At 49.1% G+C, this 70,168-nt stretch overlaps 3 protein-coding genes across 4 annotated transcripts; all 3 read right to left on the bottom strand.

Annotated features, from left to right (window-relative positions):
* Positions 1-2,240: 2,240 nt before the first annotated feature.
* On the bottom strand, positions 2,241-16,776 carry RBM38 (RNA binding motif protein 38). Its single transcript, XM_039864682.1, has 4 exons — positions 16,368-16,776; positions 15,478-15,601; positions 14,936-14,990; positions 2,241-3,911 (listed from the first exon to the last, which is right to left on the bottom strand). Exons 1-4 carry the CDS (start codon positions 16,602-16,604, stop codon positions 3,608-3,610), a joined length of 720 nt encoding a protein of 239 aa, XP_039720616.1. The 5' UTR covers positions 16,605-16,776; the 3' UTR covers positions 2,241-3,607.
* A 10,988-nt stretch (positions 16,777-27,764) lies between these two features.
* On the bottom strand, positions 27,765-44,157 carry RAE1 (ribonucleic acid export 1). The gene is made up of 12 exons (XM_039864681.1): positions 43,957-44,157; positions 41,244-41,340; positions 40,568-40,672; positions 38,783-38,875; positions 34,643-34,729; positions 33,624-33,710; positions 33,460-33,531; positions 32,393-32,500; positions 30,254-30,360; positions 30,091-30,166; positions 29,349-29,543; positions 27,765-28,866 (listed from the first exon to the last, which is right to left on the bottom strand). Exons 1-12 carry the CDS (start codon positions 44,133-44,135, stop codon positions 28,780-28,782), a joined length of 1,293 nt encoding a protein of 430 aa, XP_039720615.1. The 5' UTR covers positions 44,136-44,157; the 3' UTR covers positions 27,765-28,779.
* Positions 44,158-47,662: 3,505 nt separating this feature from the next.
* SPO11 (SPO11 initiator of meiotic double strand breaks) lies at positions 47,663-60,976 on the bottom strand. 2 transcript variants are annotated; one of them, XM_039863696.1, is made up of 13 exons: positions 60,846-60,976; positions 58,905-59,018; positions 57,566-57,654; positions 57,094-57,160; positions 56,739-56,847; positions 56,306-56,389; positions 55,577-55,613; positions 55,130-55,239; positions 51,895-51,994; positions 51,562-51,599; positions 50,560-50,636; positions 48,288-48,399; positions 47,663-47,782 (listed from the first exon to the last, which is right to left on the bottom strand). In XM_039863696.1, the coding sequence occupies exons 1-13, from the start codon at positions 60,974-60,976 to the stop codon at positions 47,663-47,665; spliced, it is 1,188 nt and encodes a 395-aa protein (XP_039719630.1). The 2 variants fall into 2 exon arrangements, with proteins under 2 accessions (XP_039719630.1, XP_039719631.1); XM_039863697.1 differs by lacking the exon at positions 58,905-59,018.
* Between the last annotated feature and the right edge of the window lie 9,192 nt (positions 60,977-70,168).

The following is a 70,168-nucleotide window of genomic DNA, read 5'->3' as shown; positions in this document are numbered from 1 at the left end:
ATATGCATGTGTCTGTGCCTGAGTGCATGAGGGTGTGTTGTGTGTTCCTGTATACACATGGGTGTGAGTGTCCGTGTCAGCACGGAGATGCCTGTGCGTGTGTGTCTGTGTAGACACGTATCTGTGACTTTCTGTGCACCTACGACTGTGTCCCTGAGGGTGTGTATGATTCCATGTGTCTCTCTGCCTCAAGGGTATATGTCTGTGGGGGGGGGCATACACATCTGTGTCAGTGTGTGTATCTGTCTCTAAGTGTGGGGAGAGTATCTTAATGTGTGTGCACAAACATACGCATGTGCATGTGTGTGTGCCTGGCCCTCTGGGTGTGTGGGGGCCAATGCTCACACACGGGACCGAGGATGACAGGACCGATGCTGACGAGGAAGGAGCTGGTGGCTCCCTAGGCCTCCTCCCGGCGCCCACTTTCACGGCACTGGCTGCTAGGGATGTAGCAGAGAAGGGACAGGAAGTCCCCACGCCTGGACGGTCATGGCCCCTTTCACTGTGAGGCTCGGGGAGGTGGCCGCCTGGCTGAACTCATCCCGCTGGCCTGGGTGGGGCCCACGCCCCTCCCCTCCGCAGCAGGCCACCATCGCCTGCTGCCTCTGCTTGGGGGCTGGGCAGTGGTGGCCTCGCTCCTCGGGGTCTTGGTTTCTCCATCTGTGCGATGGGGACACTTAAGGGTGTTCAGCTCGTGGGTGACGGAGACCACCTCTGACAAGTGGTTGGCCCAGGGCCTGCCTGGCTCAGCGCCACAGATGTGGCCCTGTGGTCATTATCGTCATCTATAATGGCTGTCACCGTGACTAGTGGCTGCCTCCCGCGTGCACAGACACGGCCCTGCTCTCCACAGAGCGAGAGTGGCTTGGGAAGCTCCCTCCTGGGTTTGCCACCATCCAGGGCCCTCAATTCCGGGCCCCAGGAGGATGTTTTTGAGGCTTCGGGGGCTGTCCCAGAGGCTGCCACCGGCCGATAGCAATAGGAAACAGGCTGGCCGCAAGTGGCCCTCCCGATAACCCTGGCAGTCCCCCAAACCCCTCCCTGCCCCCCATTCCCTTATCTGCTGTGGCAAATGTCTCATCTGAGCCAGAGCCCAGCAGAGCTCCCTGAACCTCGCCACTGTTGACAAACTAAGGCCTAGAGGGGGAGGGGCGAATGGGGCGGGGCAGGCAGGGTCCCTGGGAAGAAAAGGGGGCCCTGCCTGGCAGGATCTCACCTGCCTTGACCCGGGGAACCCTGACCCTTCCCTGGGCAGAGGCAAGGGGGCCTGGACCACAGAAAGGGAGGATTTGCAAGCCTCACAGTGACTGGGAAAGGCCCCCAGGAGGCACCTTGGGGACACTGCAGTGACTCTGGTCTCTGTCCCCCATCTCCATTCCCCGGCATAAGCCTTTCCCAACTCAGATCTGCCCAGCACACTCCAACCTGAATGGATGCCCCCAAACTCCTGCCAGTGTCCTCGGCCAGAAGTCTCTGGTGCCCTCTGATGCCCACTCCCCGCTGGCTGGATCAAGTATCAGAATGCTTGCAGGCTTGTTCCCCTGCTGTGCCTGGCACCGCCCAAGTTACAGGGGACACGTGAGTGAATTGACATCCTTTCCACGCTCACACCTCCTCTGTGAGGCCCCCGTGATTTCCCCAGCACCGAGTGGCGGCTCCAGCTGAGCTCTGGGAGATGTTGGGACTACACCCAGGTGGGGCCTCCCAGCCCCAGACCAAGACCTGGCTTCCTAACTCTGTGACCTCGTGCCCCGCCTGGCAGCCAGCACCCCAAGGGCACTGCACAGCCCCCTCTCGGCAGCCCTTACTCAGGTTCTTCTAGCAGCACCCTCCTTCCCCCTGGGGAGTGGCCCCTCCTTCCAGAGGGCTCCGGTGGAGCTGCCAATCGTGATGCCAAGACCCGCCCCCAGCCACTGCTCCTGGGGCCCTGCTCTGAGCACAGCACCTACACTGAGCCAGTCGGCCCTCCCCGGGGATTTTAAGCAGATGGCCGAGGGGAAACACCCAGGGGCAAGGGCGTCAGTTCCGTCCCGACTTCAGTGGGTGGTGATGGGGGTGGGGCTGTGTCCACCCACACTCTGGATGCCCACATGCCAGCGGAGGCAGGCGCACGATGAATAGCTGTCAATCAAAATCCTGGCCAGGAGGGTCGGTGGTGTGAGTGACACCGTGTGGCCTTCACTTGCCCATGACCACTGTGGGAAGCCAAAGGCGCCCAGCTCGAGAAAAATTAGACCGACTTTTTCTTTAAAGAAAACAAGTTTTATTTTTATAATCGGAACATTCTAATAAAAATATTTTAATATTGGCTACCTTTATTTTCTGGGCCTTGACTCTGTGCCAGGCCACAAAGCGCTTGCCTGCATCGGTCAGCCCCGAGGCCTCCCACTTCCCTGAGGTAGGTCCGAAGGAAACCCCCAGTGCCCCTCAACCCTCCAACCCAGCCTCCCCGAGTCCCCTGCCAGGCTGCCACGCTCATCGCACCGTCCCTGCCTCCTCCCGGGCAGGGCAAGGGCATCCTGCTGACTCCCCAGCGCCCCTCCAGAAGTCCTATCACGTGTTGGAAGTCTCACCTCCCCTCCTCAACTGAGCCCCCAAGGAAGGTCGGTAAGACACATCTCAGGCTGGTCTCGTAGCTCAGGCTGGTGTCCCGCAGGTGACACGGAAAGAGGGTGGGGCCTCAAGCTGGCTGGGGACGCTGTGGCCCAGCCCCTCGGCCAGCATCACCTAGGCTCCCACTCCCTCTGCCTCGTGCAGTGGTGGCGGGGGTGGGGCGAGGGTGGGCAGGGGACAAGCTTCGGAGCCAACTTCCTGTCACTGAGAGAGCCCTGCCGTCTGGAGACGCCCCCTTCGGGGGTCCTGGCGCCCTAGTGGCAGACACCCGATCAAACAGAAAGACTGTCCCCGACTCCTTGGGCGGAGCCATCGACAAAAGTGTCTCAAAGTCAAAAACAGGTTCTAGATTCTTGGCGGCAGGAGCCTCCGTTGAAAAAATAGACTGAAATTCTGAATCGCTTGGTAGCAAAACAATAACAATGAGAAAAAGAGGTGCAGTGCTCCGACGACAAGGAAGCGGCCGCGCGGGGAGCCCTGCGGTGTCGGGGTCCCCTCGGGTCTCGTGGAGGCCGCCCCGTGCCGTCGCCGGGGAGCGAGAGTTCCGCGAGGCGGTGCTCCCACACAGCTTCTCCCGCGTTCACAGCTTGTGCGGATGGAGTGACAATAAATAGTCAGTTCACGTTGCTCTCAGGTTTCCCTGGAGTAAGGCATCTCTGAGCGGGACAGTTTCTGCACGGCCCGAAGGGGGCCGGGTCTGCGGAGGGCGGGGACGGGCCCGCCTGATTCGGGGTGCGGTGGGGGGGGAGGCGAAGCGGTGTGAGCGAGGAGGCCTGGCTGCATCTGCCACAGCTCTCGGTCACTCTTTTCTAAGTCCTCCCTTGAGACGTGGTGGGTTCTGGATTTAAACGGAAGCAGTCTCTGGGCCGTCCGGGGTGCAGGCCGGGGTCCCACGGGGCCCCCGGAGGCACAGGTGCTGGCTGGTGTGCACCCCGAGCTCACGGGCCACCTGCCTGGCGGGGGTGCGTGACCGGCCCGGGCCCGGGGCGCGGCCTCACTGCATCCTGTCGGGCTGCAGCTGTGGAGGCTGGTACTGCACGAAGGTGGTGCCCGCGGGGGCCGCGGCCGGGAGCGCCGGGGGCACGGTGGCCGCGTAGCCGTAGCTCACGAAGCTGGCGGGCGAGGCGGGCGAGGCCGCGTACGGGTACTGGTCGTAGGTGGCTGGCGGGTACTGGGCGTAGGCCGGGCTGGCCGGCGCATACTCGATGCAGGGCGAGGACAGCGACGGGACGAGGGCGGCCGGGACCACCACGCTGGGCTGGACCATGGCTTGTGGGTAGATGTAGTGGGGGGTCAGCCTGCGGGGCCAAACAGAGGGGGGTCAGGGTCAGGTGCCAGAGTGGGGGGACACGGCTGGCTTCGGGGCGGAGAGCCGGGTGGCGCCTGGACATTTTCTCATCTGTAAAACGGCTGCAGCAACCGTGACGACGAGGCTGGGCGCGCGGCCGCGCAGGCCTGTGCGCTGGCGGCCCCTGCCGCCGGCAGCGCCCGTTCCCCGGCTCTCCACGGGCCCCTGCCCCGCTCCGAGTCTGTGCAGCGCCCCTTCCCAGTGGGCCCTCCCCAGGCACCGCCCTGCCAGCCTTGCACCCACACGCCACCCGCCCCACAGGGCTGCCCGCGGGACTGCGGGGCCGCGTTTGAAAATGACTTAGAATTCCAAGACGGTGGCAGCAGAGCACCAAACGACACAGGCCCTTCCGAGCACGGGTCCCCGCGTGCCTGCCCAGCTGCCCGCTCCTGCCTGCGGTCCCGCGTCCCTCCCTGTTCATCTCCCCATCCGCCACCCGCCAAGCGACACCCTGCACAGTTCGCTGGTCTCCCACGTCTCCCCGCAAAGCGTCGGCTCCAGGAACGTCCCATTCCTGTCCCCGACAGCAGCGCTGGCCCCGGGAGCCCAGCGAGCGTCTGCGGAGGATGAACACGGGGACGGTGGGGCGAAGCCGTGTGACGCGGACAGCGGGGGCGGGACAGAGACGACGGTGAGGCCTCAGGAACGCAGCCGACACGGCCGGGTCACACGTTGTGAATGGTGGACTCGACCCCCAGGGGGCCCTTCACACTATTCCCTCGTTTTCAACACAAAAACAGAGCCCAGAGGATCAGCAGCTAGCCCAAGACCCCCGCGATGAAGCGAAGGGGCCGGGACACTCCGACCCTCTGAACCCCCATGCTGGCCGCCCCGCAGGCCAATGTGCCGAACCATTACCGGGGACGGCTTCTGCCCGTGCCCGCCCAGCCCCCCGGGGCAGAGACCAACTCCCGCGTGTCACAGACGGGAAGCTGAGGCTCAGGAAGGCAGCGCCGCGTGAGCCTGTTCGGCCACCAGCCGCTGGGCCGCCCCAGGTGTCTCTGATCCTCACGGCTCGTCTGTGACAGTGGAGCCCACGGCCCAGGAGATGCTGCCCGTGCTGGGCACAGAGTGGCCTCATGGAGCAGACGCCACAGCTGCCCCACTGGCCTCTCCCTGTCTTCTCACACCAGCATGAGGTACGCAAGACGGGGCCACCCTGGGGGTGAGGTGACACCCCGACTTCCTTCTGTTCCCATCGGATGCGCCCAGCATCCCTGCCCTGCCCTGCCCCAGAGAGAAGCTGCTTTGAAAAGAAAAGGAACACCTCCCACCGGGTGCTCCGCCCCCCAGGAGGGCCCCCAGCACCCTCGAGGGGCCCTCGCCCCAGGACAGGACCGATGCGCGCCTGGGAATCGGTGCGACAGCAGAGAAACCCAAGCGTCGTCCGCGGGGCACAGGCGGCCCCCGCCTCTGCCCCGGCCCTGGCCCCGGCCCTCCGGAGAGAAATCCGAGCAGCAGAGCAGAGACGCGGTCTGTGGAGACCGAGATATTTGTGCCAAATGGTGATACTGTTTGTACGAAAAAAAAACAAAACTGTTTATACACATCCTAAGACAGGTGAGGTCGAATCACACAAAACACTGCCACTTTTACGGCTCCAAGAGCTGATGACGCAGCTTCGCGAGGGGCTGCGTGTGAGCGCAGAGCGGCCGCAGGTCACGCGTGGGTTTGGACGCCTTCAGAAGAATCGATCCACGCGCATGAGGAAGAGTAAGGAGCACTACTCACAACCCACACGTACAAACAACCCAGTGTCCACCCCCGCCGGTGGGGAGAGGAAGAACACGGGGGTCCATCCGGCCATGGGACAGGCTCGGCCACAAGGACTGAAGCTCCGGCACGCGTGACAATGCTGGGTGAACCGAGGACACCGTGCTGAGTGACCAGCCGGACACAAAGGCCGCCCACTGTATGATCCTATGGAGATGAAATGCCCACGACGGGCAAATCCAGGGAGGGGGAAGCGATTACACAGCCAGGGGCTTCGGAGAGGGGAGAAGGGGGGTGCTGAGGGGTCTCCTCTTCGGGTGAGGAAAAAGGTGTGAATTACGCAGAGGTGACGGCTACAGAGCTTTGTGAATATGCTGAATGCTTGCAGCCGGAAGCTTCTAGGTTAGGTGGCCTTCACCACCAGCAACGCACGTACACGAGGACATTCTGAAGTAGGAGCGAACCACCGTGTGGGAGAGTCGGGAAATGGCCCTGGGGGCCCCACGGATCCAGCAGCAAACACCTGGGGGTCAGAGTCTGGGGCACACCTCTGCCCATGTCCAAGGTGCCCCCAGCTCGCCCTGACCGCTGGCCCTCCCAGGTAGCAGCACCCCAGCGGTTGCCATGGCAATGCACCCATGTTAGCAACAGGCAGCTCCTCCCTGCATGTACAGGAGGGACCTTTCGCAGTTTGTCAGGAGGCCCCGACTCAGGGCCGAGACACCCGCTCCCCACCATCCATTTAGAAATCTGCTGTCCACCCCTCCACCCTCCCATGTGGGTACAAGAGGCTTGAACAGAGCCAGGTCTGGGTTCAAATCTCATTTCAGCCTCCTAAGCTGGCAGCCTTCTCGCCTGTCACAGGTGTGCTCTGGGTCAAGACACGGCACTGAGCAGGCCACACGACCCCTGCCTCCTGAGGCTTGGATTCCAAGAAGAGGACGGGTCACAGAAACACACCAACTTGTGAACCAGAGCTTGACTCCCGGGGGTGGTCAGGGCAGGCTTCCTGGAGGAGAGGGCGACTGCGCAGAGTGGGAGCTCCATGGCCCACCTCCTCACTGGCTCTCACGGGAGTACCTGGGGTGGGCTCTGCCCTGACACCCAGCACTATGGCCCACTGGGCACACGCGCCTGAGGAAGACACGGGCTCCGGCCACCCGGAGGCCTCTGGGAGAGGAGCGGATGGAGACAGGATGAAGGGCGTCAGGGCGCAGTGCCCCCCATGCTGCTGTCCTGGCACCCTCGCTGCCCCCCCAACCCCCACTTCTGGAACCTCAGAACATCCCTTAGTTTGAGACTGTGGAAGCTCCAAGCCCAGAACCTCCAAGCACAGGCAGGCATGGCCTGCCTCAGACACCAACATATCCGCTAAAAACATGGATGCTTGCAGACTGCCGTCAGGCGGGGTCCAGGACCCTGCATCTGACAGCCCCCCAAAGACGGACACACACCCGCACACAGGAATACGACCCAGACCAGGACCTCACACCATCCACAGGGCAGAAGTACCTGGGGCTTTACAGATGGCAGGTCCCTGGCCATGCGTGCCTCAAGGCCTGGTTGGCTCAGGCAGCTGTCACGTGACCAAGTGTCCAACACCTGATGTCAGGACCGGACAGCCACCCTGGTGGGGGATGCTCAGACTCGCCAAGGGCGAACAGTGTTTAGGTTGGGGAGGAAGGGGACTCCGTTTCCCGACCCTTGGGGACACAGTCCATCTGCATCTAGCCACCTGTTTCCCTCAGTGCTGTGCCCCGCCCCCACCATCACTATGGGAAAAGCCCGAAACAGGTGCTGTTGCTGCCCCATTTCCTAGAGATGGAAAATGAGGCTCAGAGAGGCCCGTGTGACTTATGCAGCCACGGCCAAGTGCAGCAAAGCAGTGTGCCCGCTGTCCATCTGCTGCCCGGCTCGCCTCCACAAGGGCTGGCTGTGGGCTGGGCCTGTGACCTGGGCCCACCTCTGGGGCCACCCAGGTGGGAGAGCGGCCCAGGTACCACAGGTGTCAGTCCAGGACCCAGCAACCCCTCGAGGTCCTGTCCCCACCAAGAAGCTCCGTGTGTCTAGAGACCAGACCTGAGTCAGGTGTGTGCACCTGGACGCGTGTCACAATGAAAGGACTATGATACGGGTCCTGTGCGCGCTGAGGCCCAAGACACGGCGTCACCAGACCAGCCACAGGGAGGGGAGGACGGCGCAGAACGACTCCGCCCCCAGGGGACATGGCCACGTCTGGGACATCTCTGGCTGTCACACTGGGGGGGTGGCACATGTCAGTGGCATCCCGTGGGTGGAGACCAGGGATGCTGCTGACACCCTGCAATCTTCGGACGGCCCCACCACGGAGAGCTGCCCAGCTCCGCGCCGGGCTGGAGACACTGCCGCAGACCGCAAAGTGAAGGGCAAACTCGAGGGCCTGTCACTGCGCTTGGGGCTAGACGCCAGGCCAGCGGCTGGGAAGGAGACCGGGGGCATCATGGGACGGACATCACACACACACACGCACACTCACACACACACGTGCACACACGCCGGGACCCACTGAACTCCGGCGAGAAAGAAAACCCAGCCTAACCAGCAGCCAGCCGTGTCCAAGGATGGCCCCCGCCCCGCACGCTGCTGCAGGCAGCGGTCCCAGCCGCCTGGCACCACGCAACAGGGCACTTGTGCCCAGGCGGTTCCTTGACACTCTGCCCATGCCCCAGAAAGATCAGGGTGCCACCAGCCTCCACATGCCTGACCTTCAGGCCTCTGAGAAGGGCACAGCCTGGTGACACTCTAGTCTGCCCCTCGAGGATCCCCTGCCCTCTCTCCCCCTCATGCATTAGGAGGCCCACACACCGTCCTCCAATCCTCTCTCTTCTTCCCCCATCCCAAGCTCTCCAAGCCGGGCCTCCATCCGCCCACACCCGGAGGGCCCCAGGGAGGGGGTGCTGCAGCTAGCCGGGCTAAAAAGGCAGAGCACCCCCAAGGATGCCACGTAGACTGTGCTCACCTCCAGCGGCTCGGGGTCCAGGGTGGCACAGGCCGCTGTCCAACAACGGGCCGAGGTCTGTGCCTGGACCCAATGCACCCAGGGTGGATCATGCAGAGCCAACAGCACCCCAACCCACTCGGTTACCGGAGACCAGGGTCCAGAGGCACGAACCCTATGTGCTGATCCTGGCTGTGCTTGTCCAGTCTCTTGGCCCTCTCTGGCCTCAGTTTCCCCATCTGTAAACTAGGGGTGCCACAGAACCTGACAGAGCCCCCATGGGGGTCCCTGGAGGTCCCCTTAGAGATATTTGCTCGGGGCTCTGAGCAGCATGGCCTACAAATTCCCAGGCAAGCGAGGGCACCGACAACAGCTAAGGGCAGCGGTGCCCAGGAGACAGACGGCCGCACCCTCAAAGCAAAGCCGTCTGTGAAAGGGAACCCACCGCACGTCTGAATGCAAAGCTACCAAAACTAAAAAAGGCGAATGGCCGGTTTCACTTTCCACGCTCTCGGGAGGTTTGGCCACCGAGCTGGAAACCCCAGCCACTGAGCCGCCACTCCAGGGTGGGGCCCTGCGCAGGTCACCTGGCCACCGAGGGCCTCCTGGGGACCCCCGGATCTCTGGCGCCGTCAGGTAACAGGCAGGTGTGTGGGGCAGCAGGCAGAGCAGGTGAAATGCTCTCCCTGGGTTCACGCCGGGCCCCGCAAAGATCTGCACCGGCCCCGTCCCCACCCGCACTCCCGCCTTCGCTCCGACAGGGCACCTACACCGGCCTCCCTCTCCGCCCAGACCGCCCGACCTTCGCGTGTGCAGGCCCAAAGCTCTGGGAGCTTCTTGGATTCCTCTTTAACACTTAGAACGGACTCCGAGTCCCACCCTTCTCACCCCAGTGCCGGTCTGGCCAGTCCCCGCGGCCTCGAGCCTGGATTGTTACTGTTACTCAGTCCCCTAGCTGGCAGGGCCTCCACCCTGGCCTCGGCAGCCGAGCCCACCCAGCAGCCAGAGGGGATGCTTTAAAGGCACAAGCGACCCAGTCCTGAGTCACTAAGCCAAACTGAAATGCTCCCAGGGCCCCGCAGCCCTAGAGAGCCAAGGCCACCCTGCCGGGCCCTGGACACCCATCTCCCACCTCCTTCCCCGCAGGCCGCCCTCTACCCCACCGCCTGTGGCCACCTGAGGCAGACCACCCCCTTTCTCATCTGCCCCCGCCCCATGCGCACTCTGCTGCAGGACACCCCGCAACTATAAGCTGTGACCGGTGGCATTCTCAGTCTGGCACAAAGCAAGGACCTATTGGCTGCGTGGACTGACTATACGCACAGCTCCCTCTCTGGCCCACGTGGGGCAGGGGGGCTGGGAGGGGACGGGAAGGTACCCGACACCCTGTGCTCGTCAACAAAAAAGTCACAAAAACAAGGGGCAGCACAAACGAGTAGCAAGAGGGGCCCCAAGATGCCTCCCACAGGGCTCCTCCCACGGTGGCACGGTGGCATGGGGGGGCCCCACCCGGGAGCCTGCTCCCACAGTCCCCTGCTCAGGGACACTCCCGTAGGGGGATTCAGACACCTACATCGGCCTGCCTGTGGTCTGGCCTCTCCCCGGGGTCCGAGGCTTCCGGACGAGGCTGTTGAGCCCCGAGGGGCCGGGCCAGGCCAGGGGCTTGCCCTTACAGAGGCACCCAGAGGCTGGTTTCTGTTACAGCAGATGGGGGCGCACGGCAGGTGTGCACGAGCCGCCCAACAGAGAGGGCCACGCGCCGCCCCCACCTCGCTCCAGTGAGTAACAAACAGGAAGAGCCAGTCACCCCAGACACCCTGAAAGTAAAAACAAGCCACGTGACATCCCATGGCGGGGAGGGCACTGGCTTCCTCCCAGCCCCCACAGCCCCTGGCTCTGACCTCACTTCCTGCCATGCCCCCAAGGCACTGAGACCCCTCTCAAGGCACTACACCCCCTGCCCCCAGCTTATTTATTTCCTATCACGAAACAGTGATAGAATCCCAAGAAGCTGCAAAATCAGCACAGAGATCCCCCGACGACGACGTCTCATGACCCACAGCGCTACCAAAGCCGGGAGCCTGGCCATGGCACGTGGCAGTTAACGCAACTCCGGGCTTGGATGCCACCTTTCGGTGCGTTCTGCCGGGTACGTCTGTGACACAGTCACATGCACGGATCATTCCCCACTGCTGACCATCACGACGCAGGGCTGCTCCACGCCCCCGCCCCAGGAACTCCCTGCTCAGAAGTGCCGTCACACCCTCGAACCCTTTCGCGCCCAGGCAGGCTGCTTGCGCGTTGGCCCCTCCCCACTGCTGGGAAGTGACCATCTGCAGCGGGGACCCCGCCTTCCTCATCCCGGGCCCAGGGCCTGGCACACGGCAGACACACAATAAGCACGCGTGAACTAACGGCTCTGGGAACAGCTCTTCGCATGCCGCCCAGCCTGTGCGCTCTGGCGACTCAGGCGCCCCTCTCCCCCGCAGACCCCTGGGCACGTGCACCCCAATGGCCTGACAGCGAGAGCAGCAGGTCTCAACTTGGGCGCTGGGAAGGTAGGAGTCCCTGACAGTACAGGCCAACTGGGGCGCACTGCCTGGGAGGGCCCAGGCCCGCTGTCAGTCCCACGGGGTCTGGCTCTATCTGCCCCAGAGGTAGCCAGAGGAAGGTGCTGGGGCCTCCTAGAAGGATCCAGCTGTCGGAGCTCCAGCTCAGGCCCCCGCGCCCACACTGTGAGAGCTCATGCATGTTTCGCTCCACCGGGGGCCTACACCAGCAGCTGGGGTGACGGACCCCACCATGAGGCTGCTGTGCGACTCGTCACTGACAAAGCCTGGGTCTTCCCATGGGCCAGGCCTTCACTCACTCATGATGGACCCCACCACAGATAGAGAGAGGAGCCTAATGAGAAAGGGCTAGGCCTGGCCTCAAACCGGGGTGAGCCCCCGAGTCCCTGCTCCAGCACCCAGTGCATCTGACACTCACCAGCCCTGGGACCCTGTCTTGCTGTCTAGGTCCCCTGGGCCTGGCCCCACCCCTAGCACGGAGCGGGGCTCACAGTGAACAAGTGCGGAGCCCATGGCACGGCCCTCTTAAGAATAAGGTGGGTAGGCTGTGCCCAGAGAAGCAGCTAGCCCCTCAAAAACAACCCAAGGGGCTCTGAGTGCAGGCAGGCCTGGGACCAGGGTGAGCAGATACCCCTTGACCCCAGAAGGCCCCTTCTAGGCCAGGCCGACTGCTCTGCCTGGACATGTCCCTCTCCAAACTGTGCTGACCTTCACTCCTGCCCACAGGCTGCTGACTGTCCCGCTGCCCGGCAAAGGGACGCTCAGCTGGGCACAGCTATCTCCTCCCGTGACTGAGCCACTTGTCACCTACCAAGGCCAGCTTCTCTAAACCCAAGGCCTCGACCCCACACATAGTTACACGACGGATATGCACAGGCCAAATCAGATCCAGAAAGATCCCCTTCGACTTAAATAAACTGGCGGAAGGGGAATCCAAGCCAAAAGCATCAAGTGCAAAGTCCTTTGGCGAGTTCCTTCCACACTGCCGTTTACGACCCAGCCAGGCGGGGGATCCACAGTGGCCTTGCCCAAGAGTGGGGCTATGAGACCTTCGGAGCTGTCCAAGGCTTCGATTGGGCCGGAAAGTCTGAGAAGTTCAGCCAGGCAGGAGAGGGGTTAACTGGTTCACAAATCGAGCTGTCCCACTGTGCCCTCGGCCAACTGCGGGCCTGGCCTCCCTGCCGCCCGGGGCTGACAAAACTGACTGCTGCGTCAGGCCAGCCGTGCTCCCAAGCCCGATTGTTTGCAAAGACAAAAGGGACGCTGACGGCCCAACTCTCTGGCAGGGCAGGCGGCCCGGGAGGAGACAGCTGACCCAGGCAGCTCAAGCGGCCACCTCTTGGGGCAGCGCACCCAGGGGCCCCTCCGGCTGCCCGGACCTCAGCGAGGCCCAGTGGGAGGCGGCGCGACTCTCAGAGGCTTCAGCCACCAGCCACTGAACAGTCCCTCTGACCCCTTGTCCCTGTTTGGGTCTCCACCCCTTGGCAACCAACAAATAGCTGGAGGCCTCTCCCCTGTCACAGGTATTAAATGGCCAACCAGCAGATTTAGTTACAAAACACTGTCGCCTGAAGTCGGAACACAGTGCTAAACTCTGAGACCGACCCCCGTACCCTCACAAGGGTGGCGCTCTGGAGACCACGAGGGGAGAGGTCAGGGTGTCCTTCTATCTGCCTGCCCCAGAGAGCACCAGTTCAGAGTGTGGATTCCAGAGCCAGCCTGCCCTCCTGGGTTCAAACCCTGTCACCTCAGCCACCCTGGACAGCTTGCTAACCTTTCTTTGCCTCAGGGTCTCCATCTATGAACGAGGATACCCACCCCAAACTCAGAGGATGGTGGTGAGGACAAGAGAAACGTGGCAGGAGTGTGGGCCCCCAGCCCCACGTGCCCGCACTGGGTCAGGTGATCACTTCTTCCATTTTCCAGACGAGGAAACTGGAAGCCAGGAAGAGGCCGTACTTGTCAGGATGGACCCAGCCAGCAAGTGACAGAATCAGGATTTGAACCCAGGTCTACAGGTTCCAGAGGCCAAGCACTGACAGTTCCTGGAAGCCCAGAGGCAGCAGCGGTGGATGAGAGCGGAGCCTGGCCTCGGTGGGAAACGGACGGCTGCGTGTTAAGCAAGAAAGAGCTGCACGCACTCCAGGCTTCCGCCCCAATCTTTGTGCAGCTGGCCCTGCCCCAAGGCACCTGGCCCTGCCCCCAGGCACCTGGCGATGACACAGGGAACATAGCCAGGGCTATGAAAATGGGGAACGGACTCCTCGTGTGGCCTGAACCCCAGAGAGGAAGAGCCTGGGATGATGGCAGTAAGACTGGGGTGTCCCACAAACGCTTCCGAGACAGCGGTACACATTCATGAAGCAGACCCCTGGCAAGAAGGGGACCCAAACCACCTGCTCCCGGCCGTCCTCAGGCTCCCTCCCAGGAAGGAAGACCGAGCTGAGCTCACACACGTCCACAGTCCAAGAGGAAGCCACTGTGTAGGCACAGATGCCACCTGGTAGAGCGGGCAACCCTGAGTCGTGGGCATGGAGCAGCTCTCTGGTCATCTGGCTGACCTGCCCAGTCATCAGAGCCCAGCTTCGTCCTTGCGCCAGTTCTTGGTCCACAGTGCCCCGGGGAGCCAGGATGCTCCTCAAACTCTCTCCAGGGCAGATGCGCGCGCGCGCACGCGCACACACACACACACCCCTTGAAGCACAAAATCCAGAGCCCAGGACTGTTCTCTGACAGCTTTAGAAGCACTAACATCCAGAAAAGAGGCTGCCAGTATCGTAACTGTCCTTCCCACTTCCATCGTCACTGTCCTCTGCACCTCCCACAAGAAACAGCCCCAACCCCAACAACAAGCTCCCTGCACTGGGGTGCAGAGCCGACATCAATCACCGGGCAGACTGCATGGCAGGCTCCTTTGTGCCCCTGAAGTGTGCGTGTCCTTCCCCAAGCAGCTGCCAGGCCTTATTAGATGTTTTTTTGTTTAAAAGGCAAAAGGAGGGGGGCCTTTTTTGGACACAGGAGGGTGGGACACGCTGCTCCAAAGCATTCCAAACAAAAGGCCCACAGGCCGGCCCACAGGCTGGGGACATCTGGCCCAATCCCATCTCACCTGCTCCAGCTTTCACAAACGTAGGACCCCGGCCAGCAGTGACTTGCTGCCGCCATCTGTCGGGCACTGGAGCAGGTCAGGGGGCACCCTGGGAAGAGCCTAGTCCACCAGTTCATGTCCTCAGCACTCCCAGAGTGTTCGCCCACCCACCCCATGCCCATCCTAAGGCCTCCACTCACAGAACTCAGAGGTGCTGTCCCCGTCTCCACCTCACAGGTGAGGAAGTGGGGGCAGAGACGGCGGTGTCGGCTGCTGGAGGGCACAAGACTAGTAAGGGGGAACCCGGGATTTGAACCCAGGCCAGCAGTCTCCAGAGCTCATGCTCCCCACCCCTGTGCCGTGGCCCCGGCCAGGGGTGGAGAAATGGAACCTGCTTCCTCTCAGTTCTCCTAGTTCATCCCCCGTCCCCACCCCCCAAACACAATCACGTCTCTGAAAGGCGAGAGAAGGCGACGGTTCTCTGACACGCAAAGGTGGCTGCCAAGGGCACAACCAAGGCTGTGGGGTTGGCGTTCTGGGGTGAAAGCTCCCTCAGACCAGTGGGTGCCCACGCCAGGAGAACCAGGAAGCCCCCGGCCCTCGCCCCCGGCCACCACTCCACTCACCCATATGTCCGCTGGACCAAGGTGGGGTGCAGCTGCTGTACGCCGATGGCAAAGCCTACAATGACAGACCAGTCAGGGGTGCGGCCTCGCCAGTGAAGAACCACACAGCCATACAGCTCCAACCAGAAGGGACAATTCACCTCTCTCCCCCCTCCCAGGCCACCCTCTCTCTACATCGACCCCAAGCTCCCAGCTAAGCAGGGCAAGGGATGGGGCGGGGGCTGGGGGTGGGGAGACAGCCTCTAGGCTTTCACTCTCTGGACCTCCGGTTCCAAGGACCAGCTTCCTCCCTCCTGTTGAGGGCAGCTGACAACTGGGTGACACACCCTCCTCACTCTGTCCCACTGGCACACACAGCCAGATGAAGGGAAGAGGGTCCGGCTTCCAAGCTGGGGGATGACTGCCCTGTGATGGCTCTGCTAGCACATGACAGCCGACTGCCACTTCTGGGGTGGGGGGTGGGGTGGGGCTTTTCTACCGGACAGATACCAACGCTGAATATAGCAGCCAACAAGAGCCAGGGAAGAAAAACGGGCTCTCACCGGAATGGAGGCTTCTCGGCTTGGCGCCCAGATAGGCCAGGTTCACGTTGGCCTTGCGGCCGTCGATGTTGGGGTTCGGGTCTTTGCAAGCCCTCTCAGCTGCCGCCCGGTCTGCCATAGTCACCTGGAGGAGCACAGCCACATGAGGGGCTTCTCTGGGGGTGGGGGTGGGGGTGGGGATGGGGGTGGGAGGGCCCCTGCCCCACCTTTACTTCCCCCACCCCTCTGATCCCAGCATGGAGCCCTCCCACAAAGCTGCCCCCTGGATTGGCGCTCCTCCCTACAAGTTCAAGTTCTGGGAAGCCTCGCTTTCAGGAACAGAAACAATCCCTAGGAGACATGGGCACCCCCGAGAGAGGCAGGGCCCCAGCCTGCCGTGCAGGCCTGTGAATTTCCTCACGGGAGAGGTCTGCGGACTCTGTAGTTAGGAGACTGTTCTCAGGCCGCTTTTTACTTAAATTGATGTTTATTTACGGCGGCTGAGGAGACTGTTGGAAAATATGGGGGGAGGGGTCTAAAGGGCTCTAAAGAGCCTGTGGGTGAAGCCGGTGCTCCTCCCCCCGCTTGTTGCTCCAGGAAGTCCCGGGAGTAGTCGACAGTTCCCAAAACCTCTCCCCAAACTTAGTTCTAACCGAACACAGCGGACCTCCCTTTTAAGCTGCGCGTGGAGTGGGGGGCAGGAAGACCCGGCCAGGGGTAGTGGGGGCGGTACCAGCTGGAGCGCGATCTGCCACCCCCAGAGCCCGAGAGGGGGCAGCAGGTGCCGGAGCCGGCCCGAGGCGTCCCGGGCAGCCGCGGGGCGGCTGGGCGTGAGCCCGCTGGTTGACTCAGCGCCTCGGGCCAAGATAAGTGCGGCTTGGGGTTGCGCGCCCGGCCGCGGGGCCACTTACGAAGCCGTAGCCACGGGACTTGCCCGTCTGGCGGTCGGTGATGACCACGGCCTCCTCGATGTCCCCGAAGCCCTCGAAGTACTTTCTGAGCGAGGCGTCGGTGGTGTGGTAGGGCAGGCCGCCCACAAAGATCTTGGTGAACGTGGTGTCCTTCTGCGAGCCGTGCATGGCGCCGAGGGCGGCCGGGGGCCGCGGGAAGCCCGCGCTCGGGGCGCACGGCGCGGGCTGCAGCAGCATGGGGGGCGCCCCGCCGCCTACGGACCCGGGTCGAGCGGGGCTGCGCTCATGGGGGGCGGCGGGGCAGCAGAGGTGTCGGGCCAACCGCCGGACCCGTCTACTCGCGGGCCGCTCCCGCCGTGCACGCCGCGATGAGCTGCGCTGCGCTCCGGCCGGCGCTGCGGGCACTCTGCGCCCTGGCGCCCGCCCCCGGGCTTTGTAGCCGGCTCCGCCCCCAGTCCGGCTTGGCCCCCGCCCCCGCCCCGCCCCGAACGCGCGGGGGCCGCTGGGAAGCGTAGTCCCGGGCCCGCCCCGCCGCGCCCCTGAGCCTGGGGAATCCCTTAGGATGGGACGCGCGGGGAGAAGGCGCGGGTCTAGATCTTTCCCGAGGTCGTACTACTTGCCCGCCGGGTTCCAAGCCCCTGCCCTCGTGGAGAGCAGTCTAACGAATCAGATGCAAACGATTACTAGATCATGATTACTGAGTCAACATTTATCCCAGTACTACTAAGGTACAGCAACACATATTAAAGGTGAAATGATTTTTGTTTTATCTATAGATAATTTGAATATTTATCAGGGCATGGGGGCTGCAGGGATGCACATAACACACTAGCACCACGGAGCTGCTATGAATAAGACAATTCAACAAGTAAATACTACATAATCCGGAAAAAATTAAATCAAGATGTGGCGGAGAGGTCAGAGTGGTTCCATAGGTTTCAAAGAGAAGGTGACTGGACTGGAGAAGTAGTTCCAGCCTCTTCAAAAGTCTGTCCCAGACCACAGCTGGTGTCAGGGATTCCTCCACCTGTGGCCCACCCTTGGAGGAAAAGAAGCAGAAGGCTGTCCAGGTTCCCTTTGTCCCTGTCCCCAACCACAGAAAACAGGCCTATCTCCAGGCCTCTGGGCCAGGCAGGACCCGCTACAGAATTTCTAGGGCCCCTTGTTCAAAGTTAGGAATTTCACATCCGACAGGAGAGCGCTGAACCAGGAGTCCGGCCGTGTACCTGTGCAAGTCCCTACCCTCGAAGCTGGCCGTGGCGCCAGCCTTCCCCACCAGCAGCCCACACCGGTGTCAAACCAGCTCTGGGGGCCTCACATCCTCATGTCCACGCACCATGGTTTCTGACACCTCGTGCAGTCTGGAGCTGCAGCTCTAAGAGGAGTCACTCCTGGCCTGGGACACAGGCTGCAGGGATGGGCGTGCACCTGGTGGACTGTCGGGACAGGGACCCAGGCGAAATGTTTGCGAGTCACTCAGGCGTTTAGCCAGCACCTTCTCTGTCAGGCTGCGTTCGATCCGAGGTCCAGTGAAACTGTCTCAAGCTCTGGACTTCCTGACCCCACTCTCCACCCATCAGCCACCGAAGTCTGAGCCTTCCTTCCCAAACCCCCGCCCCTCATGCTGGGTATGGAACCCCAAGTCTTCAGAGAGCCTACTGGGAACATATTTTTCTGTCTCATCTCATTTCTTCCTTCCCTTGTCACTCACTGTCCCTCCGACTCGCCATGGCACAATCCTGCATCCGAGCTTTTACCACATCGTCTGGCAAGCAGAACGCCTTTGGGAAACGTTTGCTGAGTGAATGCACGATGGAATGGAGGCCAGGAGAGCTCTCAAGGGACCCTCAGAGCACCCTTTGAAAACTTTGAAAAAGTGTGAACTACACTTGTTGGGCAGGGAAGGTGGCCACCGCTCGGCCGCGTTATCTTGGGCAAGCTGTGTCCTTTCACCAGGCATCAGTTTCCCCTTTCGTGACAGACAGAGCCTGAGGCTGTCCCCAGTCTTGGCCAGGAGGGGCCGCTGGCGGCCAAAGCGTCCGAACTACAAATCCCAGCGGCCCCCGCGCGGGCGCTGCCCTCCCCCCACCCCGGCGACGCGCTCGCTCAGGGAGGGCGCCTCTGGGGAGGGCGGCTGCCGGCCGGCGGCGGACGTCTGCGGAGCACGTGCTAGCGCCGCGGGAGCGCGGGGGCTCCCGAAGTGTCCCGAAGGACCCCGACCCGGGGCAGCAGCCCGCTGCGGGGCTGCAGGGCCTGAAAAGGGGGAAGCGCAGGACTTGGGCGGGGCGTTGACCCACCCCGGGGCGGCGGACTTGCTGCGTGCACCTCGCGCTTCTGCTGGGCCCGGAAGGGGGGCGGAGTGACTTAAAAAGCGGTGCCCAGGTTCCGGTTCCTTTACTCTTTCGTTCATGCCCTGACCTTTTAGGTTTCGGCATCGCCGACCCTCCGCCCGTCGGGTGGCTCCACGTGTCGCCAACTTCTGCCTGGGAGCCATTCATCCAACACGTATTTATTAATGTAATGGCCCATCAGGGGGCAGGTTAGGGTCTGGGCCCCAGGGGTACCGCAAGCAGGAAACACACGTGCCTCCCCGCTTCTCGCCAGGAGCTTCCATTTTAGGAGGAGTAAAGACTACCACATTTAAGTAAAATTCCCAGGCAGGGAGAAGGTCAAGAGTGACAGGTGTACTTTGGAGCAGGGGACCCCAGCCCCTGGGTCACAGACCGGCCCGGTCCCACGGTCCGTTAGGAACCAGCCGCGGGTGAGGAGGCAAGCCAGAGAAGCTTCTGGATTTGCAGCGGCTCCCCGGCGCCAGCATCACCGCCTCAGCTCCACCTCAGATCTTCAGGTGTTAGATTCTCATAGTAGCAACGGTCCCTGGTGCCAACAAGGTTGGGGACCGCTGCCTTAGAGTCGGGGGAGGCCTCTGGGAATTGGTGAGAGCCACAGCCTTGTGAGTAGGCTCACAAGGCTCCGAGGTGGGCGATACAGCCACCAACATTTATCGGAAATTTTTTGAGTACAGGGTGCTCTGGCGTGGTTAATCCTCACATGCCACTAATAATAACAAAGGCCGTTTGCCCCGGAGTGCCCTTCAGGGGCCAGGTCCTTGACTGGATTACTTACAGAAGTTAGGCGATGTAACCTCAAAACAGCTTTTGTCATAGGTAGGCACTACTAGCCCAGTTTTAAGAGGGCGGGTACTGAAACTCAGAGTGTTTTCGAGGCCACTGAGGACAGCAAATGGCTAGCTGATCCATGATTCCATTCTGTCCTGCCCACAGCCCAGAAGGAGGCCTTTCTCTGCTCTGAGGGCTTGGCAGGTGGACCTCAGAGAGGTTAGTGAAGTAAGACCGAAGTGGAAATCTGCAGGCCTTCTGTGAAAGTTTCCACTTTCCTGCCAAGAGGCAGTTGTAGCTGGTATTAGCCCTTTGTTCTTTCCACTCTGAACATGGGTGGGATGTCTGGAGTTGTAGCAGCCATCTTGTGACCATTAGACAAAGAGCAAGAGACTCACAGACACCAGTCCTGACACAATTAATCCTAGGGTTATTTGGCAACATCCAGAGACATTTTTGATTGTCACTGCTTACGTGAAGAAACGTTACTGGCATCTAGGACATGGAGGTCAGGGAAGCCACTGAATCTCCTGCAGTGTGCAGGACACCCCCAAATGTCAATAGTGCCAAGACTGAGAAAATTTGTGCTACACCAATGACAACAACCGGGCTCCCTGTTACATACGCAAAATCCCCCCAAAATGTTTAAGCCACTGTTTTCCATAATGACAACCAAAATCCTCCCAAAATGTTTAAGCCACTGGGTTTTCCATAATGACAACCAAAAGCATTCCCAATGGTGCAGATGCCACTTGATGGCTGCTGCACTGCAGGGGCCAGCATGGCCTGGACAGAGGTCCTCTCCCCGCTTCTCTCAGTCCATGTGGCAGGATGGGTTGGGGGATCAGCCCTAAGGTAGATCTTGGTCCCATCCTTTGGGACCTTGGGCGGGTGCTCCTCCCTCTAAAGCTCCAGCCCCTTCATTCAGCGGTGCCTTCTGCACTGGGGGAGCTGGGGTGGGGGGTGCAGAAGGGAGGGAGCACAGGTGTGGCAACTCAGGCCGGGCTGCTCAGGGTCAGTGCCCAGTGACCACTGCTGCCTGGTACGCAGGCTGCTTCTTTGCTTCCGAGGATGGGGTCCCAGGCTCGCAGCTCTGGGTGGGTGTGACAGATGGAAAAGTCCCCGGGCCCCTGCCTGTTGCCCACACTTGCCTGACTGACAGCTCACTCAGGAGATGTCCAAGTACTAAGTCCCACCTCAGGCTTTGTCACTGTCCCCACGGGGATAGTCCTTGTCCGAGATGTGCCTGGGTGTGAGCGTTTGTCATGGGTTGAATCATGTTTTCTCAAAAACACATCTAGGTCCTGACCCTGGTACCCATGAAGGTGATCTTGTTTGGGTGTAGTTTTCGTAATGTAATCGGTTTAAGATGAAGTCGTATTGAGTCTGATCCAGGGACTGGTGTCCTTATAAGAAGGCCAGGTGAAGACACAGACACACCAGGGAACACCACGTGACGACGAAGGCAGAGGTTGGAGTGAGGCGTCCGTAAGCCATGATGGCTGGCAGCACCAGGAGCTAAGAAGGGTGTGCGTGGCACAGACTCTTCCCTCCTAGTGCCTTCAGAGGGAGCGCAGCCTTGTCGACACCTTGAGTTTGGACTTCTAGTCTCCAGGACGGTGAGAGAATAAATTTGTTGTCAAGCTACCCGGTTCGTGGCCATTTGCTGCTTTGGCCCCAGGAGACTTGCTCTGTCATAGGGACGAGCAGGACAGAGCCTCAAGCGACAGAATCACTGCTCAGCCCGGAAAGGGGGGGGTTGGGGGTCCAGCTAAGGATCCTTACATTTAAAATATCCCCGGTTTACGTAAATTCCCGTCCTCCCCGCCCAACCCCCATGGGAACAGACCCTGTGCCCACTCCTGGCCATCTCCTGAGTTGGGGCCCTTTCGCTCAGCCAGTGGTCAGGCTGGGACCCCGTCATCCCCACCTACATCTCAGGGGCACCGTCTGTCTGGCTGCAGTGCCGGGACCAACTAAGCCCGCAGTCCTCGGCCTGCCCTGGTGTTTCGATCGGCTGTCACCAGTCTGGATGCGCCTGGGCCCGGGCCTCAGACTCCATCCAGGCGTCTTCTCTGAGGTCCCTAAAAGGCTCGTGTCCCTGCCGCCCCTGCTTCAGACATCTGTTTGCTTCTCCAGGACAGCGTCCCCCACTAGCCGTCAGCTCCTCGAGGGGCTGCCGTCTGCTTTGCTCACGGCCGTGTTCCCAGTACCTGGCACGTGGACAGCGCTCGATAAATAAGCACCGAACGAATGAACAAACACATGAATCACGCATTCCAGAAGGCTGACACTGGGGGTTCGAAGGGTCCCCGCAGCCTGTTTATCTTCAGAGACAATGAGCAATGCAGGGTTCATGCAGAATCAAGCCAGAGCGGCCACCTCTTCACCTCAGAGCCAGGCTGCAGGATGCTGCGTGTAGCCACCTGCACCCACCTGAACCCAAACAGCAGGCCCAAGGAGCCTTGAATTATAACATGGACACAGTAAACAAAAGAAGAAGCATGAAGAGACGCGCGGCCAGGGGCCCTTCCCACGCCGGCCGAGCCTGGATCGGGCCCTGCTCTTTCAGCTCTGCAGAATGACCCGCCTCGTAGCTTCCTTGCCAGGCGGTGACAGTCACTCTCCCGCCACGCAGGCAGCACGGGGGCCCCGGCCGAGAGAGCAGAGGGCAGGCTGAGACCAGATAGCCCTGCATCTGTGACCGGCACTCATCACCCACTGGCTGGCGATGTCCTCTCTCTGGGCCTCAGTTGCCTCACCTGTAAAATGGGTGGAATGACGGTTCCGCCCTCACAGGGCCCGTGTGGGGATGAAACGAGACGGTCCGCGGAAAGCGCTGAGCTCAGCCCTGTGCTGAGTAGGAGTTCGGTAAATGCCAACCCGGCACTTCTCAGCTTTTCACCCGGGGCGCATCGGTTTCCAGCCCACACGGCGGCCCGCAGCCAGGTGAGGAGGTGGCAACCTCATCAGTTCTCCCCCACGTGCTTTCAGTGGCTCCCCATCGCCTGTGGGACAAAATCCCAAATCCCTTTCTTCAAGACGCCCTCCCTACCTCCCCAAACCAGAGCTGAAGGCCCAGCCCCCACCAACCTCGGGAAAATGGCCACTGCGGACGCGGAACGTGGGCTTTGAACGTGGCGAGGCCCACTTTGAAGGCCTCACGCCTCCAGCGCTGGTGCTCTGCAGGTTGGCGGGTGTGTGGAGAAGCCCCATGGGCCAACGCAAGCCCCTTTTCCCAGGACGGTGTGCAGGTGATTCCTGAGCTGTGAGAAGTCCGTGGCCCATGCCCGAGTGAGGGCCGGGACTGTCCCTACATCGGAGCGAGGGCGCCTGCCTGCGTCTGAGGCAGGGGCTTCCCGCTGGGCGCTGGTCCGGAGCCCCTGCCCCGGTGGGTCGATCAGCCCACCTGTTCTGGGAGCATGTTTGTGAAGGTTCCTGTAGGTACAGCGGGACATGGAGTCTATCCCGGGAGCAGTCCTGGGGACACTAAGTCACAGAACTGAAGGGCAAATGGCCACCCAGGAATACTGTCTTAGCTCAGGCCACCGTAACGAAGTCCCAGAGACCGGGAGGCTCGCACGACACTTACTTCCTCACGGTTCTGGAGGCTGGAAGTCCAAGGTCAAGGCGTCTGTCGGGGGCTGGGCGGGGGGCGGTTGTGAGGCCTCTCCCCCTGCCTGGTAGCCATTTGCCCCCGGGTCCTCGCGTGAACTTTGCTCTGTGTGTCTGTGTCCTAATCTCTTCTTATAAGGACACCAGCCATACTGGATTGGAGTCCACCCCAGTGGCCTCATCTGACTGATCACCTGTTTAAAGACCCCGTCTCCAAATGCAGTCACACTCTGTGGTCCTGGGGGTTCAGACCTCAACGTGTGAATTCGATCTGTAGCAAATACCTATTTTGCTCTTGCAGGTGAACAGAACCGCGTGTGGGGGGCCTTCTGCGGGGGCCAAGGGCCCCGGTGCAGTCCGAGGCGTGGGTCACATTGTGTGAAATCCTGAGGGACGAAGAACCTTGACAATTTCCAAGAGCCTCTGGTGCCAGGAGCCAGGGCTGTAAAGACATGGTACGTACTGGCCATCAAGCGGTGCTCAGAAAAACCGGCCTCCTTTGCACAAGGCCGACCCTGGAGCTGGAAAGATCCATGAAGAAAGCGGAAAAGGTGGCAAACACGGTGTGTGAGGTGGCGCCCAAGGCCAGGCCACCTGCGAGCCCACTAAGGAAGGCAGCAGTGGTGGCTGGGATGACAGCTTCCTCTTCGCACCGTGTCCACCTCCCCTCCCACCCCTCCCCGGCCCACGCCTGGGGGGAGAGACTCTGAGAACAGGAATGTATGCCTGTTACCCTTCAGAGGTGACTTAGGTTTAAGCAAGTATGCAACACGTGTTTCTTATTTGCTTTAGAAACGGCCCTCGCCTTAGAAAGTATTTCTCAACATATTGATGCGAAATTCACAATAAACGTACATACAACAGGCTACAGAATGATTCGCTCTGCTTCTGTTTACCTTGTGGTAGCACCTATTGTGCTGAAAACTCCCCAAACTGCAGCCACCAGCTCCTCCGCCTGCGCCCGCCTTGTGCGGCAGGAATCTGTGACACGGGGGAACCTCACTTCGCAGGAAAACCCCCAGAGCTGCGAAGTGCTGGCAGCCTCTGGCCAGCATCCCGGCACCTCTTGAGGAAATGGGCTCGTGTTGGAACTGCCTCTCCTCGGCTCTGGACCTTATAGGGTGTGTTCAGGGGTGTCGGGAAATGTGAGGTGGGGAGCGGGGGGCAGCGGGGGGGAGAGAGAAACCGGGAGAGGAGGAGAGAGAGGGAGGGAGTCCGACAGGCTGACAGGGATTGGCTTCAACATATAAAAGTAACCCCAAATCAATCGGTTTCATTGACTGTCTACAAATGCAGTACTAGACCTCATTAGCGTTCCAACAATTCAATACAGTGGAGAACACTTTTGAGAAATTCCCTGGTACTCAAGGCGATATAGTTAAGAAGTCATTGCCAAGTGTAAAGACTGCCAAATACTTTCGGAAGTAAAATATGCAAAATATTTCTGAAAAAATCTGCAGTGAAAGAATGGATATTTAAGGTGGGATGTGGGTGCATGTTAATTTGGATAATGAGCGGGGCCACCCCCAAGCGTCAGTGGGCCGAGGGCGGCATCCTGCGAGCCACTGTAGTTACATGTCTAGTAGCCACAGTTACAAAAGTACAATCAGGTGAAATTAATTTTATTATTCAAAATATCACTTCAATGTAAAATCGGCATAAAAATTAGATATTTATTTACATTCTTTTTGTACTGTCTTTGAAAACTGCTGTGCATTTTACATTTTATGCCTCAGTTCAGAGTAGCCACATATAGGCCTAGAGCTTCAAAGTTACCACAATTTATCTTAAAATGGGCCGTGTGCCGCCAGCACCCAGCACAGTGGAGATTTGTGTCCTAACCTTTCCTTCCTAAACCAGGGCAGAGATGATGCTGAAGGGTGGCGGGTGTTCAGAGTCCCCCACACCACAGGAAACCAGGCCTCAGGGTCCCATAAGGAAACCAAGGGGGACATTGAATTCTTAAGTAGAAAAATCAGGAGTCCGACTTCTGAAAATATGTTGCTTTCGGTGTTTCTTGAGGCCATCGATGTGCCTAAAGAGTCTTATTTTAAAGACTATTCTTCTAACAGGATAAATAAAACTTCGATTCCACTCTCCAAGTATCTTACGAGCTCAGTAACGACAGTAAAAGGGGAGCCTATGCTCATTTCCTTAAATAAACCCAAGTCCATGACATTGAATAGAGTCAGCTCCGACGGTGGCATTGCAGTCACCGGCGCCACCTGCTGGCCACACGCAAACGCGGCCTCCCTGGGGGTGGGGGGAATCTAAGATCTCAGGACACCCCCGAGGTCACAAAGTGGGAGCCAGCATTGGAGCACTTATTCTGAGCCAGCCACAGAGTGCCTGGCGGGCTTTAACTCTTTGGATACCCACGATCTTGTTATGCCCACTTTCAATGTCTCCCACTTAACAGATGAGGTCACTGAGACCCAGAGAAGTTTAAGTCACATGCTCAAGGCCGCAGAGTTGGCAAGTGGCAGAGCTGGATGTGAAGGCTGGCAGTCTGACTCTGGGTTCGCATGTCGTGTGGACATCTCAAATGTCACCCAATGCACAGAATCACCCAGCCCGTTCTGGGGGGATGCAAGGAAATAGTCATGGCTGGTATTCACGGCAGTACTACTTGAGGTTACTGAACCCCAAGAACCCATCCTCAACCATGTTAGAAGTAACAGGGACAAAAATCCCAGTCCAGAATAGTATAATATGTAATACTCACGCACGTAGACACATACATACGTCATGCAAAACAGTATTTGCATTACTATGTGTGACGCACTGGGATATAGTCCGTATCTTTCGTGGCTCCATTAAAAAAAAAACAAAACTCTAGTTGCAACAAATAGTCATTTTACGACCAGCGAATGGGTCATGGTTTAATCTGGAAAATGCTGGCTCTATGTTCCTACATGTATTCGGTTCATGTTACAAAGCCCCTCCTTCTAAGGAAACTCAAATTTTGAAGAAAAAAATTTCCTAAAGCACTCCCCAAATGGCAAATGGGTTCTACCAAGTAGCCTAGAACACATAAAACAACATCACCTTAACAGGATTTCCCTGAGGTATTTGTCCCTTGAAGGTGACTTTGGTGGTACACTTTAACTTTCGGTGTATTATTTCATGGCTCACACTTATCTTTTATTTTCACTGTATTAATTTTTGTAGTTACCACTTTGACAAAAGATGTTTTTCCTATACTGAATTTTTTGATCTAATTTTATGGCAAAAAAACTTTCTTTTTGAAAGGCAACTGTGTTTTTAAAAAGTGGATCACTTTAAAGAGCAAGTGAGTGACAGTGAGAACAGGGGCCAGGTGTGCTTGGGCAACCACGCGTAACCTGTCTGCCACACGCGGCCGTGTGCCTGAGTCACCACTTCTCACCAAGGACAGCAAGTACTCACCACGCATAGCGGTAAGCCCGCCCACGCTCGCCTCGCTCTACCGAACCCCATCCTGGCATCCCCTTGTCCAGGGTGCGTGACAGATAAAGCTCCCCCTAAAATGGGGTTAAGGCAGGCAGGATTGGTAGGCCCGACGGAGGCAGATTGGACACGCGCGTGCACAACACGTTTCCACGCTCCCCTAGAACACCGGGTCAGACCAAACACGACGGGAACGGAGAAGGGCACCTCCCCGAACACCACTCCTAAACCCGTAATGACGCGTTTCAGCATCGTGACACGTCGTCCTCCCAACCGGTTTGCATCCACACTCAGTCACCAAGGGGTGGAAAAGAGAAACCAAATGGAAAAATATAGCAAAATGTTAACCGTAGAATCTAGGTGGTAGGTGTAAGTTCACTGTAAAGCTCTTCTGTATGTTTGAAAATTCTTGTAATAAAATGTTAGCAAAAAAATCAGCGAACCACCTAACAGGTCTTCCCCATTAAGTTTACAGACTCCACTTTCCATTTTTAACTGGATGTCCAGTGAATTTTTAATGGCAAAATGACGACACGAAGAGTCAAAATTTCTCTGAAGATGCCATCAGATTTACAAACACCTACAGAGCACCTACTGCAGCAACCTGTTTAAGATGGAGAGTTAAGACTCGCTATGCCTTTTAGGAAAAACACTTAAGTTTAATGATTTCAACAAATATTTATTGGTTCATCACCAGCGAACACGGGGCAGCCGTTCACGCTCCCGGTGGTGACAAGGGGCCCCCTTACTCCTGGTTTCTGGTGGCTCCACTTGGGACTTAGGAAAATGTTTCAAATTTGCCAATTACAAAAAAACTATCCCCTCGGTAACGCGGCAAGGCCCAGTCTTGGAAAAGAACGCTCTAAAACGCTCATGACTTAGATTCGTTATTTCGTGGTCATTTTCAACGACAGCCTGTAAAGTTAGGACACGATGGCTAGACTAAAGCTGTCAATCTCATCTCACCTCCCGTGACACCTGGCTACTGTGAGTCCAGCTGGACTCTCCTCACAGCCGCCTTCCCTACCGGTTGTACAGATCAGAGCTGCAGGGCTGACTCAGAAAGGCAAGGGGGAAAACGTGATTTGAAAACTCAGATTTCTTTTTCTAGCTCACTTACCCTTTTCTCTTCCAAAAAATAACTTTTCAGGCTAAAAGACAGAGCCAAAGAGTTAATGGGTCTGAATTCATTTGTGACCTACCAAAGAATTTAAACCATCTTGTAGGCAATCACTTCCAGTAGAAAATTTTATTTTCATTGCTTTTTATGAGTAGGCAAACACATCTTACATTATTGATGCCAGATTTCCATACTCAGCAAATTAGTTTACATACCAGCCTCAAATAGTAAAGCATAAGAAGCATTTGAGATGACAGGGCAAAAACACAGGAACAGACTCAAAAGTCAAATACTAAACTGAATTTCATCCGATACTTACCAATCGGGAATTTTAAATTACATGAAATAAAAAAGCAGTCCAGGCTATCACCACCGGGCACAGGAGCAGAGTGCTGGCCCAGACAGGAAGGGGGGTTCAAACACCGCCCACTTGGGCCCTGTCCACAGAGGCCTGTCCCTTAGCACAAGGAACACTCCCGTTTGTCACAGGACAGCTGCCCAGCAGAGTGGAAAACCAGTGGGGATTTACAGACAGGAACGAAGGGCGGAGAGAAAACTGCCTTCGAGCTGCCCGCCGACGCTGGGAAAGGCTGTGGCTACACATCCCACGCGGCGGTCACGGCTCAGGACGCCCTCTTTCCCGAGGTGCAAGATTTCTGCATTTCCCAAAGGGCATCTGAAGTTGCCACTCAAACCCCAACGATGGTGCTACATAGGATGACGTCAGAGCTCACTGGGCGGGCGGGCAAGGTGGACACAGGGAGCTTAGGAGACAATCTTCGAAATGCTTTATTACAAAATACAGTCCAGGGTTCACAAAATGATTCCCAGTGTTCTCTATACACACACTGCGGAGCGAAGACTGCGAATGCCTGGCAGCCGCCCGCAGGGACCTAACTTCTACAGCGACTCCAACCCCCTCACAGTTCCAGAGACGTCTGTGATGGGCAGTGGAATGGAGAGACCAACGGTCACTGCGGCCCGCTGGGCCCGACTGCCAAACAAGGACAGTTTTCCCCGAGGGTTGGAATCCACATCCATGGCTGAACCCACAAAAAGCTGGGACCCAAGTTCGTGAGACGAGGCAGAGTGGAGAGGAAGGCGCTGTAGCAGCCAGGAGGCTCCCCCACTACTTCTTGTTCCTGGGCTTTAGCTCTTCGGCTGCGTTACGCAGGAAAATGTAATTTTTCTTTTGGGGATTATAAAATTCATGTCCCTAAAGAGGAAAAAGACACAATGATCTTATCATTAAAAAACTCAAAAGTTGGCATTTTGCGGGCACTTTTTATACGCCAAGTCCTGCACCCCCAAGTCTCTGGGGAACGAAACAGGCAGACGGAAAGAAAAGCCAAACGCTGAACAAAAACTTCAGCCCCCAGAGGAAATGAGTCGGTGGAAATCTGTCTTCGACGGCCCTCTGAGAGAACGATCGTCTACGTACCTGTCCTTTTGGCACTGAGACTCTAACCCGCCCCCACTTTAAAGCCAAGGTGACCGCCCTCAGGGAGCAAGGCCTCTGACTCTGGCGGACGGTCAGCTCCGACTTGGGGCTTCACGGAAGGAGATCTCTAAGCTATGACCTCACGGGGACAAGGGTGTGGCCCAGAGTGACCCATCCCCTGGACCCAGAGAGCAGCAGGAGTCACGTGGTGGTCGTTGTGTCTGCCCGCGCCGTGCAGGGGTGCAGGGACCGCTCACCTTTGACCAGTCGTAGCTGGAAGCATATGCAAATATGTTTCCATTGTGATTGAAGCAGCAAGCCGATATCGGTTGATCTAACTGTTCTGAAGTTTTAAGTTTTGTTCTGGCATCTTTGTCCCAAAAGCTGAATCTGCCATCAGATCCCACCGTGGCAAGTGTACCATGAACAGGATGGAACGCGATTCCATTGACCTGCAAGGGTTGACATGCACAATGAGCAGAGGAAGGAGAACCCTGCTTTGGCCAAAGCGTGCTTCCTGCTCCAGTTAGGGAACGAAATGCAGACCGTCGTGTCGCCGGAGCTGGCTGCCTGCGGATCGCAGCCATGCTTCCTGATCAACTACCAGCCCAGAGCCGGGTCTGGTCTCTTGTGACGAACCCAAGTCAGAAGTTAACAACTGTGTAGCTAGTGACACCTGGGCGCAAATCTCAGGAAAATGCCCTCTTCTTTCTTAGCAAACAGCAATTTCTCAGTTTTAGCTAAGTGTATAAACCAGCACCACAGAGGAGGGGAGATGCTCCCCAAAAAGTCCTGCGCTTGCATTCAGAAACACAGAGAGAATGAAGAGTCAGCATGTGCATAAAAACAAACGGAAACGCACGGCGTAAGCCGTTTGTCTCCAGATGCGAACACACATGACAAAGCAATGATCTTTTCGAATCCCATAATGACTCAGCTGCCCACTCCCAAGTCTAGTTTCTAGATGTGTTCTCAAGGTTCAAGTTTCTAAAAACATACCGCGTAGATATCCTGAGGAGCTGAAGTATTGGTTCCGTTAGATCGATGACATTTAAAGGTAAAGTTATCTTTGGCTCTGAAAAACAAAGGCCCAACTAAGTTTTCCTTTAAAAAAAAAAAAAGCCTCAAGTGAAAATTCGCAAGCTGATGGAGTCCCACTTACGGATTCGGGGGGTTGATGTAGTGGATAGCAACTCTCCCCTCGATACTTCCCAAGGCAAAACCAGTCGGCTTGTTCTGTTTGTCTTTAAAAATAGCCACACATCGATGCTACGGTTTGAAGAAAAAGAAAAGCATATTATCAGAATGTAAAATATAACGTTTCATACCTGATATGAAGGTAAACTATTTTTACACCCCATTTCTGGTCTTTAGAAGAACCAGAGACGTTATTTCTCAACCATGATACTTCTCTTCCTCCAGTAAGCATTCTTTTATCCGGCCACGTGACTTTCCGAGTGCGCTGCAGGCCATGTGCTTCCACCCAGCTGCTCGTTCCTTCTCGGCCACCCTGAAGGCCTTGCTGGCACTGTGGCAGTGTGCCCACCCTGAGCCCCCACCAGACCCTGTTCCCGTGCTGGCCCCTGGCGGAGGAAGCCGATCACTCTGATCCACAGCCCAGCACTGACTGGGAGTGCCCTGCCACAAGTCACACCGTGCATCTGTGCCTCTCCTTCCCCAACTGGAAGAGGGAAGTCACGTCTACCCCAGCGAGCACAGGGCAACAGGGTCAAGTCGGGGAGTGGCTGAGCCAGGCCCTCTATACCACGCACAGGCTACGCAGAAGCGAAACACTGTGCCTGGGGACCCAAAGGAGGGCCCTCCGGACTCTACGAGAGATCCCACAGAAAAGCCCAGGACCTGATCTGGCCTCCTGGGGGGAGGAGCAGAGAGTGGAGCACCTCTAGGGTTCTCACTTCCTCCTTCTGCTTGTGACAAGCGGAGGTGATCCAGAGGACCACCCACCTTGCCCAAAAAAGACACTGTGGCTTCCAGGAGGAGTTTGGGAGCTGGGGCAGGATCAGGCCTGGGGCTGGGCCACACCGGATGAAGGTGAAGCGCAGCTTCTGTTGTGACGGTGCCAGGACACGTGAATGTCCTAAGTAAATGGGAAAGTGTTTGCTAGTTCTCCTTCTGTACCCTTTGCCCTTCTTTAAGAGCAAGACCATCACTTCGAAGAGTAAAAAACAACAACAACAACAAAAAAAACAAAAAGAGATAAAAATCTCTAAGTTCTGAGAGGACAGGAGGCACTATGGCTGGTCAAGCTGTACCCCGTCTTCCCCTCTGCCTGGCACAGCGTCTAACACATGGCACACTGACCAGGACCACACAGCCCTGGGGGGTGGGGGGTGCAACAAACAAGAACACACCTGTACAGTGACCTTCTGCGGACTGCTGGCAGTCCTCAACAATGAAAGCCAGGGCGCCTGGCCGGGGCGGCAGGAAGTGAAGCCAGAGACCACATTAGGCTTTATCAAGCAGTGTGGGACTTATCCAGGGGTCAGTGAGGAGTCAGCCCTGCGTTTTAAGCAGGGGCAGGGCAAGGTCAGAGGTGCCATTGTAAGAGCCTCGTGGGTGGGGGAGGACACAGCTCTAAACTCTGTCGTTCAACTGTGAAGGAAAATAAGGGTCCAGGTGGTACTGGAGGAGGATGTGGGGGTCGAGAGGTTTGTTTTCTAGGATGAATTATTAGACCTGAGCATGTTTCAGGGCTAACGGAGAAGAGGGAGAGACGGGAGGTATGGAAGGTGTAGGTGGAAGGTAGGTGACCAACAGCAGAAGGTCCTGAGTGGGCTGGAGGGCCGGGGGTGCAGGCGCTGGCAGAGCACTAGATTCAGCAGGAAGAGGACGTTCCCAAACACTGGCTTGTTTTCTGAGCAGGAGCTCATCTGAGCTGCTAAGACTAAGGCTAAGGGAGGGTCTACGAGACTGAAGAGGAAAACCTGGTACCTGTCTGGGTGTGACGAGGACTCGGTTGAAGGTGGAAGCTATGAATTTACAATGCAAGTCGCACGCCATGCGTCTGCGCCTCTGCTTCCCCAACTGGAAGAGGGAAGTCATGCGCATCCACTGAGGTGTGCAATTCATTCCGCAGCATTCGGCCGTCCGGGGGAAGTTTGGGGAGGGCAGGTAAGCTGAGCTCATCCAGGGAAGGAGAACATTCACTCACTAAATATTTGTTTGTACCCTTAAATTCACTCGTTGAAAATACTTAACAGTTTAAAAGTACAACTTTACTCCATACGCAGACATGCGATAGGTGCTAAATACATGCTTTCTGATTTGATTTCTGACTCACCTGGTGTTTCAGTGGGGATTCTATCCTCCTGAATTCAGAAGGTTGGTTCTCTAATTGATAGACAATCAGTCCTCTCTCTGCAGTGGCCACCACGGCCATAGGATATATCTAGGGAAGCAGAGACGTGTTTTGGTTTTTTTTTGTAATTTCCATCCCCATAGGAGCGTGCTTTTTTTTTATACCAAAGTATTAGAACAACTTTTTAGTCACAAAAATAAATCTGATTTTTTTTCTAAATTTAAAAATGCAGTGATAACATGCCTCACGAAAACCTAGAGAAACTGTATTTGAAATGTGAAGATCTATGTAGTTTTAAAAGACTCATTTCTTAAAACTATAAAGTATGTAAATATTTAGAAAATATACTCAGGACCAGAGAAGAAACGAAAACCACCTATTCCGCCGCTTCAACCGACAAGCTGTCGACACCGCGCTATACTGTGTTCCCGTCTCTTTGCTGAGCATTAGATGTGTGTGTTTCCATACGATCCGTATCGTTACCACCAACTGGTATTCCAAGAATACTAGAAGTGACTAATACGCCCTAAGGAGCCTACCGTTTAGCCACGTCTGTCTTGGTAACCCATCAGTTATATATTATACACAGCAAAGGCTATTCGAATCTTTATTTTTCTCACGACAAATTCCTAAAAGTGGAATTACTAGGGCAGGTGGCACAAAACTTTGACTTACAACTAAACAGATGGAGAAAGTTCTTCAGTTTCTCTCCCAGAGAATGGTGTGTATTAGTCCCCAAAGATCTAATACACACCGTTAAAGTTACTGCTCCTTTTCCTAGAGCCACACAGTAAATGTCACGTGCTGGTAGCATGTAGCTGTCTGCAGACATTCAAATAAGAAGTGCTCAGAAAACTTCACACCCAGGATTCAATAATTCTGGAACAACTGGGGCACCAAAATTACCTGATATATGATGACTGAGGCACTCTGAACTACACCTCCCACAGAAACAAAATTTCAGTGATTTTTAGATTATCCTCTAATTGCAACGTCATAGGTGAGAAATGCCTTTTTTTAAGGAAACACGTAAGTTAGAAATTCCTTACCACGTCGGCACAGTAACACCTTTCAGGGAGTTGCAAAACCATCATAGGATTTGATGATCGCGTATCCCAAAACTAAAAAGGAAAAAAGAGAAAGGACGTGACCACTCAGAGCGGAAGCCCACATGCTAGCACGAATGCCAGCCCGGCCAGGGTACCCCACGTGCCTTCAGTGTCTTATCCCAGCTCCCGGTCATCACACAGCTGTAGTTTGGTGCTTTGATCCAATGGATGGTTTTAACAGGAGCATCGTGCTTTCAAGACAAAACCGAAACAGATCAAGGTAAATGTAACAAGGTGCTAAACAGCGTTAGCTCTGAAAACTCAGAGAAGGAACTAATTTAAATACAGAAGTCACACCAAATAGAAACCACAAGGTGTTTTAGTCCTTCCCCACGACCATGACAGTATAGCATAAGAGCACACATCTTCCTTGCATTCTAACACACTCAGACTTTACATCATGGACTAGCATGTGCGAGTGAAAGGCAGCCCTTCCCTGGGGAGGTGATCGGAAATAATAAGGAACGCCACCGCGGGTTTGTTTACCTAGATGACGTGAACTCAGAGATGATAGAGGGGCCTGTCACACAATGCTGTGATCTTAGAGTATGTGACACCTTCCTGAAAACGTTTCGGTGTCCTCATCAGAGCAGACGCTCTGGTTCTAGGTTCTCTCATCCTCGTTACTTCCGCCTTTCTTGGCATTGTTCACGTAAGAACCTGCCTGTCGTCCCTGCACAGACTATGGCAGTGTCTCTCTCAATGTTCTCTCTCCCTAACGACAGTACCTGGCACAGAGCAGGCGTCTGATAAATCCTTGTCAAACGAGCGAGTGACCAAATGGAGTTGGTAAAAGGCAAGCCACTCACGGGTATCGGAATGTCAAGCACCTGGATGTTGAGGGCCACCTGTAACATCTGTCGTTCACAGATGTAACGTCACTAACTCCTTATGACGCCATTCTCATCTACGCATATATGGAAGACCCACGGCAGAACAATCTGTGAAATACTAGTAAGCACGAGAATGGTTATAAAACCGGTGTTGTTCTTATGCTAAAGAGGGGGTTTCTGGTATCCTTAAGTATAGTCAAACTGCATTTCTTCTGTTATAGGGAATTATAACTAAAGAAACATCACAACGTTAGGCACCAACCTTCTTGCAGAGGGCAAGCTTTTATTACCTGTGCAATCTGTATGGCTTGATTACTGTTAAGGTCCCACATTTTGGCAGTTTTATCACATGAAGCCGTAAATACTTTGCTCCCATCCTAAAATAAAACGGAGAAAACCTGTCATCTAAGAAAAAGAAAATATCTATGTGTATATTTAGATATTAGGTTGAACATGTTGAGGCAGGTATTGTTCTACAATTTTTATTTTTCCAACTTTTTGGGGTCACTATATTTTCAACTGCGCTGCCATATATCAAACATATTTTCCACTCTATTTTTTATTATTGATTTATTTTTTCTAAGAGATAATATGTACACAGGATAAAATGAATTCAAATGGCACTTAAAGTAACATAGTGAAAACTAAGTCTCTCCGCCGCCCTTGATCCCCGTCCCCCGCAGAGGCAGTCACGGGCTACTGACATACTCCGAGGAAAAGGCCTTGTAGACCATGCCTCTATGTGGAGCACCAGGGGCCACTTAGGTTTATTTTGATCAGTTTCAAGCCTTTGCAAAAATTGTAAGAATGAAACGAACACCATAAACCCTTCACCTAGAGTCACCAATTATAAACATTTTGCCACATTACCTTTCCCTCCCCACACACATACCTATACTCAGTACTTTTGTTCAGCTCCATACTGATAGCATTTCAAAGGGCATGCGATCAAACTACACTGATTTTCAATAATCACTGGTCCTTTGTAAACCACAGAACAGCTTAAAAATAGTCATTGTGGAAAGTTTTTAAAACAGTCACATACAGAACTCATAAAGTAGGCCCGTCGAGTATGAAGCACAAGATAATTATTAATAAAAAGAGAAAGTCCTAATGAAAAGTCTAGACCAGTCGTTGACAAATTTTTTCTTAAAGGGACATTTATTTAGTACATATTTAAATCTTTCCTGATCTTTGTTGCGACCCCTCAACTGTCTTTACTGCTTAAAAGCAGCCATACCCGCTCTGTAATAAAGGGGCATGGCTGTTCTGATAAAACTGTTCACGGAAACAGGCAACGGCCACGCTTGGCCCATGGGCTATAGTCAGCTGATCTGTGGCCCGGACTGTCTCATTTCTGGTTAGAGCTCAAAGATTTACCACCATCCTCCCCTAGCAAAAATTTCTTCTCATGTGAAGTCACCAGTTCTTCATCTGAAAGAAGAGATAACATCTGCTTTTCTATGAATAAAGTTATAAGGAGATCCCCACAAATCCTTGGAGAGATACAACGTATGGAGTGGGATACCCTGAGCGGGGCGAAACACTGGCCTCTCGATCTCAGTATAAAATGCCAATCCCGCTAGCTGTGGGCAGCACAGGGGAGCAGCTGCATGCCAGAGCCCACTGGACACACAAAGGCCAATCCGCTGGCAGGCTGCTGGAGAAGCGTACTGGAAGCACTCTCCACCCGGCTGCTCCACCCAGCTGCTCCAGCTGCCACGGCCACGTGGTGAACCGTGTCCTCAGAATGCTGAAGAATCACTCTCACCAAGTCTGGCTCTTATGCCTCAAAGGTACCTTTGGCTCTTTTGTGCTTCTGCGCCTTTGCAAACATGGCTTCCTCTCCTGGAATGCCCTTCCCACCTCTCCCAGGCTAGCTCATGCTCTTCTTGTAAATCTCTATGAGGGAAGTTGCCAAATGCACAGGCTCTGGAGCCAGGAAGGTCTGGGTGTGGAACTAGGCTCAGCCATTCACTATGCCCCCTCAGGCAAGTCTCTTACTGCTTCCTGACAGGCACCATGCTAGTCACTTTAGGTAGATTTAATCCAGCTGTCACTAATTTCCACTATCTGAAATTCTTACTCGTCTGTCCTCAGACATGATGACTCCCAGGAGCACAGGATCTGCCAACCTTGTCTACTTTGATTCCCACTGTGTCCCCAGTGCTTTGGCATACTAAAGGTGCCTGATAACTACTTGCTGGATTAAATAATACTATTAGCTGTTGCAATTGTTATCATCTCCACTTTATATGTGAGGAGAGGGATGCAGAGAGATTACGCGACTTGTCAAAGTCAAAAAGCTGGAGGAAACAGAGCCAAAATGTGAACCTGCACTGGATGAGACAATGCTCAAAAAGCTACAGGCGTGTGGTTCGCTTTCGAGATTCAGCTTGCTTCTTGCCTCTTCGGTGCAGGATTCATGGCGTCCTCCCCAAGCTGTGTATGCTGTGTCCCCTCCCACCCAGCACCAATCACCCTGCTCTCTCCAGACCCAGCTCATGGTGTTAGAACTCTTCATTCCTATGTCTGGCTCCTCCGCCAGATGGGGCACAACATGGAGAAAGGGAACAGGCTCTATTTGTCTTTGTAAATGCCACAGCCACTCACTCGATAACATTTGGGCGGCAGAATTCCTGTATCAGTTAACTCTACTTCTCAGCACACTTTATAAGAAACTTTAGAGTTCTGATCCGTTACCCAATCAGTAGACAGGCAAAACAAATTTAAAATATTTTAAATCTACTGGTGTTGCTACTTCCCCACATGTAAATTAAAACAAGTTGGACCAGTAATAAGTGCATTACTTTTCAAACTGTTTTCATATATCTATCATTACTTTCATAATAACTCAATCAGATACATCAGGAATACATTTTACAGATGACAAAAACGCCGTAGAGAAGCCTATCATAGCTACTAATTAAAAAGGGAGGAACTCTGGTTCCTAAATCATCTCAAAATATTTACAGTCAGTTCTTATTTATAAGCTAAATAAGATTACATAAACATGTGATATGGTTTAAAAATGACAATGTAAAATAAGAATGGTTTGGTGTTTCTCATAAAGTAAACATATACTTACCATACGACCCCCGATCCAACTACCACATAGTTCCCCAAGAGAAAAACTTTTGTTCACAGAAAATCCAGCATACAAACGCTTACAGCAGCATCATTCAGGATGACCAAAACTGGAAGCGACCCCAATGTCCCTGTACTGGTGGACGGTGCACAGACGGGGCAGCATCCATACAACAGAATACGACTTGGCAATAAGGGAGATAAACCTCTGACAGTCACCACGCCCTGGATCGATCTCAAATGCATTCTGCTGAGTGAAAGTGGCCCACACGCAACAGGTTACACCGTGCAGGACTGTTTATATGACATGCTGGTAAAGGCAAAGCCATAGGGCCAGAAAACACATCCGTGGTTTCTAGGGGCCGGGAGGTGAGGCCATGACTACAAAAGGCAGGAGGGAATCGGGGGGGCTGATGGATCGGTTCTGTATCTTGACCACAACTCTATGCATTTCTCAAAACTGACACTAAAAAGATCCAATTTTACTATTTGCAATTTTACTCTTATCTCGTAAATCTGGCAAAAAGTCCATGTGAGGCCTGGGTGGGGCCTTGAGGCTTAGCTTCCTTTGCACAGAGGTTCACCTATCTGCCTCTGCCTGCCAGCCAGCCCCGTGTTCGCTCGGTCTGCTGATTCCGCCAGCAGGCAGGAGAGGGGGCAGAGAAGGGATGGGCTGTCAGGCTCCCGGCTCCCCCTTTGCAGAGGGGGCGGCCCCTCCACAGCTACAGCTCTCCTGAGGCCCAGGCTCGCCACAGGTACTTCACCTTCCCTGTTGGTTTTTCTGTAAACAGGCCCTTCCTTAAACTCTCCATAATCAACAACAACAGAAAAGAAGGAAGGGAGGAAGGAAGGGAGGGAGGGAGGGAGGTAGGGAGGAAGGAAGGAGAGCAGGCAAGCTCAGAGACAAATGAACTTGAACGTGTCTGCTTATATTGCTGATGTTCAAAATCTGAAAGGAAAAAAATCGAAAGTCTTCAACTCTCATAAAAGGAAATAATCATTTTCCTTAGTATTTTCTGAGATAGTAAGTTTCTAATTTTAAAACAACATAGCTGAAGGCATACAAAGGTAGGAAAGGCTTCAAGAAATGATCTAATCCTTTGTTAAATAACATGTCAATAAAATAATGGATTTTTATGTGAGAAAAGCTTTCAGAAATTAACTGAAGCTATCACTGACTACATTAGGAATATCAAAAAATTACTACATTTTCATTAAGAAATTTAGAGGTCCTATAGTGTGTATGCACACGTTATTTGTGTTCTGGATTATATATAACCAGAGATACATAAATATTCTGAACGCTGATGCAGAAGAAGACGTGAAAGAGAGAAAGGACTTACGTCGCTCCAGCACACCCCCAGCACAGGCCCCGTGTGCATCTGCTGGGCCTTAGGGATCGTCTGCCCACTGTCCTGAACTTCCCAGCAGCGAACCTACAGCGACAAGATGAATTACTGCCAACGCAGAAATTTAGATAAATTACGTGCATTTAACACTTAACAACTAACAGGGTACAATTTAAATATACATGAACTTCTCAGATCAATCTAATTATCTAACTTTAAGAATGATGCAATTGAAAGGTATATGGAAGTAACGACTTTCCTATTTCTAAGCCATTAAAATACGCCAATTCTTTTGCTTAAATCTAAAACGGCAGATAATTTTCACACTATAGCTATGAGCTATATGAGTCTTCTGAAGCAGAATGTCATCCATTACCAGAGAATCAACACGAAAGTGGAAACTCACCTTTCTTCTCTGAATACTGACTTTTTATATTATCTTTTTCCTGATTCTAAAAGTAATGCATTTTAGAGATCCCATACAAGGAAATAAAAGTCGCCTTCATCCCACAACTACAGTTGATAGTTCAGTGTGCTTTCGGTCTTTCTATGCACACACATTTTCTCTAAAAGCCTGGATTATATAGTATCTTCGCTTTTGCAATTTCGGCTTTTCTCACTTGCATTACTTGCCAATAAACATTCTTCTAACATTTTTTAGCAGAGAATCGACTGAAGTCTCTCCAAAAACTACACGCAGACTCCAGAGCTGCTCGAGCATGAGCACCTTCCTCCCCCCACGCTCTCCTCCCCTCGTCTCCTGCCTCGCGGCTGCCTCTCTGTTACAGAAATGTTTCCGAAAACTTTAAAATGGCATTCCACCACACAGGCATACCACGAATGACCATTACTATTAGGTACTACAATTTTCAAAATTTTCCCTGCATGAAGACTTTTTAAAATGAGGCAGCGGCAAGGACCACGGGCCGCAGGCCAGGCTGCGCGGGTCAGCACCCCGGACCTGGCACTTGGATGCAGGACTCTGGCCACGTATTTGGCTTCTCTAAGCCTCACACCCGGCTTAATAAGCTGGAGGTGACGGTGTGTTCAGTGCTTTAGCAGCTGTAGAGATTAATTCGGTTACACACAAGGTACAGAGATCCTCCTCAAGCCCCAGGAGAGGAATCACAGAGACACTGAAGGGTTTCTGATAAGCACTGCCAATCACCCTTCAGAGGAGCTGTACCATTCTACATTCCCACCGGCAGCACACGAAAGGTTTCAGCCTATCCTTGCCGGCACCATGTGCAATCCTTTTAAATTATTTTTTTTTGGCTAATTTGATAGGGAAAAAAAGGCTATCACGTCCATTTGTGTTTATTGGATTGAGTGTGGCTAAACGGTTCAGGTTTAATGGGCCACTTGAACTTCTGTGAAGGGCCTTTTATCCTTTGCTGACTTTTCCACCAGTTTTTAATCTTTCTTTTTCGTACACTATAATTTTGTCTTTTTTGTACACAACAGGTTAAGCAAATTGTCTATGCAGAACCTGTGCTACATCTAAAGTTGAAAAAGTTAACTATATGCCTGAAGAACATTTTCGGGATACCCGCAAGGGAAATCTGGGTATACCATCATGGACAGCACCCACGCTCAGCGCCTACTACATCTGATTTGGGAATATGTGTCGAGATACTGAACTACAGCAGGGATTTCTGTAAAAGGGTGGTGAATAAGCCTTAGCTCAGCTTTATTCACTTGGGAAAGAATGGAACCACAAAGAAAGCTAACCTTGTCCAAACCAAGAGACTGTAAGACCATGATTTAAGGAGCACTTACATCGTTAGCCCATGATCCTGCAATAAGAAAGTTCCCCTGCAAGGTTGGTGGGTTAAAAGACAGGCAACCGATGCTATCGTCAGGAGAGGATGTTACTTCAATATCCTGTGGGGGGGAAGTCAACGTTAAAATGTATGTGGCATCACCGCTTCATTCAAAATTGCCTTCTTTCTCACTAAGCACCTCGTACTGGACTTTCCTTGTGCTCAAGAACTAAATCAGACCTTTCTTTGATCAAAAAGGGGAATAATAAATAAGCCAGCGTCAGGACTAGCGTAGCTGGGACTAGAAGGAGCACTCGATGAAGCGCCCGCAACCACGTTTTCCAGATGGTGGCCCAGCAGTTCACTCTTGCCCCGGAGCGCGTGAGCATGGCTATCGCCTCCCCTCCCTCCCCACAGAAACTGATTCGACAGTGTGGGCTGGGCTCTGGGAACCTGCATTTTAACGAGCACCTCGAGTGATTCTGGCGATCGAGAAAGTCAGAGGACTGGAACACTCGTCTAGGGGACACACGGCTTCTGTGCTCCCGTGTTTGAGAAAGTGGCTAGACAAAGTTTCAGAGCTTTCACCCCAAAGTGGGCTCCCAAACTGTCTTGGCTTCTTCCACTGTCACTTCTATGGGAAACGCCAGCCTGCACTTTCTCTACGCAGCCCACGAGGCCCGCGATGCTACCTTCATAGGGTTGTGGTTGTCCGTGGTTGTGCTGCCAAACATGCTGGTCCCACCAGTTCCGAAACCTGAGGTTGTTCCAAACAAACTCATCGTGGCCCTAAAAAACAACAGAAAATGTGAAGGATAGGCCCTCTCTTAAGTAATAAATATCACCGAGAGGCAGTATAAAGCTCACTAAGTCACAAAAGGGAAATAAAGTCTAAATGGCTTGATGCCAGGTATCTTTCTTTGAAGAGCTCTAAATACATGATTAACAGAATATTTTTTTAAAATAAAATTTTCTACTTTAGAATAGTTTTAGATTTATAGAAATCTGTAGAGTTCCCATATACCCCACACCTAGTTTCCTTCCACTTTATATTTGTCACCATTAGTAAACTACCATCGACACTTTACAGCAGAGTACTTCCCCAGTCATCAGCTAGAAAAGAAATCTGTTCATTCTTTGCACAGTTAAGAGACCCCGAGCTGAGCACCAGGAACACAACAGTAAACCAGAAGAAGGTACCATTCTTCCAGATTCCCACTTAGTGGGAATTCACTTTCTTCTTACTAATTTCTGCAGGTTGGTTTAGATCAATATCTCTGTATGACGTTACTTAGAAAAGCAAACAGTCTTGGCAGCAATTCAGCAATTTCTTTGTAAGAGAAGTTTAAAAAAGTAATCCACTTTGGTCTGCTTGAGCACCAAAAGGTCTGGTAAAACCAACAAGAATCCTCCCACATTTTTTTCCGAGGCACACAGTCCGGAAGGCCCACCAGGGGCCCTGCCGCTCACCAGTGCTGGGACCCTAATCTCACGAGACCTCATTTTCCTGCTCTGCAAACACAGAGAATATTTAACACGTTCTCCAGGAGAGCTCAGAAGATCAAATCAGGTTATCTGTGTAGAAAGCGCAGCATCCAGCACATAGTGGGTACAATAAACAACTTGCCCTTGAAAGGAGAAAGTCTATATATTTTAACTCCCTGATAACCCACATGTTGATGCCACATCTTCATTCTGTCATAGGTTAAAAAATTTCTCCACTGAGAAGTCTATCATGTCAGTCACCCCTCCCAAAGGAGCCTAGATGTTGAGTGACATACTCACTAACAGGGGAGCATCTCTAAAGAAGACAACATAGAACTGGAAAACTGCTAGGATTTTTGGAAAGGCATTTTAGTTTCCTGAGCTTCGTGAAATTAAGCGCAGACATACTAAATAAAAGCAATAGCTATGAGCACTTACTGTCTCAAAAAACGACTTTGTGAGGACACAGTGCTTGCCAACTACTCCTGCCTTAAATGTTAGCGAGGTACTTGAAACACCAGTTAACTGCATGAGCAGACGAGGCAAGGACAAGGCTACCGGTTTCAGAGTTCAGGAACTAGCTATATGGCTTTGAGCAGGTTATTTAGCGTTGATTTCCTCATCCATAAAAAGTCAGTGATGTCTACTTCATGGAGTATGAAAACCAAGTGAGGTCTCACACAGCGCTTGAAACTTCTTTTACTTCCGTTCCTTCCCCCTCCTCAACCATCGAGATGGCAGAGAACACTTCTGCCATTAGGGATGAACTTAGGGAAAGAGCAAGGGTCATTCAAGTACTAACCACCCTATGTGGACCACGTGTTATGAAGAAGACACCTGTCTCCAACCTACCGAATCCCCCCACCCCACTCTCGCTGGCCTTGCTGCACTGCAGCCACCCGGCTCTGCTGGCATCCGCCCTGCCTGTGAACACGGCAAGCTCACCCCTGCCTTGGAGCGTTCCCACCAGCTTTCCTTCAGGCGGGGACTATTCACCCTTCCCCAAGTCTCCAGCTGTCTCAGTTTGAATCTTCAGATCCCAGTTCAAAAGGTGCCTCCTAAAAACTTTTTGAGGTGATGGAGATGTGCTTAACCTGTTCAGTGGTGTTTACTCAGCTGTATCAAACTCTCCAAATTCATCAAAACGTACACTTTCGATGGGTTACAGTAGGTAAGTTACACTTCCATGAAGCTGTTAGACGTATCTTTTTTAACAAGGCCCCTTCCTCAGAGGCGACCCTGCTTTCCTAATGGAACATATCGAACTTTCGATCACATCCCCGTTTTCTCATATAGCACCTGCCACAACCTGGAATTTCTTGTTTACAATCCCGTCCCCAGGAGAATGTCAGCTCCTCAAGGCCAGAGAGAGAGGTCTGGGTCCTTCCCTAACGCACAGCACGCCTGGCCAAGGGCGGCTGCCATTCGATAGAGACCTGCCTCGGGGAGCTGGGTACACCTGCATCACACACACCTGGCGGAGGAAGACAGAAACAAAGGGAAAGACGCGGTTTGAGAGTTGTGAGTACAACCATGGGAATGAGGCAGGCAGGCGTGGGAGAGACGAAAAGGGGGCGCCCTTCGGCAGAAAAACGGTCAGGAAAAGTGTCCGAGGAGGTGGCACGTGTCTGGTAAGAAGCTAGACGTGTAATGGGGAAGGGCACAGGCCACAGACGCTCCCATCAACTCTGTGACCCTTGCCGGTGCCTCGGTTTCCCCACAAGAGAAACGAGAGGGTTTAGACCCGAGGTGCCTGCTAAGGCCCCTTCCCGCTCCGGCGTCGCTCCTAGGACCCACTAACGCAGCTGGCCAACAGCCGGGCCCGCGCCCAGCACCTGGCTGCGAGGCGTACTCCGCCACGGGGACCCGGCCTCGGCGGCGCCATGGCGGCGGAGCGAGGGCGGGCGGTCCCGGGCCTACCTGAGAGTCGCGCCGCGGAGGGAGGCCGGCTGCGAGGAGCAGGAGGATTCTGGAGCCTGCGAAGCCGCTGCGCCGAGGAAGGGGAGAGGGCGAGAAGCCGCGAACCGGAATCCCGAGAGCCGGGGTCCCGAGACGCCGGCGGAGGAAACCACTTCAAGTACCGTGGAGACAAGGCGCATGCGCCCCGGAGCCACTTCCTGCGTCGCCCGGAAGGCAAGGAAGAGAAAGGCTCCTCCTGCCGCCAGGCGGAGGCACATGCGCAGAAGCCCTATTGACGTCAAGAGGAAGTCCTCGTGCCAGTAGTTTGCGGATTGGTCGAAAGTTCGTGAAGTCGACTGTGAGTCGGCAACTGCCTTGGTAAATCCGCACCCCGAACTGATAGAGGGCAGTGTCTTCTCTAGTGAATTGCAAGTCCATGATCTTCAATCATCACAATGACTCCGTAGAGTAGATATTATTATTATTTACCACTGATAAAACCAAGGCCAGGTGATAGCGCGTCTCAGCCACAGGGGCAGTGAGTAGAAGCTGAATTGGGATGCAAGCAGCCTGCCCCCCAAATCTGACTCAACACCTCCACAGATGACAGATTGTGGCGAGTCATCCCACTTTCTCCCCCTAGAAATAAGAGAGGGAATCACTACAATCTGTACCCATGGGTATGATTGTTGAGCCTTAGATTATGGGTGAAAAATTATTTAAAATAAAAAAATTAAAATTAAGTTTTGGTCATGGCTATCATTGACACTGGTAAATCCTTCTACAATTTCTACACGTGGGGATATTTACGAATGACTGCACAGTTTATATTCCATTTCTAGGTTAGGTAGAAGAGAAGCAATATGTAATTTTGTATGAATTCCTTTTCATTTGAAGCGCTCTTTAATTCTGAAATTTTAATTTAAGTTTTTTAATACATTAAGTTTTTATAAATAGCTCCGTTGCTAAGTAGCCCACATTAAGTGTCGCTTTACAAGGAATTGGGGACATCTAAAGCTGATGACACAAAATGGGTTTCTGTCAAGTCATCAGTCTCAGAAATCCTCAGTTTTCCCCACCCTCTTGTTGTGTCTCAGACTCTTTCTTCCCATTCCTTAAAACAATGCCTTGAAAATGTTTTAAAGAAATGTCTTTCGCAAATATTGGGAAGATTTAAGAGCACAGTAGAGCTTCTGCCAGCAGAGGGCGACCTTGGCTTATTTTTACAGGATCGTTTTCTTGGGCTACATACCTTTACTGGCGAACAAAAGCAACAGTACTTTACTACAAAAACATTCTGTTGAAAAAAATTTTTTAATGTACACGTACACGTGGCTTAGCTTTGAAAGCATTTTTTTTCAGCATGACTAAACAGGTATCTACATCGAACAGGTCAACTGAGACAGTCTCATTAAAGGAAGCCATAGGTGGAAATCCTGGAGTGTTTTTTGCCTATTTTGTAGAAAGTGCAATATGATTTTTACCCCATGAAATCATTTCTAAAATCAATTAGCATCATCAATGATGAAAGTTAAATTTCCCAGAAACCTGGGGACATCACAAGAGCTTTTATTTTGCAAAGGTAATTATGAGCCCTCAAGGAAAAAAGATTCTCTGAACGCTTTTTTGTTGCACCCGTTTCTATTCATTCTAATTATAAACAGATTCCAATCCAAATGTTTTTTGTTGATTAAAATTATGAAAATACTTAAAACAAATACAGTAGATGATGGTAGAAGGGATGTCTGTCATCAGGTGCCATTTTAAATAGCTGCCTATTTTACAGTAATCTTTTTTAGAAACAAATCTTAATAGTTAGAATTCTAGATGATTCCCAAATAGCTACTAACATTAATTTTTCATCTGCATATAATAAAGATAATGTATTTTTCTCTTACCATTTTCATTACCCAAATAAAAATTATTTTACATAAGTTTCCAATCATAAACTTGAGATGAATTTAATTATCAAAACCAAATGTATCTGTAAGCCTTTTTCAAATTTATTTTTAAATTTTAATAACATGTAGATTTTTCGTTCCTTCTTATTTTGACAGTATATCCTGATCCAGATATTTTGTGGCTTAACCATATATTTCTCAATTAGTAATTTCTCCTTTATAAAAGTTAGCAAAGTGTAATGATATAATTAGATGTTAACAGAAGATATGTGGTATAAATTCAAAGAAAAAAGTTGATTTATAAAAATTTTTTTCTAGAATTTTTGATAGTCTCACAAGTCAAATTAACAGTATACCAGAATGTTCTCGAAATGAAATATTTAGTTCCAATGTGACCAGAGAACATAACATAATTGTTGACATCACGGGCTTGGCACCAGGGGCCTTGCTTTGACGCCTAGCCAACAATAAGAATTGTAGACCTTCCCCAAGCAGTGTGCACGCCTGGCCACACATGTGTACCAATGTCATGGTGAAAGTATGAGCTTTGGAGCCAGACTCTGGGTTTAAGTCTCAACTCCACTGCTTAGTAGTTATGTGACCTTGGGAAAGTTTCTTAACCTCTCTGTACTTTTGTTGTCTCGTTCTTAAAATGAGGATGATAAGAAAAGTACCTCGCTTATAGGGCTTCTGTGAAGGTGAATTTAGTTAATGTTAGTAAAGGACCTAGAAAAATATCTGGCACGCAAAGAAAATAAGGTATTTTCTTTTATTATTCTATTACCTTATCTAATAATTACTAGAACACCTTGAGTAGGGCCAGCTCTGGGTACGTACAACCTGTGCTGTCACAGAGGGCCCCATGCTAAGAAGGGCCCATGCTTAGTTTAATTCTCTGTTGCTTTTGTCTTGACATTCTTAATGACTTTTGAACAAGGGACCCTATGCTTCCATTTTGCACTGGAGCCCGCAGCTGGTCTTGTTCTTGAGGTCGACAGTAGTGTTGCTTCCACTCGGCCATGTCGTGGCTGTGGCTTTGGACAAGGAACATCTTCGGTATCCCCACCTGTAAACTTATAGGTCAGAGGGAGACGAGGCTCTTGGGGGAGTTAAATAAAACAATGTGTAAGCAGTGATTGCCAGATATAAGTTCTCAGAAATGCTACCTATTATTATTATGAACATTTATCTTGATAAAATAAGTAAACAACGTTTCTGTGCTTTCCTACAAAAACATATTCTTGCTTTTAATTACAAGAAACTTTTCAGTGCAGTTAAAAGTTTACTGAAAGTACAGAATAAAATCATAAAATTCACCTCTGGAAAAACTAAGATGGGTTTATGAGGGTAAAAGGTCACATCTTTACTGTTACAGAAAGGCCTTATTAAAATCTGAGGTTTCTGTAAATCTTAAAACCGGAGAAGTTTTTTGTTCTATAAACCTAGACTTGAAAAGAATTCAAGTGATCTGAATTTGGGTGAGAACTGATAAAAGCCTTCAGAAATTTTTCAAATAAATCTATTATTAATAAAAACTATTCTCAAAAATAAAATAAAGCACTAAAGGCTATATCAACCCAAATATTTATTCAAAATAAGTTGCACTAATTTTACAAGTGAATTAATGAGGTATGATTCCTATACTATGAAGGCAAAGAAAACATAACTAAGAAAAACTGCTAAACACTATAATTCATTTGCAACCTCTCAAATTTAGACTATTATTGTTTTTGTTCCTAATAAGGTACTTCATGCCTTAATATTAATTGTATTATAGAAAATAATGAGAATCTTCTTGCAATCACAAGATATATTCTGATATATTTTTATATCCATCCTCCAAATTTTAATTTGTTAGGTAAGTATACTCTGGAAAGATAATCTGATGATAGGAAGGTCAAAGCTTGAATTTCTGCCTTCATTTTAGAGTCTGCCATTATTTCCATCTGTCAATAAAAGTAAAATATAGTCATAACAAAGTCCTTTGTTATAGTTCTGTCAACTCGACAAACTAGTAAACTAGACTTATTTTATTTTCCAAAATCAAGGGCAATAGCCTTTAGGGTCAGCTAAGATATTCTAGAGCTGCTACAGCTAAAAATATTAGGGTAATACCCTATGCGGATGCCTTCAATAACTAGGAACGGTCTGGGGTCTTTATAATTTTTATCTTCTTTTTTCCATTTATAAACTATAATAAAGCCATAGACAATGGGTCTATAACTATGATAAGGATAAGAATAAAAATAGATCAGCTCCATCCAGGTGATCTTATTTATTAGCATTCATAATTCGACGTTTCAACACCCATGTACTGCCAAACAACACCCACCTTAGTTGTTGGTTACATAAAATTTCAAGGAGGATATTGTCAAAATATTACGTGAATAGCCACTACTAAAGTAAAAGGCAATAATACATAGAACGCTTGAATTTTAAAAGGCAACATACTTCTTTTCTCCAAAATGGTTGGCAAGTAACATAAGGTCTCTTCAGGATACTGTCAAGTTTCTTTTGATCCCGTTTTGTCAGTGGAATTAAAGTATCTTTTGGTATATTTAACCTGGAAAAAAATAGATGAAAAAAATCAGTAAAAACAAAGTTCTCCTATAACTTGAAGGTCACATATATTTCATTTGTATTTATTGTACTATTTCGAGAAACTCAGAAATAACAGATAAGAAGATTAGAGATCCACCTTTTAAATCCAGAATTTGGGGATTTGGCATGTCCCAGACCAAACAGCAAGTGTTCAAGTTCACAGTAGAAGTCTGTCCTAAGTTGTTTTTGTTCACATCATACTCATGGGACGATGACAGGAAGACAGACATTGGTTCTAAAACAAATGTCAATAGCACTAACATCATATATGTCAACACGGAGGTAACTCCAGAGCTCCACGGTCTTGAAGCAGTGAGCTCCGACATGTGTGGCCAGCAGTGAGATTCACTGTGGAGTTTTAGGTTCCACTGAGTACTTAATTCTTTATAATTCACTGAGAATTCTCTGGAAGTTAGTCTATCGCTTCTCACTTACACGCACATGTATGCACACACATATACACATATTTATCTAGTTTTAAATTTTAAAAAAGCAGAACATGAGAGGTCTAGGATGTATGGTGTGGCCTAATTTTTGAAATCACAAATCCAGGATTTCCCAGGTGAGTTCTCATTTCACAAAGTCTTTTCCAATGTCCCCATAATTATGACCACTTGCCAGTGGCTGCTCCAGGATAAGGTGACAATTTGATTGACAGGGAGGCCTAGAGGATTTCTCTTCGAGCTGTTTGTGTAGCTACCACGCTGTTTATCTTTTTCTTTTTTTTTTGTTGTTGTTTTTTTGATTGCACATTTGGAGTGGCTTTTGAGGGCACTAATGGAATTTGAGTTGCAGATCAAGTTTCTCCAAGCCCTCTGCCTTAATAATGATCAGATCATTTGTCCTGAGTTTGTTAGAAATGATATTCATACAAACAGATCAGCCTCAAGAGATTTTGACATAATACTAAACTGAACAAGACTTTGATTCACTAGAGTGTAAATATTCAAAAATCAAAAACTGAAAGTTTTATCTTATGCTCATTTTGTAAGGAACGGCAATCCCCCCAAAGCTGTTCATGTTCCATATGTAGGAAACGAGCACCTGTTCCCAAAGTTTGCTCACTGCTAAGGAAATCTAATAAACGTGTTTAAGTTATTTCTCACTGGCCAATTAAAACAATAATAAGGTACTTTTAAATATCATATTAGCAAGATGAATAAAAGCGATGCTGCCCTATGCTGAGAGACAAGTGGGCTCTTACTCTCCAGGGAAAGCAAAATGATTAACCTATGCAGAGGGCAGTCAAAGCCTTAAAAATGTGCATACCCTTTGACCCAGCTATCCTGGGAATTCAGCCTGTGGGATTAATTAAAGCTGCAGGCAAAGATTCACTTACAAGAAGGTCTGTGGAAGCTCTGCTTTCGGGGACAGAGACGTGGAACCACCCACCTGCCTGGCTTTGGGGGACTGGTTGAATGAACTCTGGTATATCCAGAATTTGAATTTAGTAATATAAGACCTTAAAATGAGGCCATGGAAGAGAAATGTATTTAGTGATATGAAAAAAGCAATCTCACTGTGTTGTATGAGAAAGGGAGATTACAAAATCATATTAGAATATGATTCCATTTTTATGAAAAAGTTATAACTCTGCACAGAAAATAATATACAAGGGTAAAGCTGTTCAACTATAAATTATATTTATCTTGTTACTTAATATTTTTTCTATAATAAACATATACAATAAATTTGCCAAACTTTAGGTTCCCAAACTTTACATAATCTTAAAGTGAGATTTTTTAATAAAATTAAAAATTTTAATTTATGATAAAATTGATTCATATGTTAAATGATGTTGTCAATGATTACCATTTAACTAGATTCAATGTCTTATACTTTCTAAGTATAAAAATTACAAAATATTTTAACTATAAAGGTAAAACAAAAATGTTTTCCAGCTAGCTGAAAGTTCAATTAACCAAATTCATTTGTAAAGTATTTTAGCAGTTGAAATAGAAACATTGACAAATTTAATACATAACTATATAATCCTGAGCCATAATGAACGATGTAAATAAAAATGTTAAGAGCTTTCTCTTATACTGACTTTTGAGGCTTATTGTGACATGTTACAATAAATCATTATTTTAAATATTCTAGTTCTACTAAACCATCTAACCTTTTAATATCAGAAGGGAGGAGACCAAGCCACCTAATAGCTGGAACTGTGAGATTATGGGCTTCAAAAGACATAGACTAAAATAAAGAACAAAAGTATATTAGGGAAGGCACACTTGTTTCTGCAGCCAAATTTTTTTACTCATTAAGAAGTACAAGTACTAAAGAATTCACGCCCCTAGAGCCCACAGAAGCTCCGGGAAATCACCCAGAGCGTCCCTAAGCTAGACTTTCAGTGAGGATTTCTAACACTACTTTGTACTATTTCTGGGTTGATTTTCTATAAAGTAAAACTACAAATAAACCTCTCTGGCCTGCATTTATTATTGTATTCTTGTGATTCTGTATCTTAACGCCTTGCCCCATCATCCTTTCCATCTGCTATAAATATATATGTCTGGGACACTCGAGGTGTGTGCCAGTGGCTCCCAGACTTTACACCCATCAGAATCACTTGGAGGAGTCACCCCTAGAGATTCGGATTTAATAGATCTGGAGAGGGCCTGAGATTTGCATTTCTAACAAGTTCCCACATGATGCTGATGCTGCTGGTCCAGGAACACACTTTGAGAAACACTGATGTATGGTAGCTGCAGACTCTAGTGGCAAATGGGGTGGTGTTTTCATTTCTCCTTATGGTGGGAGAAAAGGGAATTGGCAGTGTCATAATTCAAGGCTACATATACTTTTCCGAGTATAATTGGTGATCAGACAATGTTGTCACCCTGAAGACCAAGGTTACTTCAACAGTCTGGGAGGGGAGGATAATAATGTCTCTTGTCCACAGCTAATCCCGCTCTGTCATCTGTGGTTGCACTGGGTGTGCTGGAAGCTGGAATCGCAGCCATGGAAACAGACTGGCTCTAGACTAGAACAGTAGCCTCACTGGTACATTTTGGGAGCCCTTTGCTTACCAGGGACCAATAAGTAAATGCAGAAATAACACCAATAAATATAGAATATCTCAATAGTGGAAAAAGGAAAAATACTTGTCTATACTTACCATAGATCCATACTTATAAATGCACATTATTTCTATGCCTGTTAAAAGAAGGTTAACTTTAAAATTAGACTTCTCATATATTACAGGTTAGACAATTTGCACTCTTAAATTATATCTAACATCAGCAAATTTTATTTTTGTGGACATTACTAAGAACTTATGGTTCAGTTAAATATGTCTAAAATAGCGATAAATTACCTCAAATGATTACAGTCATTAATTTTAATCTACTAATTATATTCTTTTAAAATATTGAGGGAAATGTTCTAAGAGCAGAACACAGCAACAAATGGTGCAACTATATTTGTTTCAAATAGTCCAGCGATAAATTACCATGTGGATCAGCATCTACAAGAGTGAAAATGGGAATATGAAACGTATCCCACAGCTTCCTGACTAAAAGTCTTGTGTTCAGATCAGGCACTCCCTTCCCCTAAAAGCAAGATTAAAATTATGCATTTTAATTCCAGTAGAATGAAATCGATAAAACTATATCCTCACCTTATTAATAATTTAAAAGTTAGATTCCCTCACCTTAAATTTCAGGTGATGGAAGACTGGTGTTGACTGTGAAGAAATGAACAATCTGTACAACAGGGTGAAAAAGCCCATATATATTCATACCTTTGACTCAATTATTCCTATCCTAGGCATTAATTCAACAGAAACAAGAATGATAAAAATCCTACATACTTAAAGATGTTCACCACAGTGTTATTGAAAATTACAAAAATACTATAAAGAGCCAAAATAATCTAACGACAGGGACATGGGGAGGCAGCATAGCACATTGGTGACATGTGCCAGGGGAGGGGCCTGATAGCCTGGGCTGCCATCTTGGCTCTGCCACTTTTCAGCAGCACATACCTGGATGAGTCCCCAAACCTCCCTGTGGTTTAGGGCTCTGGAACACCTTATGAGGTTAGTATAGGAATTAAATTAGTAAGTAATCATAAAGCGCTTAGAAGAATACCTGGTTTAAATTTGGGATTTAATAAGCCTAAGTGGTGGGGAAAAAATCTCATGATGTCATTAAAACAAAAATCATGTAGAAAGTACTCTAATGAGCATTATGATAGTGTTGAGAGACGAAAGCAGAAAACCGAATGCAGCGTGAAACAGAGCAAGAAGCAGGCAGAGATTAAGAACGGGCTTTCCATCGAACAGCTCTGAGCCTGAATTCCCTCTTTACGAATCATTAGTGGGTGATATTGAGCCAGTTTCTTGGTCTTGTTAAGCTGTGGTTTTATTTATAAAATTGGGGCAAATACGCCTGCCACACAGTTATGGCGCTTTAGCAATGAGGAGCTGAACTGTCTGAATCTGAGTCCTAGTAAGCCAGAAGAATTTTAAGTAGATGAGCTTTTCCCTTCAAAAACCTAGTTTTTAAAAAGTAGAAGAAAGCCAGGATGGGGGAGGGGAAACTGATGTGGTAAAATGCCTTCCTGTGTCTCAGTACCCTATTATTAAAATGGGGTGATGATATTACCTGCCTCATAAGGTTGTTGAGAGATTTTACAAGTTATATGACAAACAGCAATAAATGAAAACTCTAATTATGTAAAATGCTTAGTAGAGTTTCTGGCACACCAGGATCAGTGAATGGTACTGCATTTTAATTTTTTCCTTTGGTGTATTTTTTTCCAGGTGTATGTGGTGGAGGGGTCAAACAGTACCGAAGGACATCCAGTGAAAAATGGCCCCTCCCTAGCCTGACTCTCCATGCTCAGCTCCCTTCTTCAGAGGCAACTACTACCAGTTAACTTCTTGTTGGTGTTTCCTGGGAGTAATAGCAGTGATTGTCAATGGACACCACGACAGCACCAATGCACAGACAGGCAAGGACTAGGAGGCAGCATACAAGAAAGAAGACAAGGTAGAAAAAAGGGATTACGTGTGATTTCCTCCTCTTTAAATATATGTTCATCTACTAAGTACATCATCTCTTCCAACCAGAAGTGACAGAAAGCCGAGCTATATACACTTCTCCAAAGCAGTGGTACCAGTCGGGATTCGATCACCAAGGATTGAACAGAGACCCAGGCCACTGCAGGTGTCTGTCTGCAATGCATTGGCTTCCTCCAGTCAGCCCAACAAGCATGCGCTCTCCCCAAGGAGGTGTAAAAGGGGAAGAGGATGGGCCAAACGGTGAGCCACAGAACACGCCCCACAGAGAGATCACTTCAGGAGTTCAAATACAAGCCCTATTCATTATGAGATCTCAGTATGCATTTTCCATCTCGACCGTGTCCCTTCACTTCAAACTAGGCAGACGCTACTAGGATGTCCTGCTATCATCTCAAATTCATACTTCTAAAACTACACTCAAAATCTTTCTTCCACGAAGGACTGGGCCTTCCCGCTACTTGTCTTGCGCTATCAATGGAGATAACGTGGTAAGGTTCCACACACACATCAGGGTCATTTTGATTCATTCCTCATATCCCGTGGTCACTTAGTCTTTTTGAACTGGCCTGGGCAATATCCTTCATTTCGGTCCTTTCTCTTGAATGACTCCTCTTTCATCCTGACACTGATAGCCTCGCGACAGGCTCCCTGACCCCAGTTCTCTCTCTCTCCACTGAACTGATGACACTGCCACACTAATCTTTGTCATTTTCTTTCTTGCCAATCCGAAAACTCTTTTTAGTGCCTGACATCTCTACATTAAGTCAGCATATTTCCTTGGCAGTGGTCAGCCCTTCCGGGACTCTGTGCAGTGGCCAGCATCCTGCTTCCTCTCCAGAGCAGCTCTCCTTACTGCTTCTACAAATACACCTCACGAACATCATACTTACTGTTAATCTAATATCCTAGACAAATTTTAAGTAGATAAGTTTGTTTTTTTTTCTCTAAAACTTAGGTTATTATAAAGATCTATAAAAGTCGAATAAAGCTGGGACAGGAGAGGGGAACCTGATCCATCCTGTTATTCCGCCATCATTCCACCTACCCGCACCCCAAGCTTCCTTTTTCTCACTTCCTTCTTTCTTACTCCAGCAGATGTCATCCATCACTCTGGTTTTATGAACTCCTCCCATATGACACTGTGGCGGGAAGCTTACTACGCTTTGCTAACTGGTGCCTGCAGTTCTCTGTGTTATCTCAACATTTTCTGCTATGTTCTTTGCTATTCTTTGAACATTTATGTTAAAAAGAAAAAAAGGCAGGTTCCTTTTGACTGGATTAATGAAATTATCTAATACTCAAACCTGTGAGAGGAAAATAAGGAGCAGGTCTTGCCCATTCAACCCTTCCCAAAGCCCTGCTGTTACCATGTTGTACAAGTAGCCCTTGTGGGAATGGTGTGACGGTGGCACTGGGAGATGGTGTAAACTCACTATGGTATTAGAAAATCACCGATATTTAAGAATTGGGACCATCCTCCAGAGTTTAGTCAGACTTGAGGATGTTTAAATAAACACCTTGGACATTCTTGTTCTACACCCCCAAAGGATGCATCGTACTGATAACGGAGCATTTTCTGAGCAGTACAGACGATGTTATAAATCCTCTTACCAATCACCAAAGTACGTTAGTCTCAGAATTGTAAAGGCAGATGACATACCGTAACCATGATGCACGGAGACGTTTTGTTGCAAAAGTTGTCATCTAGCAGTCGTTGAAACGTTGCATCTTTTTCTACGATTAATAGAAATTTCGCATCTGTAATTAAATCTGCGAAGTTAAGGCTGACAAATTTAAGGCAAGAATATTTCAATTTAACCACCAACGAAAAATGGTGCCATACAGATCAATTGAAAAGCAGCTATAGATATAGTACTTTCATTTTTACTTCCAAATATGTAACAGATATCTATTCATATGTGTAGATATCTGTCTCTCCTACCGGATGGTGAGCTCCTAAAAGAATCCAACACAAGGACCATGGTGTGTTCATCTTGACCACTATAGGTTCTAGCTTGTTGGTTATATATTAGAAGGCTTGATTTATCAAAGTAATGAATGAACGAACATTCTAGAAGTTTAAATAGTTTTCCCATTCAAAGGATACTCCAAATTCCTTGAATATTAGATGGCACAGCAACAGCCTAATTAACAGAACAAGACAGTTTTTATTTTAAATAAAAAGAAAGTATAACCACATTTTGAAAATGTATCAAAAAAATCCTATATTTTCATTAAAAAATATACCTGTCATCAGAAGTTTACGTCTCAGAGAGAAAACAGCAGGAAACAGATTTATTTTTCAGCAAGAAAACAGACATACCCAAACTACTTCCCTTCAGGTGAGAATTTCTGGGAAGCTTTGTGGATATGTGGATATGTGACCGAAGGAAAGACCCCTCATGCAGGACCTCCTCGGCCTTGCAAGCCGGTTGGCTGGCACTCTCCAAGCTGCTGTGCTGGTTTAGTGCTGCGGGCCTTCCACGCACCAAGGCTGAGCAAATAGTTTAGCTTTAAACATACTAGTTTCAGAACCAGAATATTTTATGAAGATTACATAAGTAACCACGCTAAAATGGTCCAGACACACTCCATCTGAAAACGACAGTGCATTTTTTAAAAGAAATGTGTACGTTTATTCCAATGACATTTGACAAATGGCATATTTTGAGACTATGTAATGCACAGCCGTGCAAAGCATATACCTATTCATCCTTCGATTTTATTGTAAAATCTGAAGCTTCTAACTACATCACAAAGCCGGAAATAAAATACATTTCAAAAACAAAGGATCCAAAAGGGAGTTACAGTATGTGAACGTATTAATGATGCTTACTGTTGTACAGCTACAATTCACTTTAGTGCCATCTTCTTCGATATACCTTAAATTGCCGGCAATTAAACCTTTCGATGTAGATAACTGAAAAACAATAGACATATTTGAAACCTTTTTCACGAATATATTTTATGCTGCGAAGTCACTCCTCATAGTCACCTGCTAAAATATACCTATTTTAGTTTAGACTGGAACTTAAGAAATGAAGGATAAAACATGTAAGAGTATTTAAGAATGAAAAATATTTGGTTATTCATCTACTTTGGTTCATTCGTCCAAGCGACTAGATCGAGAATAGATTACTTAAATCTATAGCGAGAAAAACATAGTATCGAAAAACATCAAAAGAAGGCACAGATCACATTTATTCTTCTATTACAATTTTTATACACACACGTTGTCTTTAAAATGTTTTGCATTAAATGCTACTTACTACGTGTAGACATCTCCGCGGCACTTTCAGCATACAAGAAATGTTATCGACAATGTTGTCCACAACAGCCTGATTACCGAAGAGTTGGTTGTCAGTGTAATATATGTCTCTAAGAAAATTAAAAAATATATATTTTTAATTAACCATGTTCTCTTTGAATATGACAAGTATTGGAGTATTATTTGAAGAAAGATTTAACTGGATGAAACACACATATAAACACACGTAATAGGTAAAAGTAACCTGTTACCCATAGTCTAGTCCTACGTAACTTTTCAAAATCTGTAATGAAAGTTCACTTAACTGAATCTCACACTGCATTTTAAAGAGTAATTTACCAGGACAATGTATTTACCTTTTGGTTGCATAAGTGTTGCTCTGTACTAATTTATAAATCACGGACAATACTTTAAGAATTAGAGCTGGAAAATAAGATGCAATAAACAAGTTACTCATTTCAAAACATACTGTTATCGAGGATTTTAACTGTCCCCAGTTACTTTCCATAACATTAAAAAATTATCTTTCCAAACTAGAAGTGTTAAGTACAGAGTATAATTGCCTGAAGAATGAGAAAAAAAAAATTAATTGCTCAGTGAACAGCAAACCTAAGAGAATACTTTTCCATTGAATCATGTACCTTGAAAATTTATTTTGGAATTACAATTTACTTCCATCCATGGTTATTAATGCAAAATTCTATAAATTTACTTCAAGTACAAGAGTGGTCTATTAAAAAACAAGTAAAATTATTTAACTAGCAGTAACTAAAACCCAGAGGATAACCAAAGACATTTATTACTAAAAGCTAAGAAAAATTAACTTACCAAAATTTTTAACTGATTTTGGTGAATCACTTTTGATTTTTCTCATGGTACAATGAGATACCATCTGAAGACCAACAGAATCTTCAAACCTGTCATTTTATTTAAAGCAAGGGAATTAAATTAAAAATAATTAATTTGTGAACACTAAACAATATAGCCTTGGTGCCCTCTTCTGCATGTCATTTAAATTCACATTTCTTTTCAATGTAAGCACTAAAGCTTTAGGATCACCTCAGTTATAAGCTTAGATAATTCCAGATGATAATTAGGTAATTAGTTTTGTGACTTATAGAGACACTAAAAGAGTTTAAAATAAATGAATTATAGACCTTTGATCATGATGTGTGTTTATATCTGTGTATTTCTTACCTGCGAAGACACTTAGTGTATGTGAACTATTTTCAAATATTAGCATTTTGCTAATTTGAATAATTTACTCATTTAATAATTACAATTCAATTTAAAAAGTTTTGAAATATTTTATCTCTGATTTACCTCATTACATTAAGTGAAATAATTTATTAGATTGTTAAATTGAACTACCAAGCCTGACCTAACGGTGGTAGAATAGACCAGTTTTCAGCTGCTTCAAAGGCTTAATGCAATTAATACATTTTGCAAAATATGAAGCAAATTATGATTAAAAAGTTTACATTTTATATTAATTATATTGATCATAAAAGAATACTGAGAGACTAAGGAGCTTCAAAATTACTTTTATTCTTTTTTTCTGTAACTCTGAGAACTATTCTTGTGGTGTTTTTCATAATTTAGTGGAAAGATTCTACAGGCCGAGGAGCTCAGAAAAACACAGTGTAACTAGGAACCAGGATTTTGATAAAGCCGTTTGCTGACTTTACCCTCTTGTGCACGCGACTTAGCAGAGAAAGATCTGTTAGGAGAAAGAGCCTTTGAAATGTTCAGGATACATTTATTTTGGTCTCAGTATCAGGATTGGCTGTAGGTCCCCTGAGCAAGTGGTTTGCTTTCCCGGTATAGATGAGAATTTCCTCCTTTGAGTGCTAGAAAGCTTAGATCTAAGTTTGGAGCCTACTTTCAGCAGGGCTGCAAGATTTTATCATATGCATTTTGAATTCTGACCTCTTTTGGTGCTCCGTATTTTGTTCTTAGTATTGTTTTCTCTTTGCCTTATCTTTCACACCTACTTCTAGTTTATATAACCTGCTAGTGTGGTATGTATTTTGTAAACGTCCTTAAATCCTTTTGGGTAGAGTAAAGGCAACACAAAGAATGAAATCTGACTAGAACTCTTAACTTGAATAAATTCAAATAATGACATAGATACTGCATTTAAAAATAAAAAATCCAAAATGCCCACTTTATATTTTCCCAGCTTGATCTGTTGTCTATTGTGAATGCAGGTGCTTCGTTTCTTGCCAAGCTTGTTATTATGTCTTGGATAATATTTTCTATAGATGAAAGAACCTCAGAACTGAAACAATAAACACACTATGATTCAATCTTAATTCCAAATTAGGCCTTTATAATATGTAACATTTCCCCAGATCAATACTGAAGTAAATTTTGTTTCCTTGGTTGTTTTTTAAGACTAGGTAATCCATCTCAATAATGATATCTCCCACTAAATTTTGACATAGGAACTACATTAAAACAACAAAGCTGTACTTATAGTGGTTATTTACAGAGAAATTTCATTTGCTTGCAATTCGACTTTTCGAACAATTATTCATTGAAGTAATATCTCCCTTTTAGATTAATGACTAGACAATATGATTTATAAATATATTTCAATCTGCTTTTTGTATTAAGCTACTCGAATATAAACACATTGGCTCAAAATACTACTGATAAATGTTTTGATTAAGAATGATGTAATATTGGCTTTGAATTTAACTTCTTTCCCCAAAATGCAATGCAAAAATATTTCAAAAGAAACTTCTTGTAGCACATTACCCTAATTGATCTCATGCCTTAAATCAGCCCTTTTGAATTTTAGTGATATAAAAAGAAAAAAGTTTAATCACTACCATGAAAGGATTTGGCAACTACTACTTCACTTTACAGCAAACTATTAAGACTTAGCCCAGTTTTCTGTCAGCTGACTTTTAATTTCACAAGCCATCAGCTTCAAAAAATGTTGTTCAGTTATAAATATCATCAGCATATTGCCTAGGAAGGGAAATCAAATGTAGAAAATGGGCAAATGGAGATTGTTCTAATTTCCACAGAAACTTGCTTTCATTAGAAATGCATGTATCAGAAAATAAATTTTAAAATATTCAATATTTTCTAAAATCAAGATGTAAAAACTGACTCAAATATCTTTTTTTTTTTGGTTTGGAAAAAAAAGTTGTAGGACAATACTGTGACCAACTTTAAGATACAATCAGATTAATTTACATCTGAAATGTAAACAAGAGATTTCTACTCTCCTTTCCCTTCCCCTCACAAATTCTCCCTCATACTAAAGCCTTATGTAAAAATGTGTTTGCTGGTGGGTTTTCAGGTTTTTGTTTTGTTTTGTTTTTTGATAGTTGAGGCTTAAAAAGAAAAGACAGTCATTTGTTTAGGCTGAAAAACTTCTAGTAAACCAGAAAAGCGGATCAAGGAAGCAGAACAACGGAGCATTTGAAGTTAAAGCTGGTAATAGCATAAACCCGCATTTTCTGTAGTTAATTGTAAGCTGGGTAGCTTGAGAAACGCTGTGACTGATTTTATCAGCACCACACTCTGAACTAACCAGCCAACTGCTTTAATCCACGTTAAAGAAATCACTTAAAATATGTACGTTGTCGTCATGTCCAAGAAAACCGTCGTCTCATTATAAACCACCTGAAATGTGTTGACTTCCTCGTTCATTTTGATTAAAAAAACAAAACCAAATCACTTATTGAGGGAGAACTCACAGCATTCATTTTCCTCACTTTCTCTACCCCCACCAACAAATCCTGAAAACTTAAGTTAAAATTGAAAAAAAAGTTATATATATAATTTTTTTTTTTTTTTTTAACAAGCACAAAGCCAAACTGTGCCCGAAACTCCCTGACCCGTGAGATCCCAGGAAATCTGCGAGCCCAGCTGTGGGAATGCTCCTGGAACATTCTAGAAGGCCCCTGTGGCTGTCACGGGGCTTTTTTGAGTTCAAAAGAAGGGCTGAAAGCAGAAAAGGTAAGGCGCGCTAAGGAAGGCGCTTTCTCGAGCTCAGGGCTGGCCGGCCTGTGGCCTTGGCACCTGGGAAGCAGCGGGAGGGGTTCCAGCTTTCCACCTCCCGGGCAAGTGCGCCCGGGGAGCCCTATACCTGGAGGTGGGGCATGTCCCCCTGCCTGCCGGCTCCCCACCGCCTCTCCTCAGGGTGGCCAGCAGGGAAGCCCTGTGCTGGTCCAACACCTCGAAAAACGAGGCCTCAGGCCCCATGGGCGCAAAGGCCATGAATGCAGACGCCGTTGAAAAGCTCTGAGGGAAAGAACGCAACTTGGCTCTGAAAGGCTCTGCGCTGCGCCCGCCGGGTGCGCGCTCACGGACCAGGCCGCGCACTTTTCCCGCGCTTTCTGGCCGCGGGACCCACTTGCGCACGCGCACACCTCACCGCGGCGCCAGCGTGCACAGCCGCATGCGCATAGCACCGCCCATTGGGAGGAGTGCGCATGCGCGCAGGGCTCCGTCCGCCGTCTACTCACCCGAGGGACGAAGTGTTGTACCTCTTCCGAGGCGCAGTCTGGCAAGTGACAGGGACGGCAGGGTATGCTTGAGATGCTGGACTTAGATGTCCTTGAAATGGTTTCGTTTTTTTTTTGTTGTTGTTGTTGTTCCGCGGGTTTTTTTTTTTTTTTTTTTTGTATTTAGGGAAAGTAGTAGATGAGATTTTTCATCCAAACAAATAGTTATGGCGATCCAACTGAGCGCCAGGTAACAGTTCTCGGCACTGGGTTGAGCCTCGATCGAAGCAAACGCAGTTCCCACCCGTAGTAGCATGTATGCTGTGGTTGAGGGCTTACAAAGCGCGTTTCTCTCAGCCTCTGTCTTTCAAGTCCGGTAACCACCCCAGGAGGCTCCTGATGTGATCAGGGCGAATTTGCAGCAGCGGAGAAAGTGAGGTCCACAAGTTCAGGCAGGCCTGGGTGAACATCCCAGCTGGATCACTTTGTGGGGCCGCCAGATCTAGCAAAGTAAAATAGAGGACACTCAGGAAAATTTGAATTTCAGATAAACACAGAATTTTTCTTTTTTCTTTCTTTACTTTTCTTTTCTTTTTTTTTCCTGGTCATATAACTAGATCCCATGCAATCTCCGGGACATATTTTCACTAAAAATGTATTTTGTTGTCGTTCTGAAATTTGAATTTGACTGACATCCAGTATTTTATCTAGCAACGCTGCCAGGGCACCACATCCTCCCTTTGTGAGTGTGGTGAGCTGTACTTGTTTTCCTGCTCCCTCTGAGCCTTTTAGGGCAGAAGATAGGGATTTGGAAGCCCCAGGGGAGGAGTCGTGTCTCTGGGGGGTGATGTCCTTGAGAGAGGACAGTGGGGAGAGACCCTGGAGCAAGTTGGCTCCAGGGCTTGTGAGGGCCTGATCCAAGTTGGCTCCAGGGCTTGTGAGGGCGTATGGGGGCCTGGGGACTTTGACCCAGAAAAGCAGGCCTGCTGTAAAGAGCTGTTTTGTTCCCTCCATTCCTGGCTATTTGATCGCTTTGAAACCAAAACTGCTTTCCCATCATAAATAATCATGGGCTTCCTCTGTTCCTCACGATGGCCATCTGTGCCAAGCAGTGTGCTGAGGGCCTTTATTACTATTATCACAAATACTTCCCCTCACCTACCCTTTGCTAGGAAGAGTTAGTTACCGAGGACGCAGCTACGAACAAGGTAGGCAGAGTCCTTGCCTGTCTGAGAGGTAGGGAGGACTAGACTAAATAGGTAAACACTTGAATAATAAAGTTGGCAGGGTGAGAAGTGGATTTAAATCAATAACTCTTAAGTGGTAAAAAATGTTTATCCCCATTTCACAGATGAAGAAACTGAGGCTTGGAGAGGTTGAGCAGTTCGTGCAAAATTGTACTATGGTAAGTGATGGAGCTGAAAGGTAAATCTCAACTCCAAATTTGAGCTCTTGAGTAGGGTATGATGCACCGCTGATGGTCTGGCTGGGAACGTGTCATAATTTTGTGGGGGCTGCTTTGGTCATGGAATTATCCTCAGTTTTGGCCTCAGTTTTCTCATCTTTTAGATGAGGGTGTTGCAGCTGGTGGGCTCTCCTTTATTCTCAATGAAGAGCAAACAAATAAAGGTCTTTGAAGGGAAAGGCCAAGTCAATGACACCCACGAGGCTTGTATGCTGGGAGGTGCCTCTCTCCTGGAACTAGAACCATCTGACCATTTGTCTGTCTCTCGTGAGGACAGACCCTTCTGTATCATGTGGTGCTACACTCAGCCAGGAGCCAGCGGCCTCACTAGATCTAACATGAAATGAAAGGACCTCAGCTGGGCGGGGGCGCAGGGAGGGGATCACAACAGTGTAGGGAACGAACGCATCATAAACCTGGCATCCTGCAGGGAGAAACCACAAGGTACTGACTTGAAAGGGCCTCGTCGGGGTTCCCACTGAGGCAGACCAAAGTAGGAGGCGTCAGCACATCTCCCAGGCAGCTGCAGCTCTGCCGCCAGGTATCCAGCCCCACTCAGGTAACTTGCACGCAAGCTGTGTGCTTCACTTCAGCATCCAAGTCAACCACAGCCCCAAGAAACCAGAAAAACGTATCCTGTCCCAGCAACAGATGGCAGATGAAACTGGCAGATGCCACTTAGCAGGGCAGTCCCCATACGATACTGAGTTTTTTCTTTCTGTGGGCCAGCCATGCTCAGCACAGGGATGGTGCTCAAGCTGCATTCAGTTGGGAAATGAAAAGCTTTTCCTCAAGTCCCACTTTCCTCCAAACTCACCTTGATGTGCTGAAACTTGTCTGAGGGCTAGAGCCTCCATGTGGGCTGGAAATTGCATCTTAAAAATGATGCAATTTAAATATTAGGCACAATTACTATATCCAGGCCTAACTCACCAAAAAAAAAGGAAAGGACGTAGGGAAGGATGGAGAGGCCCTTCCCCAAACCAGGTAGGAGAGGATCAAATGCTTGTTACATTTCAATGAGATGGTTTCTTTAGCAAATGTAAGTAATTTTAACATGATATAGGATGCTTGAGAGAAAAAGAAATTGCCATAATAATTTCTTTTCTTCTTGGAACTTTATGAGGTGTTTTTATTTGGTGGGTTTTTTTTTTTAGCTTTTTAAAAATTATAAGAATGATACATGCTTTTCATGAAATATTGGTACAATTGAGAAGGTGTGGAGTAAAAGTGCAAGAAACGCTCCCCTCTGCAGCCTCTCACTGTCCCCACCTTGATCTGTCTCCTCTGGACTCTGCAATTCATAGGACCCTGGAATTACTCCCTCTTGCCCCAAGGGCCTTCTCTTAGCAGCTTGGAATGCGCTCTCCTTTTTCTCTCCCTGCTCACTGCCCTCCCGCCCCTACATCCAGCCTGGCTCACTCTCCTGTATCCTTCAGATCTCAATCTGGACATCTCCCTGGACCACCCCTAAGGAAGTTTTGATCCCTGGTTTCCCCCTGTCTCAGCATGCCTAAATTCCTCTACCCTGTCTGCCCCAGGAGAGGAGGGGCTGACTCATCCTGCACTCTGTAGGTCTGTTGTGCCTGGCACACGGAAGGCACTCAGTAGTGTTTGTTGAATAAATGAATGACTCCTGGGGGATTATCTGTTACCTATTTGTAATATTCCGGAATTTTTCTACACATACCTGAAGAAGCATAATTTTTTATACGAATAATACCCTCTTCTACATTCTTCTGGTATTGCTGCCACTGGTCATAATAGTAACTGCAGTTTGCTGACGGTCAGATACTGGGCCAAGCACTCCACACATGAAATCTCGTTTACTTCCTCCCATTTTACGGGGGAGAAAGTTGAGGCTCTGAGAAGTATAAATAAAATTGCTGAGTGTCATAGAGATACAAATGACAAAACACAGACAGGAAAAGTTTCTCTGCTCTGAGTCATATGATATTGCCTCAAAGTCAGGGTAATTTAGTCTTGATGAATTAATTTGCCCATTTTTCATAGCCAGTGATTATATAGCTGAATGTTTGATATAAAGCAAATAAAAGAAAGTTAAATTGAATTTTAATAAGATCACCAAAATATTCGTAAGCCTGTGGGTCATATTATTGATGAAGGCATGAGAAAAAGTGCCGTAATGTGTTACCATGGACTCAGCGCCAGCTTCCACAACTGTCATCTCATAGCCAGACTTTTTCATCTATAACCATCACTTTCCCAGCCTCCCTTCAGATCGTTTGGAACCAAATCCTAGGCGTCATATTATTTCATCCATAAGTATTTGGACATGTATCTCTGAAAAAAAAAAAAAGACTCAGAAATAACCATCATCTTATTGTCATACCAAAACTTTTATTCACAATCATCTTTTAATATCACCAAATATTCCCTCGCTGTTGAAATGTCCCCAATTATTTTTTCATTAAAAATTATCAGGCGACATTGATTAACAAAATCAAATAAGTTTCAAGTGTATCAGTCAACAGCAAATTGTATATATATTGCATTGTGTGTCTACCATCCAAAGTTAGATTTCCTTCTGTTACCAAATATTTGACCCCTTTTATCCCTATCTACCTTCCCCCTCCCCCTCTTCCCTCTGGTAACCACTTGGCATGGACACTTTGCGTGTCCATGAGTCTGTTATGTTTGTTGCTTTCAGTTTATATCCCACGTATGAATGATAACATGTGATTTTCAACATTTTCTGACTTATTTTGCTCAGCATGATTATCTTGAGATCCATTCATGTTGTCACAAATGGTAGTATTTCAACTTTTCCTATGGCTGAGTAATATTCCATTGTGTATATGTACCACAGCTTCTTTATCCAGTCTTCTGTTGTAGGACACTTGAGTTTCTTCTGTGTCCTGGCCACCGTGGCTAAAGCTGCTGTGAACATCGGGGTGCATAGATCTACGTGGATAAATGTCTTCAGGTTTTTTGGGTAAATACCCAGAAGAAGGATTGGTAGATCATATGGTCATTTAATTCTTAGTTTTTTGAGGAACGTCCATACTAAATGTCCCCAATTATTTAATGAATTGTTTTTATCGGTTGTTCTCGTTATAGATTTTTCTTGTCAAAGTGCAGATAAGGTCTATCCATTCATGGCTGTTGGTTGATAAGTCTCTTAAGTCTCCTTAATTCTATAGGTCCCCCTCTTTTCTTTCCCTGCAGTTTATTTGTTGAAGACACTGAGCCATTTGTCCCAGAGAGTTTTGTGCAGTTAAGCGTATTTTGCATCCCTGTGGTGTCGTGTAATGTGTTTTTCCTTCCTCGGTAGTTCCTGTAAATTGGTGTTCAGATTTAAGGGGTTGACTCTTTCTGGTGTGATTTTTTTCCTTTAGTGAAAGTATTTTATAGGTGGTTTGAAATATTTAGGATCCTCAGTAGAACCTTTCAGGACCTCTATGGCTGGGCCTCTAGGTCAAGAAGTTCCAGGCAAGCCTGAGCCTCTTGTTAACAGAAGAAGCCAAGGCAGGAGGCTCAGTCGTGCCCAGCAGAATCCCCACACCGAAGACCAGCCCGGAGGAGAGGATCTGGGGAGAGCCCTCTCCCTCTCCACTGCATCATGCTGTCCTGTGGGTTTTCAGAGAAGGGTCCTCAGCCTGGTTCCCTCTCTGCTTGCTAGCATGCAGGGTGGCATCTTGCCACAGCCCAGCCTGACTCATCCTCTCTGCTTTTTATTTCCTTCTTCCTCACACCCCAGCTGGGCTGCTAGTTGCCCCCTCCACCCAGCGCCCTTTGTTGGAATCGCCGACGCCATGACCTAGAGACACACCGCTACAGCCGTTTTCCAGTCCTGCTCCGCTGTCTGGTCTCTACTGTACTTGAAAAATCAGTCAACACTACACAGAGACTTGCTTTAATTTAAGGAGTCCTTGAAAATATTGAAAGTCATTCCTGTCCTCCGCCTCTGCTGTTGCTGTTTCTTCTTTTATTGTTTGTTTTCCATTTTAAAGACTTCTTGGCAATTAGTTTTGATAGAAAGAGACCTTTTACAAAAGACCAGAAGGCACGTTTGGTGCCCAAAGCCAAGGTGATGAAAACTCCTAAGGTGTTTTCCCCTCCATGTCCCCGCCTTTACTGTGCACAGGCAGCAGAAGGGCTTCCCGATTTACACGGTGACAAATCAGTGATTCATCCAGCCCGTGGAGACAGGCACCTTCCTGGGGCCCAGCACTCTTAGCACCAGAGATCCAACAAAGAGCACGATCAGCAAGATGCACACGCTGCTGGAGCGGAACTCGCATTGTGAAGACAAAAACCAACACCTGACGCAAATTCAGCAGCGATGTGTTCCAGGGAAGATGCGTCTGGGTATTAGGAGAGGGAGTGGCTGTCCAGGAAACAGCAAAGAAGGTGGACAGAAGAAACCTAAATAATGAGGACGAGCCAGCCATGGGATGGGGGAGGAGCACATGGAAAGGTCCCGAGGAGGACGTACTCTGAGAGTTTGGAAATCAGAGAGGCCAGTGTTGCTGGAGGGTGTGGATCCAGCAAGATACTCAGAGAGGAAGTTAGCAAGGGCCAGACCATCAGGGGTCTGTCAGCTAAGGTGAGGAATTGAGATTTTAGTCTAAGGCAGTGATTCCAACTGGAGTGATTTCGTCTCTCTGGGACATTCACCAATGTCTGGGGACATTTTTGGCTGTCACAACTTGGGGGCAGGAAGTGCTACTGACTTCCAGTGGGTAGAGGCCATGGCTATTAAAAATTCTACAGTGCACAGGGAAGCCCCCTAGTAGAGAAAGAGCTGGTCCCAGATGTCACTAATGCTGAGGTTGAGAAAGCCTGGTCTAAAGATGGAGGGAGGCCATCGGAGAGTCTGAAGCAAGGGAGTGATGCAAAATCTGTATTGAGAAAGGAGAATAGATCACAAGGAGTGAGGATGCAGGTGGCGAGACTGGAGAAAGCAGCTTCACTTGTCCAAGTGAGAGGCTGGAGAGAAGACAAATGTTTTGGGATTCTTTTATTAAGGTAATTTGCGGTCAAACATGTTTTGGAAATGCTGTATACTGCATCAAGATCGTCAGTCTACCATGAATCCCAGAGCAAGGCTAGTTGAATTCAAATCTTGACTTTGCCACTTGCTAGCTGTGTCTTCTTAGACAAGATTCTCAGCCTATCAGTGCCTCAGTTTCTTTATTTGTGAAATGAGGATAATAATAGTACCTACTTCATAGTGTTAGTGTGAGAAGTAAATGAGTTAATGTTCGCCTGGCACGTTGTGAGTACTCAGTAAGCATTACCTGTTATCAGAACGTGTTCCTCTTAGTAGTGTCATGAATTTCTGTAAATTGAAGGCTCTGAGAAGTACTGCAGCAAAAATCTTACTCATTTACTTCCTGATTTGAATTGGTTAACTCACGTTTGCCAAACTTATTTTTCATGCCCTCTCCTCATAAACACTCAGAAAAGCAGAGATCCTCAGAATGCATTTTAAAAACAGCTTTATTGAGATTTAATTTACGTATCATAAAATTTGCCCTTTTAAAGTATACAATTCAGTGGTTTTCAATATAGTCACAGTTGCGCAACCATCATTACAATCTAATTTTAGAAGACTTTTGTCGCCCCCGCAAAAAAACCCTGTACCTGTTAGCAGTCACTTCTCATTCTCTCCTTCCCCCAGCTGCTGACAATCGATAATGTGCTTTCTGTTTTTATAGATTTGCCTATTGTGGACAAGTCAGACAAATGGAATCATATGATGTGTGACCTTTCGTGACTGACTTCTTTCACGTGGCATAATGTTTTCAAAGTTCATCCCCATCGAAGCATGTATCCATGCTTCGTTCCTTTTTATGGCCAAGTAACAGTCCACCGTATGGGTATTCCACATTTTATTTATCCATTCGTTAGTTGATGGACACTTAGGTTGTTTCCACTGTTATGAATGATGTTGCTAGGAACATTCACGTACAAGTTTTTATGCGGATACATGTTTTTCTTTCTCTTAGGCATTGTACCTGGCAGTGAGATTCTGAGTCGTGGTAGCTTTACGTCTCGCATTTTGCAGAAGAGAGTGCTCTTGGAGATGTGTTGATGCTGTCGTTTAGTCTGCCCTGTCATTTGCCTTTTTTCTCCTTCCTCTCCCCCCACCCTTCCTACCCTATCCACCACCCAGGATGCAGGTGAGAACTTTGCCACGTCCCAGCTGTGTGATCTTGAGCAAACGACTTACAGATCTCTGAGCCTTCATTTCTTACCTGTAAAGTGGGGATAAAGATGAACTTGTTTACGTAAAGTGCTTCAGTGTCTGGCAGTCAATCAGCTGATGCTGTATTGCTAGTTGCATCTGTGAGTCTGTGTTGAAAGATCCCGTTGATATGAGGGTTATATATTGGCAGATGTGGCAGGACATAGGACATGCACATCTTCACCTCCACTAGATTTTTCCAAATGAATCTCTAAAGTGATTGCAGTGATGCGCACTCCCAGTGGAAGTCCCTGTCCCACCCATCCTTGCCAACCCTTGATAACGTCAGTGTTTTTTCATTTTGCTTTATCTGAGGGTGTCAGACGGTATCACCTTATGATTCTGATTTGGGTGCCAGGCACTTTACCTGAACTATTTCATTTAGCATGCACAGATACCCTTTGAGATAGGTTCTCCCTGTGTCACAGATGAAGAAACAGACTTGAGAGGTAAAAGGGCTGACCTACAAGATGTGAACCCAGCCCGTCTGGCTCTGATGCCTGAGCTCTCAGTCTCAGCCTTACTCTGCCTCCCGTGGAGCCCAGGGCTGGCAGATAAGCATGGGAAAGACCTCGGGGTGACTATGTAAGGCCATTAAAGAAATTTAAGGAACATGTTCCTTCTTTCATTCAACAAATATTTATTGAGCATCTACTCTGTGCCAGGTTCTGCAAATAATGTCAAGTCCCTGTCCTCTGGGCTTACAGCCCAACAGGGCAGACAGAGCTGTCTTTGTTTAATCTGTAATAGCACATAAGCTCTGGAGAAAAACAAAGCAGGGTTAAGGGGCTCGACAGCGACAGGGGTGGTGTTTCTGTCGGGTGGTCAGAGGAGGCTTCTCGAGGACGGCATTTGTATGCAGACCCTGCATACAGTGAGGAGGTGAGCCATGGGCCACCTGTGGCCAGAGCTTTCTTGGAAGAGGGAACAGCAAGTGTAAGGCTTTGATGGGGAGCGTGACTGGGACGTTTGAGGGACAGAGAAGTTGTGGATGGCAGAATTCTAAAGCCAGTCCCCAAGAGCCCCATCTTCTTGTTATTCAGCCAAATGTGAATCCAGGTGCTGCTTGAAGGGACTCTACATTTTCAATTAAAGTCCCCTATCAGTTGACCTTGAGATGCAGAGATGAGCCCGGTGTGCCTAACCTAATCAGGTGAACTCTTTAAGAGCAGAGAGTTTTCTCTGGCTAGAGGCAGGAGGAGGAGGCAGAGGGCCTGGAAGCATGAGAAACATTTGATGTGTTGTTGCTGGTTGAAGATGAGGGAGCCATGTGATGAGGTGGTCTC

The sequence above is a fragment of the Pteropus medius genome, unplaced genomic scaffold (assembly GCF_902729225.1).
Source record: "Pteropus medius unplaced genomic scaffold, Ma_sr-lr_union100, whole genome shotgun sequence".
NCBI classification, from domain to species: domain Eukaryota; kingdom Metazoa; phylum Chordata; class Mammalia; order Chiroptera; family Pteropodidae; genus Pteropus; species Pteropus medius.
The sequence above is the reverse complement of the archived record's forward strand: the minus strand, read 5'-3'. Positions and strand labels throughout refer to the sequence as shown.

Excerpts from the sequence above, each read along its gene's own strand:
- SPO11 (XM_039863696.1), bottom strand. The coding sequence starts at position 60,976 with ATGGCCTTTGCGCCCATGGGGCCTGAGGCCTCGTTTTTCGAGGTGTTG. Across the intron at positions 59,019-60,845 it reads GGGACATGCCCCACCTCCAG|TTCTGAGGTTCTTTCATCTA; the intron begins GTATAGGGCTCC and ends TTATTGTTTCAG. Across the intron at positions 47,783-48,287 it reads AACCATTTTGGAGAAAAGAA|ATGGAAATAATGGCAGACTC; the intron begins GTATGTTGCCTT and ends TTTTATTGACAG.
- RAE1 (XM_039864681.1), bottom strand. The coding sequence starts at position 44,135 with ATGCGCCTTGTCTCCACGGTACTTGAAGTGGTTTCCTCCGCCGGCGTC. Across the intron at positions 33,532-33,623 it reads GCTGGGATAAGACACTGAAG|TTTTGGGATACGCGATCATC; the intron begins GCACGTGGGGTA and ends TTTCCTTTTTAG. Across the intron at positions 30,361-32,392 it reads AATCCCCACTGAAACACCAG|CATCGATGTGTGGCTATTTT; the intron begins GTGAGTCAGAAA and ends TTCAAACCGTAG.
- RBM38 (XM_039864682.1), bottom strand. The coding sequence starts at position 16,604 with ATGCTGCTGCAGCCCGCGCCGTGCGCCCCGAGCGCGGGCTTCCCGCGG. Across the intron at positions 15,602-16,367 it reads AGTCCCGTGGCTACGGCTTC|GTGACTATGGCAGACCGGGC; the intron begins GTAAGTGGCCCC and ends GTGCTCCTCCAG. Across the intron at positions 3,912-14,935 it reads TTGGTCCAGCGGACATATGG|GCTGACCCCCCACTACATCT; the intron begins GTGAGTGGAGTG and ends TTGGCCCCGCAG.